The sequence below is a fragment of the Nicotiana tabacum genome, chromosome 17, assembly GCF_000715075.1.
Source record: "Nicotiana tabacum cultivar K326 chromosome 17, ASM71507v2, whole genome shotgun sequence".
In the NCBI taxonomy this organism is placed as follows: domain Eukaryota; kingdom Viridiplantae; phylum Streptophyta; class Magnoliopsida; order Solanales; family Solanaceae; genus Nicotiana; species Nicotiana tabacum.
Genome location: NC_134096.1, coordinates 142,881,428 through 142,952,096, shown reverse-complemented (window position 1 = coordinate 142,952,096; position 70,669 = coordinate 142,881,428). Strand labels below are relative to the sequence as shown.

Below are 70,669 nucleotides of genomic sequence, written 5' to 3'. Positions count from 1 at the left end.
CGTGATGGGGTTGGAGCTGCACCTGCTCAATGACTGTATGTCGGTCTCACTTCATCCAGGCATTGATATTTCTTGTATTCAGGCATACGCTCAGGGTGTAGAGGAGCGTAAGCAGAAGTAGAGGGCCGATTGTGAGCATGATAGGAGCCAGAGTAAGAGAGCGAGATCTTCAGGTCCTTCTGGTGAGTTTCGAGGTGGTCAGAGATATCAGTATTTGAGGTATCCAGCTCAGCCATCAGCTAGTGCACCCCTCAATTTTCCGGTAGGAGATTTGATCGTTCCACATATTCAGGGCCCAGTTAAAGTTCCAGGACCTCTCGATCTCAGTATAGGGGTGAGTCAAGTCAGATGAGACCACTCTTGCCACGATGTGCTCAGTATGGTAAGCAACATGTCGGGCAATGCCTCGTGGGGTTAGGTGTTTGTTATACTTGTGGTTATCCAAGCCATGTTATGTGAGATTGTCCAACGAGAGGTGGTGCAGGTATAGTTCAGCCAACAGGATATATAGCTGGTTCATCATCATCAGTATGCCCCCTGGGCAAGGATCACAGGCACCAACCGGCCGTGGTAGAAGTATAAGTGGAGCATCTAGCTCGAGCGGTCCTCAGAACCGCATTTATGCATTAGCGGGTTGACAGGATCAGGAGTCGTCACCTGATGTTGTTACAGGTATATTATCAGTCTCCTCATATGATGTATATACATTGATTGATCCAGGTTCCACCATATCGTATGTCACTCTGTTGGTTGCTAGCAAGTTTAGGATAGAACCTGAGTTGATTAAACCTTTTGAGGTGTCTACACCAGTTGGGGATCCAGTGATAGCTAGACGGGTATATAGAGATTGTATAGTAGTAGTTCTTAGTCATTTTACAGTAGTAGACTTGATTGAGCTAGATATCGTAGAATTCGATGTTATAATGGGCATGGATTGGTTGGCTTCTTGTTATGCTAACGTTGATTGTAGATCAAAGATGGTTCGGTTCCAGTTTCCAGGGGAGCCAGTTCTAGAGTGGAAAAGTAACACTGCATCGCCGAGAGGTAGGTTTATTTCCTATCTCAAGGCAAGGAAGATGAACAGAAAGGGATATATTTATCACTTAGTTCGGGTACAGGATGTGAAAGCAGAGTCACCGACCCTTCAATCTATTCTGGTGGTTAATGAATTTCCCGATGAGCTTCCAGGCCTTCCGCCAGAGCGGGATATTGAGTTTGCTATTGACACATTACCAGATACTCAGCTGATATCTATTCCTCCTTATAGAACGGAACCTGTAGAGCTGAGAAAGTTGAAAGAACAACTGAGAGATTTGCTTGAAAAAGGCTTTATCAGACCCAGTATATCACTGTGGGGAGCACCTGTGTTATTTGTGAGAAAGAAAGATGGTTCCTTGTGGATGTGTATTAATTACAGACAGTTGAATAAGGCGACGATCAAGAATAAGTACCCACTCCCGAGGATTGATGATTTATTTGATTAGTTGCAGAGTGCCAGGTGTTTCTCAAAGATATACTTGAGGTTGGGGTACCATCAGGTAAGGGTTAGAGAGAAGGATATTCCGAAGACAACATTCAGGACTAGATACAAGCACTTTGAGTTTCGTGTCATATCGTTCGGTTTGACCAATGCCCCGGCGATATTCATGGACTTGATGAACCGTGTGTTCAGGCCCTTTCTAGATCTGTTCATGATTGTATTTATAGATGATATTTTGGTTTATTCTCGTTCAGAGGTTGAGCATGCAGATCATTTGCGTACTGTGCTCAGAGATCTACAAGAAAGGAAGTTGTATGCAAAATTCTCTAAATGTGAATTCTGTAGCCTTCCTTGGTCATATTATTTCGGGTGAGGGTATCCGAGTCGATACACAGAATATTGGGGCAGTAAAGACTTGGCCTAGATCTACGACACCGACAGAGGTTCGTAGCTTCCTGGGTTTGGCAGGTTATTATAGGAGATTTGTTGAGGGGTTTTCTTCCCTTTCAGCACCATTGACAAAGTTGACTCAGAAGGCAACCAAGTTTCAGTGGACTGATGCTTGTGAGCGGAGTTTCCAGGCATTGAAGGACAAATTGACTTCAGCACCGGTTCTGACACTTCCAGAAGGAATAGATGGTTATGCTATCTATTGTGATGCTTCGGGCGTTGTATTGGGTTTTGTATTGATGCAGCATGGTAAGTTTATCGCTTATGCTTCTAGACAACTAAGAAACCACGAAAATAATTACCCGACCCATGATTTAGAGTTAGCCGTGGTGATTCATGCACTAAAGATGTGGAGGCACTATTTGTATGGCATTAGTATTGATATCTATACGGACCATAAGAGCCTTTAGTATATATTCAAGCAAAAGGAATTGAATTTACATTAGAGGCGATGGTTGGAGCTATTAAAAGATTATGATGTTGATATTTTATACCATCCAGGAAAGGCGAATGTAGTAGCCGACGCCCTCAACCGTAGATCTATGAGTAGCTTATCATATTTACAACCAGAGAAGAGTGAGATAGCTTGTGAGATTCATCAACTAGCTAATCTTGGAGTTCGATTATTAGATTCAGGTGGTACCAGAGTTATTATTCAAGACACGACAACATCCTCTCTAGTAACTGAAGTGAAAGAATGCCAATATGAAGATCCCGTGCTAGCTCACTACAGAGATACAACCCCTCAAAAGGAGAAGACACCATTGGAGATTACAGGAGATGGAGTCCTCAGATATCGAGGTCGATTATGTGTTCTTAATGTAGCAGGGTTGTGCCAGCAGGTTATGGGAGAAGCTCACTATTCTCGTTATTCAATTCATCTAGGAGCGATGAAGATGTATCATAATATCAGGGGAATATACTGGTGGGACGGAATGAAGAAGGATATAGCAGAGTTTGTTGCTTAGTGCCCTAATTGTCAGCAGGTTAAGATTGAGCATCAGAAACCCAGTGGATTATTGCAGGCTATAGAGATTCCGACTTGGAAATGGGAAGTGATTAACACGGATTTCATCATAGGCTTACCTCGTACCCAGCGTAAGTTCGATTCTATTTGGATTATTATTGATAGACTTATAAAATCAGCCCATTTTCTTCCTGTCAGGACTATGTATTCAGCAGAGGATTATGCAAGGATTTACATTAAAGAGATAATACGACTTCATGGTGTCCCTATATCTATTATCTTAGATAGAGGTGCTCCGTTTACAGCTAATTTTTGGAGGTCCTTCGAAAAAGGATTGGGGACTCAGGTGGGTCTTAGTACAACATTTCATCCCCAGACAAATGGTCAGGCTGAGTGTACTATTCAGACATGGGAAGATATGCTACGGGCTTGTGTGATGGACTTCAGGGGTAGCTGGGATGATTATCTTCCACTTTTTGAGTTCGCATATAATAATAGTTATCATTCCAGCATTCAGATGGCTCCATACGAAGCTCTTTATGGACGAAAGTGTAGGTCACCTATCGGATGGTTCGAAGTTGGGAACACTAAGTTAGTAGGACCAGAGTTGGTACAACAGGCAGTTGAGAAGATTAAGCTTATATGTGAAAGGCTATTAGCAGCTCAGAGTCGTCAGAAGTCATATGCAGATAATCGACGACGAGACTTGGAATTTCAGGTAGATGACTGGGTATTCCTAAAGGTATCACCGATGAAAGGCGTTATGAGATTCGGTAAGAAAGGAAAGCTTATCCCTCGGTACATTGGACCTTATAAGATCATATGCAAAGTAGACCAGGTAGCATATGAGTTAGACTTACCTTCCAACTTGGAGTCAGTACATCCAGTCTTTCACGTGTCTATGCTCCGCAAGTGTATTGGATATATTTCTAGAGTTGTTCTAGTTGACGATGTTCAGGTCACAGAGCATCTATCATATGAGGAAACTCCCATTTGTATACTAGATAGACAAGTTCGGAGATTGAGAACTAAGGACGTAGCTTCAGTTAAAGTACTTTGGAGGAATAATAATGTGGAGGAGATGACTTGGGAAGCTAAAGAAGACATAAAGTCTAGGTATCCTCACTTGTTTCAGCTTCCGGTGGAGGATCGGACTGAGATATCACAGCTTTAGGTATGTATATGTTACTTGATTCTTATGTTAGTTAATGTCATTGGTCGTGTGAGACCATTGGTGTTATTGTTGATTGTGGCCCTGTGTGGCTTTGTATTGTTGGGTTTTCTGTATGACAGGTTGATAGTGGCACCATTACAGAGGAGACTCTGCCAAATATTTCTATAAATATCTGGGAGTTTAACATTCGAGGACGAATGTTTCTAAGGGGGGAGATTGTTACAACCTATGCGTCCCAAAGTGACGTTTAATGAATATGAGACTTGTTAATTATGATTTAAATGAGTTTAAAGTCATAATTCAACTATATATGATGTTTGGATAAAACATATAAAGTTTGGAAAAAATCGGATTAAAGTTGCGGAAAAACCAACTAAGAATTTGCTCTGTAATAGAGCTTTTTGAGAAATATATTTCGTATGCTATATGAGGCCCTTTTGGGACATATTATATACAAAATTAAAGGTATTGGAATTTAATTTCCAACGCTCTTAATCGTTCATTCATACGATATCTGGATAAAATGATATAAGCGTCGGAAGATGGGCGAATTAGAGGGCGCCAAGCTAGCACCTTTTGACTTTTCAAAAGTTGTTATATTGCTTTAACTCATCTCTCTCTCTCTCTCTCTCTCTCTCTCTCTCTCTTCATTTTTACACATAATCTTACTAGAGAACTCCATAAAAACGGTCCTTGAGTTCTCTAATAGTGCTTCAAAATAATACTAACTTCACGGGTATGAAATCGAGAAGCGATAACATCAGAACGATCCCTACGGCGTAAGTATCGCTATATCGCCTCTCTTTTTATTTGTAGTTTGAGTTTTGGAATGTATTTAATAATTAATAAAAATTCCTATTTTCTGTATTTAAGCTTTAAAATATCAAGAAAAGTTGATAAATTTGTTTCCTAATAGTTAGACCTCACGTGACGGTGATCGGAAGGCATGAGTTTGAGTTATTTGACTTGTAGTGGACTGTTTTGTGGGATGTTTCGTGTTGCTTTTGGGCTGTCTATTGTGCTACTGATTTATGGTGTTTGGAAGAAAAGGCGTGGAGAAATGCTACATGTGGTAGGGTAGTAGGTTGGTCGCTCATCGTTGTAGTTACAGGCTAATTGATAACTTGTTGATTTGGTGTATTATGGTATATTTGAGGTTTTGTTGTATTGAAGGTCCCGAATTGTAATTAGGTTGGTTTTGAGTTGCTGATTATATTATGTTTTTATCTCGCCTATAACAGGCTTGAGGGAGCAGTAAAATCAGGGGAAATGCTGCCCGTTTTAGTTTAGAATCGAGTTATCGTTTGAGATACGTAATATACTATCGCCATCTAAATTGTAGACGCATTTCTTTGTTATAGGGTTGACGCGCTAGTTGTCATAAGTTTGTTGTTGAGTTGCATTGACGACTTGAGGTATGTTAAGGCTATCCCTTCTTTCTTTTTGGCATGATCCAAATGATACAAACGAAACGAGCAAAATACGCAACTTTATTAAATGACTCTATTCATAGAAATACTAGGGGTGTTTATATTCTTGATTCCCTATGTGAATTATTATTATATCATCTATTCATGGGTCTCAGAAAAATACGTATTTGATAAAGTTTGTCCGAAAGGCATATTGATTTTATGATATTCGGGAAATCATATTAATGTATTTCTTATGCATTTCATGCATTTATATATGTACATTGACCCACGACCAGAAGGCGTTATATACGCGTATATTATATGTATATGGGATATGGAAAAAGGTTACGGCGTTATATACACACCACCACCTGATCAACTGGTATATGTTGATGATTTTTCCCACAATGGCCGAGATGATAATATGGGATGCCCTCAGAGGCTTGATGATGTTATGTACACCTATACCTATTCATGATACGACATTTACATGCACGTGCATGACATTATAAATGTTTCAGGATTCACAAAGTTATTTAAACTCACAGGTGGAATTCTTTACCCCATGTTTCATCTATGTCTTTTATGTACGGATTTTCATGCTTTACATACTCAATACATTATTCGTACTGACGTCCCTTTTTGCCTGGGGACGCTGCGTTTTATGCCCGCAGGTGCAGGTAGACAGGCTGACGGTCCCCCTTCTTAGGATACTTGATCAGCGAGAGTTGGTGTGCTCCATTTGATTAGGAGCTGCTTTGAATTTTGGTACGATGTGTTTGTATACATATATGGGTACGACGGGGCCCAGTCCCATCCTTTATACAGTTGTACACTCTAATAGAGGTCTGTAGACAGTCATGTATAGTTATATAGTATGTGGCCTTGTCGGCTCGCCCTACCTATATATACATATATATATATATATATATATATATATATATATATATATATATATATATATATATATATATATATATATATATATATATATATATATGGGCATGTTTTCTCACGTAGGTTATTCATATGGATTAATAGTTTATTTTCAGATTTTATGCATGACTTACACTTATTTCATGTTTATATCTTAGACGAGTGCTTAGGGGGTGCTCAATAGGTAGAACTAGGCACGGCCTATCGGTTTGGGTCGTGACACTATGGTTATGACCATGACCTAGGTATTTTTCTAATGGGATAAAGACTTTAATGCTTGTTTTGCCGATTGGGGTATATTATAGCTTTAACTCTAAATTACCCACTCACTACCTCTCGGTCAGAGAGTGATTTTGCCAAATTTGACTTTCTCAAGAACAAATGGGTATCACCTGAAACAGTTGATAAGAATTCAAGTCGGGTTATTACTATCTCTAGGTTGAACCCTTTAATTGGGTTAATCAATCTCTCAATTGACCCAATTCCTTGTTAGCCTAGTTATTCTCGACTAGTTCCCTCTTTCTCAAGTAGAGACTAAGTTCAATAGGCATGAATCAATGTTTACAACCATTAATTCTAAAATTGAAGTATGAACTAAGCTAAATAATCAACACCCAATCATAAACAAGCATAAAATTAATCACCCATAAGGTTTACACACTAGGGTTGGGTTACAACCCTAGTAAAAATCTAGCTACTCATTATGGGATTTGAAGAAAATAAAGATAAAATTCTAATTAAACTCATAATGGAAGATTAAAATGATAGAATCTAATGTTAAAATACTCAAATAAGCTAAAACTTCCTAAAATAGCAAAGACAAATGGCTACAACAACTTTCTATCTTCAAAACTTAGCCTAATTTTGTGAAACTCATTTATTTATACAAAGATAAAAATCTCAAACAAAAATACCCCTTGGGAGGTTCTGTGGCCGCACAATTCCATGTGCGGTCCGCAAGTTTCTTCATCTGGCAGGAACTGGAGTACTGCGGCTGCACATTTTTGAACTGCAGCCATGAGGCATTCTTCTGCGGCCGCACATTTTTAGATTGCGGCCGCAAGGTAACACTTCTACGGTCCGCACAATTTGGACTGCGGCCGAAAGTCACTCTTCTGCGGCCGCATAACTCTTGTGCGGTCCGCAATTCACAGAAGCTCCTGGACTTGGTCTTTTTGCATACTTTCTGAACTTCGACTCTTAGCCCAGCTTTGCGGCCGTATAATTCATGTGCGGTCCGCACTTTGCGCAAATGTCTGATAGATTTTTCCTCTTTGTTTGCGGCCGCAGATGAAATTCTGCGGTCCTTAATTTTTTTTGCGAATCGCACATTTGTGCTTATGCGCCCTTGATTGCCTTGTGCTTTGGATTACTCTTTTTTTAGTCGGATTTCATCTTAGGAGACCAACTTCCAGCATTCCTGTAATTTTGCACAATTTCATTAGTTTCGGGAATACAATTCAATGCTTTTAGACTAAAACAAAAGCTAAAAAGCGCTATTAAGCCATCAAAAATCCTACATATTAACAACTAAATATTTTATTTACCAAGTATAATATGTATAGCTCAAAATCAAAGATCAAAACTGCAGACTTGGACATACATCCCCAAGCCAACAAATATCACTACATCTTCGATCCGCTAGGATAAATTATTTCCAAACACTAAGGGTAAAAACTAAGACTATCCAACCTCCTATTCAATCTAGGTACCCTCGCGCCTCTACAATGAACATCTTAGATAACTTGCCTTATCAGCATCTCAGCAGTTTGACACTTGTGCTGGAACAATCTTATATTCCTCTCATGCCATTGACAATATAAACAGCAAGCCAACGTCAGTCTATATAGGATTGCATTAGTAGATTTTCCCTACCCATACCTCACAACTCAATCAAGCTCCTCGTGCCATCCCATGAATTTTCTAGCAATCCCTTGCCACATCAAAAGCTTGTCCCAGATGGTAGCAGAGTAATGGCAATGAAAAAATAAGTGATCAAAAATTCATCTTCATTATTGCATAGAGGACATTTCAAGTCATCAACATGCCTCCACTTTGCGACCCTATCTTTAGTGAGTAGTCTTCCGTGGACAACAATGTAAAGAATGAAAACCCACCTTGGTGACCCGAGATTGTTGCAAATTAGTCTCTTTCAATCGACTTTTTGGAAGTCCCTCCTAATCTTGCAATACACTTCTTTTTTGGAGAAAATAGCCATTTGTGTTACCTCATCTTCAGTATATTCAGCTTGTTCAAATACTATTTTTGCATGCAAAGTCTTTTCACCACCCGTAAAGTTTTATCAACCTTTGCATCCCATATTCTACCTTGCTTAATATAGTAGGCATGAACCCATCGAATCCAAAGCTTGTCCTTTTTTTCACACAAATTCCATAAATGTTTGCATATGGCAGCTCTATTCCAAGCATATATATCAAGTAGTCCTAGACCCCCAGCAGATTTTGGATAGTATAGTCTGTCCCAAGCAATTAATGCATTCTTTGATATGTCATCCCCACCAGTCCATAGGAACCTTCTACACAGTGATTCAATCAATTGCACGATTTCCTTTGGTAGGACAAAAACTTGCGACCAGAAGATTTGTATAAAAAATAATACAGATTTTATCAGCTACACTCGTCCTACATAAGATAAGAATTTTGCAGTCAATGATGTGATTTTGCTCAGCATCCTGTCCAACAATGGTTTGAATTGTATCACATTAGTCTTTTTGGTACAAAGTGGGATCCCCAAATACCTGAAAGGCAGCTGCCTTTTTAAGAACCCCAAGGTCTGCAAGATGACAGTTTGATCTTCTCTGCATACTCCTTCAAAATAAATGGAGCTTTTCTCAGCATTCTAGACAAACCAGAGGTTATGGAGAACTCTTGAAAAGAGTCAAACATTATTCTAACAAATGTAGGGTCTCCTCTACAGAAAAATAAAAAAATTATTTGCAAACCCAAGATGGGTTATATTCAACTTCTCACATTTCAGATGGAAATTAAAATCAGGTTACCTTCTCAGAGTCTTCAATTACCTGTTTAAATATTCCATAGCTAAAATAAATAGAAATGGAATAGAGGGTCCCCTTGCCTGAGTCATTTCTTTACTTGAAATGGGGCAGTAGGTACACCATTGATAATAATTGAGTAGGATACAATACTAACTCATACCATTATTCATCTCACAAATAATACCAGAAAGTTTAAGCTAGTAAGAATTTGCTCTAGAAAAGGCTACCCCACCGAGCCGTATGCTTTCCTCATATCAATCTTCAACATACATCTAGGCGAGATTCCTTTCCTTCCGTACCCTTAACCAATTCGTGACTCATGATAATGTTGTCAGTAATCACTCTTCCTGGCACAAATGCAGACCGGCTTAGAATCAACTAACATATCCATGACTTGCTATAGTCTCTGTGTTAGAATCTTCGAGATCAATTTGTAGAGTATAGTGTAACATGAAATAGGTCTTAACTCTGACACTCTTGAAGGGTTCTTTACTTTAGGTATGAGAGTAATGGTGCAATTTACAGGTTCATGCATACATCCTGATGAAAAGAACTCCAAAACAGCTTTAGTAATTTCCTCCCCAACAACTGGCCAAACTCTTTTAAAGAACAAAGTAGTGTAGCCATCACACCCCGGTGCCTTTAGGTCATTTATACCCTTCAGAGCTTGAAACACCTCATCATTGGTGACTGGTACTATAAGATAGAGTTGGTACTGTCTATCCAAGATTCTGCCTTCCTTCATAACACTTGGATTGATAGCTGGCAAGTGAGGCGCTACTGAACCCAATAAACTTTTGTAGAATGTAGTAATTTCCTCAGTAATAGCTTCTTGAGTCTTCAGTAAAGCACCATCTACATTGATCAAATTCCTGATCTTATTTTGGGTCACCCTATTCTTCATATTTGCAAAGAAGAAAGCATTATTTGCATCCCCCAGTTTTAACCACTGAACCCGTGACTTCTACCTAAAGATGCTCTCCTCTATGGTATCTCACTTCTCCAGCTGTGTTTTGATATCTCTTTCCTGGTCAAAGAAAGCTAGGTTGTGGTCATGGCTCCTCATTTGTGCTTGGACCTCTGTTAGTTGCTGCCTCAAGGTCTTGATCCGCATATATACCCCTCTGAATTCCTTTGTATTGATCTGCTTCAGCCCCTCTTTCATACCTTTCAGCCTCATCCACACACTATTCATCCAACCTCCTCTCATAGGTATTTGTCATGCATCATTAACAACTTTCGGGAAATCATTGTGCTCATCTATGCAATTTAGAAATCTAAAAGTTCTTGGCCCCTGAAAGATCTCCTCATCCAGTTTTACACATAGAGGAGAATGATCAGAAAGATTTGGATCCATGACAATAACGTCTTTTTGAGGGAACTTGATCATCCACTCAGCATTAACTAAGGCCCTATCAATTTACTGAATACATGTCTATTTGTCCATGTAAATCACCTACCAATGTATCTCATTTCATTCATACTAGTATCCACCAGATAATCATTAAAATCTCTAATCTCCACCTCTTGAACTGGTGCTCCACATTGTCTATCCTCTACGTGTAGGATGTTGTTGAAATCACCCATGACTAACTAGGGCTCCAGTTGTAGATGGTTCAGTGATCTCAATTCATCCCACATCTTCCTCATGTTCTCAATGGTATGCAATCCATAAATGGCAGTGAAATTAAACATCAAATCCAGCCTCAGAATGGTCATCACCCCATGTATGTATTGATCAGACATACTCATCATTTTATAGTTAATGTAGTTTGGATCCCATAGGATCCATATTCTACCTCTATTGCTAAAGTTGTAGTTATGGTACCAGCCCCAGCCTTTAGCAATTTTTTCAATTATTTCAGCGGCATTTTGTTATTTCACCCTATGCTCAACAACAACTATGATTGCTATATTGTTATTCTTCATAAACGACCTGAACTCCTTTTGCTTATAGGTTTTGTTCAAGCCCCTCACATTCCAAGTTACCAGATTCATATTGGGATAAAAGGAGTGATTGAAACCCCGGGATCCTTACTACAACTACTCTGACCTCTGTTCCCCTCATCACAACTGTTACGCACCAGGTGCTGAGAATTATGCTAACCAAGAGGACTAATTCCATTTGACACATTCACCACCTGCTCAGCTACATTCTGGACTCTTTTCATAGCAGATGTTCTCCTTGCAAGTTGCCATTGGTCTGTTGTTGGTTTCCCTGCTGGATTGGAATATTACATACCTGCCAAATAAATATATATTGTATTAAGTCGCCCCCAAAATTTAAACATGTAAACTATAATTTGGGGTACGTTCTTGAGAGAGCTAGTTTGCTATGGACTTATTCAAATTCAAAGTGGTTCATCTTTTTCAAAAGCTTACATCGCATATTAAAGTAAAATCCTCTAAGATCAATTATTTCCTATATAATTCAACTTGATCAATCCCCTTAGTTTATGCGTTTAGATAAAAAATTCAATCAAGTTTAGAGAGATGTCTATGTATTCAGCTAATAAAAAGTTGAGGCACAAGATGGGTGATTTTTGCCTAATAAACTTATAGAAGTCGTGTACTAAGTAGTCGTCAAAATGATATGATTTAACGGACCTTTTAGGTATAACAGCTTGTTTAAGATTCTAGATGACAATAGACGTATCTTTCATTATGAAGAATACAAATGTCTTTCTCATTTAATTGTAGGTGTTAATATGTTTTTGAACATTATAATTGAAACGCTTTAAAATCCTAAGTTCTACTTTGCATTTTGAAATGCACATGTGAATTTGGAGAAAGGATTAGTAATTTGAGGAAATGGGCGGTGGCGTAAGGAACGACGGAGCTGAAAATTTTACTAACGGGTATTAAAATATAAAAAAGTAAACACACGAAGAAAATAAGAGGACACAACATATAGTATATATACATAAAAATAAATTTTTGTCTTAATAAACAATATAATTTTTTGACGAAAAAATGTTAGTTGACACCCTTAGCATAAGGTGATTCCGCCACTTGCGTGAGTTGTGCAAAAAGTAGTAATGGTGATATGATGCATATCATTACTATTTTTTGCAATTGACAACACTGTAGGTGATATGAAAACCTAAAAACATGGTACCTGTCGTCCAAAGTTGTTCTTCTTCCAAAATCCAACAACGTTTACGCATAAGACGTTTGATTTTGATCTATTGCCTTTGCTTTCAGCTAGTGGCACGTAAAGCCAAAAGCTACGGGCTAATGCCAACAGTTTTCAGGATATAAAATACATAAATAGGAAGTGCATGATTAAAATTAGTCCCTCTCTTTTGTGCACGAAAGTCATTATTCGTGTTGTATTATATTTAAAATTTAAAATTTTACATTATACTTTGTACTTTGTACTCTATTTGCCTTGCCCAACGACAACGAGGACTACTTCTTAAATCACAATACAAGGATATTATGAAAAATTAAAAAAAAAGAGACGTAAGTGTTAACAGGCTCCTTAAGGTATTTATTTGATATACACACACGTACATACGAACTTTCTTGCAATACATAATGGGTTGAAATCAGAATTTTATTTTTCAAAATGATTTTTATTTTCTATTTTAATGGTGACGACAAACAGCCAATACGTCCATAAATCTCTTTCTTAGAATTTAATTTTGTCCTATATGACTGTCACTGCAGATGAAAATTAGACAGGAAAAAAATAAAAACTCCGTTGCCGGGAATTGAACCCGGGTCTCTCGGGTGAGAGCCGAGTATCCTAACCGACTAGACTACAACGGAGGCATTGTTAACCATTTCATTGGCACATTAATTATTTCTTTTCCAGACTTTGTTTGAATCCCATTATTAGAAAACCGCTTCTCTTTTCGCATTTTGGGAGTTGGTAATTGGACCTAGAGGTGGCCAGGCGGAGGAGGGTGGGTGTTAATTGAGTTGAGATAGTCAAAATTTGAGTTTTTAACCAAAATTCTCAGTATTATGTCTAATTTTGTCCTTTATATTTTACCTTAGTCCTTTATCTTTGCTAAAATGGAGCACATGTAGGCTAGTTAACAGCAAAGCGCCTAACGGCCCCATCCCATGACAGTAAAAACATGAGCCTAATAGAGGTGGTCTTCCTAAAACACCATTTTCCTCTTAATCCCTAATCAGAGGCGGAGCTAGGGATTTAAGTGCGTGGGTTCTAAATTTTAAAATAAAACATTGCTACAGGGAAAATCTAACCCCCATCTTTTCCAGCGAACCCACAACCCTTACCGTTGAACCAAGACCCCTTTTGTTACTGGGTTTGGCAGTATATATTTATATAAATTTAGTAAATATTTCAATACAAATACAGAGTTCCGAAAAAAGTCACTAGGTTCGCCCGAACCCGCACCCACTACTGTAGCTCCGCCCCTGTCCCTAATTACTTGCGAAGCTACATGCTTTCTATCTTGCAGTCATGAAAGAGAAACTCAACCCCGACGGCTCCGAACTTGTATAGGAATTAGACATGTAAACTGAAACTGTATATGGAACTGCTAATGCTCCATGTTCAAGTAAATAAACTGGCTAATCATATCAAAATTTTGTCCAATTGAAATATTATAATTTGCTTGGCTTTTGAATTACTCATGTTTATGCTATTGTGGGGTGAGCAGAATTTTTTTGATTCCGAACCTATAAACAGTTTCAAGAACAACAAAGGAGAAAAGTGTTGTTAATAATTCCTTTAAGATAAGAACTGATGGTATAGTTTAATTCTGCCCATTTTGGGACTGATTATGTCACTAGTCATTGTTGAGGTTTTATTTTTAAGATGTAATATTCTTAAAATGAGGGTGAATGGGAAATGGAGGGAAAATGAAATTTTGAGTAAAATTTTAAGTTTTCCCCTTTTAACAATGAGACATTGTCCCATATTGGAAGTGGAAGACATTTTTGGTGGGTATATATATAATTGCTCTTCTTGTAGCTCTTAAAGAGTTAAGAAGAAAGCAAGCCTCGCGCCGTCGTCGTCGCTCGCTCGCTCGGCTCGGCTTCGGCTACGGCTACGGCTACGGCTACGGCTACGGCTACGGCTACGGCTTCGGATTCGGATTCGGATTCGGTCAAATGATTGATTGATTAATTTTTTGGACCAAATTTATTTGTTAATAGTAAATATTAACGTAAGATTATCCGTATTTGTAACGGATATTTTCCAATCCGTGTATTGTAATGTTCTTCCCACCATGAAGTGCTTGCTCCACAAATATGTAATGCTTGCTCCACCATGAAGGGTGGACGTTTGGTCTTGCACTCCTTCTTGGCTGCTATATATATGAGCAGCAAATGTTGAAGAAAGATACTCAACTCAACATACAATTCGCTCAACAAATTGGCTATACATTGCATTCCTTCCTCTCAGAACTTCCATACGTTTTTCTGAGTATATACTCCTTCGTTCTGCATTGTTTTTAACTTCAAACAAAGCAACTGTAAGTGTGATTTACTACCGAACTTTGTGTTCGCCGAAACACTGGGGTTTGAAGTACCGCTACACCAGTGTGTTATTCGTTCTATCCTGGGAGGAAATAATCCATTACCTTGGGTACTAGGAGGGGATTAAATTCCTTAAGGAAACACTGTGAATTCAGTGGGCTCGAATTTATTATTATTGTTTCATTACGTTAACTTATATTTTGCAGAATTAATATTTACAAATACAGCAATATTGACCGGGAATAACAATCTTAAGGAATTTAATATTTATTTCTGTACTTGTGTTATTCTTATTATTCTGCAAACTAAAACCTTTGTGGTTTGTGTACTCCCGTTTTGGAGAGTTAAGCCTTCGTGGCGTTTTGTTGGATATTAAAATCTACGTGATTTTTACTCCAGTTTGAAAACGTGTATTAAACGTTTGTTTGTGTCATTCTTTTACAGAAAAGATGATGACTGAAAACGAAAACCAAGCTGTTCCGATGGCGACTGCCAACGCAACGACAAGTCGAACACCGGCGTTGGCACCGACAGAAAAACCGAAAAATTTTTCGGGATTGATTTCAAACGCTGGCAGCAGAAGATGTTCTTCTACTTAACTACGTTATGTCTACAGAAGTTCATCAAGGAAGATGTTCCTGATCTGCCGGATAAAACTCCAGATAATGAACGCTTTCTCGTGATTGAAGCGTGGAAGCATTCTGATTTTTTATGCAAGAATTATATTCTTAGCGGACTGGATGATAATCTGTATAATGTATACAGTAGCATGGAGACATCCAAAGAATTGTGGAATGCACTTGAAAAGAAATATAAGACTGAAGATGCCGGGATGAAGAAATTCGTTGCCGCAAAATTTCTGGACTACAAAATGATAGATAGCAAGTCTGTTATTACTCAAGTCCAGGAATTGCAAGTGATTATTCATGATCTACTTGCTGAAGGTCTTGTAATCAACGAAGCATTCCAAGTAGCAGCAATGATTGAGAAGTTGCCTCCGTTGTGGAAGGACTTCAAAAATTATTTGAAACACAAACGAAAGGAAATGTCCCTTGAAGATCTCATTGTTTGGTTGAGAATCGAAGAGGACAATAAAGCTGCTGAAAGGAGAGGCCGTGGAAATTCAACAATAATGGGAGCAAATATTGTTGAAGCTAACAAAAAGAGGAAGAAGGCTTCTGTCCAAAATACAACCCAAGCAAGAAGCGGTTCAGTGGAAACTGCTACAACTGTCTACGGAGTGTCGTGCTCCGAAGAAAGACAAGAAAAGGGGTCAAGCAAACATGGTAGTAAACCATGATGATGTTGATAACTTGTGTGCCATGCTCTCTGAATGTAACTTGGTGGGAAATCCTAAACTGTGGTGGTTTGATTCAGGAGCCACTCGCCATGTTTGTGCAGTTAGAGAGGCTTTTGCTACCTATGCGCTTGCTGAACCCGGAGAGACAGTTTATATGGGAAATGCTTCAACAGCAAAAGTTGAAGGATATGGGAAGGTATTTCTAAAAATGACTTCTGGCAAGGTCATGACTTTGAACAATGTCCTTCATGTTCCCGAAATGAGAAAGAATTTAGTCTCTACTGGACTTCTTGTTAAGCACGGTTTTAAGTGCATTTTTGTATCCAACAAGGTTGTAATTAGTAAGAATGGAATATTTGTGGGAAAAGGTTACCTCACCGAGGGCCTTTTCAATCTAAATGTAATGGTTGTTGAAAATAATAATAATATTTCAGCTTCTTCTTACTTACTTGAGTCAAATGATTTATGGCATGTACGTTTGGGTCATGTCAATTATAAAACCTTGCGGAAAATGATTAACTTGGAAGTACTGCCCAAGTTTGAATGCGAAAAATCAAAATGTCAAATATGTGTGGAATGTAAGTATGTTAAACATCCTTATAAGTCAGTTGAAAGGAATTCAAATCCTTTAGACTTAATTCACACAGATATTTGTGACATGAAGTCAATACCATCTCGCGGTGGAAAGAAGTATTTCATAACTTTTATTGACGATGGTACTCGATATTGCTATGTTTACTTACTGAATAGTAAAGATGAAGCAATAGACGCATTCAGGCAATACAAAAATGAAGTTGAAACGCAACTTAACAAGAAAGTAAAAATGATAAGAAGTGATAGGGGTGGTAAATATGAATCTCCTTTTGAAGAAATATGTTTAGAATATGGAATTATTCATCAAACAACAGCCCCTTACACGCCCCAATCTAATGGGATTGCGGAAAGAAAGAATCGCACATTAAAGGAGATGATGAATGCGTTGTTGATAAGTTCTGGTTTGCCACAGAACTTGTGGGGGGAAGCCATTCTTACGGCTAATCGAATATTAAATCGAGTGCCCCATAGCAAAACACAATCCATTCCTTATGAACAATGGAAAGGAAGGAAGCCCAACTTGAATTATTTTAAAGTGTGGGGGTGTTTGGCAAAAGTGCAAGTTCCTAAACCCAAAAGGGTAAAGATAGGACCGAAAACCGTTGATTGTGTTTTCATAGGATATGCGACAAATAGTAAAGCATATCGATTTCTGGTTCATAAATCAGAAAATCCCGACATTCATAATAATACGGTTATAGAATCAGATAATGCTGAGTTTTTTGAAAATATATATCCGTATAAAAAGGAATGTGAGTCGTTTGGTGAAGGATCTAAACGACCTCGGGAAGAAACAAAAGAAAGTACATGTAATGAGGAGAATCCAAGACGTAGTAAACGTCAAAGAACGTCTACTTCATTTGGACCAGATTTTGTGACTTTCTTATTGGAGAATGAGCCTCAAACATTTAAAGAAGCTATGACTTCTTCGGAATCATTGTTTTGGAAAGAGGCAGTCAATAGTGAAATAGAATCCATATTGAACAACCATACATGGGAATTGGTTGATCTTCCTCCTGGAAATAAACCTTTGGGTTCTAAATGGATTTTTAAGAGAAAAATCAAAGATGATGGCACTATTGATAAATTCAAGGCAAGGCTCGTAGTCAAAGGGTATAGACAACGAGAAGGTCTAGACTACTTTGATACATACTCTCCAGTTACAAGAAGTACGTCCATACGGATGTTAGTAGCATTAGCTGCAGTGTATGGTCTTGAAATTCATCAAATGGATGTTAAGACGGCCTTCTTAAATGGAGAGTTGGAGGAAGAAATTTACATGGAACAACCTGAAGGGTTTGTGGTTCCAGGTAAAGAAAAGAAGGTATGTAGACTTGTTAAGTCTCTTTACGGACTAAAACAAGCACCCAAACAATGGCATGCGAAATTTGACCAAACAATGTTGTCAAATGGTTTTAAGATAAATGAATGTGATAAATGCGTGTACATTAAAAAATATTCCAAATCACATAGTCATTGTTTGCCTATATGTGGATGATATGTTGATAATGAGTAATGACATTGCCAACATAAATGCTACTAAGCGTATGCTCAATAGCAAGTTTGATATGAAAGACTTGGGAGTTGCTGATTTAATTCTGGGAATTAAGATCAATAAGACTCCTCAAGGTCTAGCATTGTCACAATCTCATTATATTAAGACAGTACTTGAAAAATTCAAGCACTTGGGCTTTAAAGTTGCAAAGACTCCAATTGACGTGAATCTTGCATTAGCAAAGAACAAAGGCCAAAGCATATCACAATTGGATTATGCTCGTGTATTGGGATGCTTAATGTATATCATGAATTGTACACGACCAGACATAGCTTGTGCTATAAGTAAACTGAGTCGATATACGAGCAATCCAGGCCAATCTCATTGGATGGCAATGAAACGAGTTTTGGGATATTTAGAACATACCCAGAACTTTGAATTGCACTACAGTAATTTCCCTGCGGTGATTGAGGGATGCTGTGATGCAAATTGGATCACCGGTTCAACTGATTCTAAGTCCACGAGTGGATATGTATTCACTATTGGTGGAGGAGCGGTATCTTGGAAGTCGTCCAAACAAACATGTATTGCCCGCTCTACAATGGAGGCTGAATTCATAGCCTTAGATAAAGCCGGTGAAGAAGCTGAATGGCTCCGGAATTTCTTGGAAGACATTCCATTTTGGCCCAAACCGTTGGCACCAATATGCATACATTGTGATAGTCAAGCGGCAATTGGAAGGGCTGGGAGCGTCATGTATAACGGTAAATCTCGTCATATACGACGAAGACATAAAACCGTTAGGCAATTACTCTCTAGAGGAATTATCACAATTGACTATGTAAAGTCAAGTGATAATGTGTCGGATCCACTTACAAAAGGCCTAACTAGAGAGGTAGTTGAGAAATCATCAAGGGGAATGGGGCTATGGCCGAGAACAAGTCATTGTGGCGGTAACTCTACCTAGAAGACTGGAGATCCCAAGATCTAGGTTCAAAGAGATCAAACAAAGTCATTAATGACGGTTCAACATTGTCAAATAAAATTTTAGTCCATTCTCGTGATGAGACAATGTTCAGTACCAAGGATAAAGCATTAAGGCTTTTTAATGATTTCTAAATTTGATACGGGGTATATCAAATAGTGTATCTACAGGATGACACGTTTAGGAATCACCTATTTAAGTGTGAAGTGTGAGCCGCTTCAAGGAGAACTTTGTAAGGCCAGTTCTCTACGCACTTATGAAACCAGGCGGTGTTCATGGCTGAAACGAACACAACAATGAGAACCAAAGACGGTTAAGGGTTGATTGTGTGACTTATGGTTGTCTAGGTATACACCAAAGATCGACGGTTCAAAGATATCAAATCTACCGATTGACCGAGTATATCCGACATAAGTTTACTACGGAAAGTTTAAAGGGAAACCTACTTATCCAGATGCAATTAATCCTTGCTTGTAAATCACACAGTTTTTCATGCATACTTCCGTGATATAGCCATTCCCCATTCATGTGGGGGATTGTTGAGGTTTTATTTTTAAGATGTAATATTCTTAAAATGAGGGTGAATGGGAAATGGAGGGAAAATGAAATTTTGAGTAAAATTTTAAGTTTCCCCCTCTTAACAATGAGACATTGTCCCATATTGGAAGTGGAAGACATTTTTGGTGGGTATATATATAATTGCTCTTCTTGTAGCTCTTAAAGAGTTAAGAAGAAAGCAAGCCTCGCGCCGTCGTCGTCGCTCGCTCGCTCGGCTCGGCTTCGGCTACGGCTACGGCTACGGCTACGGCTTCGGCTTCGGCTTCGGATTCGGATTCGGATTCGGATTTGGATTTGGATTTGGATTTGGTCAAATGATCGATTGATTGATTAATTTTTTGGACCAAATTTATTTGTTAATAGTAAATATTAATGTAAGATTATCCGTATTTGTAACGGATATTTTCCAATCCGTGTATTGATAATTTGGCAGCCGGATAATGGTCTTCCCACCATGAAGTGCTTGCTCCACAAACATGTAATGCTTGCTCCACCATGAAGGGTGGACGTTTGGTCTTGCACTCCTTCTTGGCTGCTATATATATGAGCAGCAAATGTTGAAGAAAGATACTCAACTCAACATACAATTCGCTCAACAAATTGGCTATACATTGCATTCCTTCCTCTCAGAACTTCCATACGTTTTTCTGAGTATATACTCCTTCGTTCTGCATTGTTTTTAACGTCAAACAAAGCAACTGTAAGTGTGATTTGCTACCGAACTTTGTGTTCGCCGAAACACTGGGGTTTGAAGTACCGCTACACCAGTGTGTTATTCGTTCTATCCTGGGAGGAAATAATCCATTACCTTGGGTACTAGGAGGGGATTAAATTCCTTAAGGAAACACTGTGAATTCAGTGGGCTCGAATTTATTATTATTGTTTCATTACGTTAACTTATATTTTGCAGAATTAATATTTACAAATACAGCAATATTGACCGGGAATAACAATCTTAAGGAATTTAATATTTATTTCTGTACTTGTGTTATTCTTATTATTCTGCAAACTAAAACCTTTGTGGTTTGTGTACTCCCATTTTGGAGAGTTAAGCCTTCGTGGCGTTTTGTTGGATATTAAAATCTACGTGATTTTTACTCCAGTTTGAAAACGTGTATTAAACGTTTGTTTGTGTCATTCTTTTACAGAAAAGATGATGACTGAAAACGAAAACCAAGCTGTTCCGATGGCGACTGCCAACGCAACGACAAGCCGAACACCGGCGTTGGCACCGGCAGAAAAACCCGGAAAATTTTCCGGGATTGATTTCAAACGCTGGCAGCAGAAGATGTTCTTCTACTTAACTACGTTATGTCTACAGAAGTTCATCAAGGAAGATGTTCCTGATCTGCCGGATAAAACTCCAGATAATGAACGCTTTCTCGTGATTGAAGCGTGGAAGCATTCTAATTTTTTATGCAAGAATTATATTCTTAGCGGACTGGATGATAATCTGTATAATGTATACAGTAGCATGGAGACATCCAAAGAATTGTGGAATGCGCTTGAAAAGAAATATAAGACTAAAGATGCCGGGATGAAGAAATTCGTTGCCGCAAAATTTCTGGACTACAAAATGATAGATAGCAAGTCTGTTATTACTCAAGTCCAGGAATTGCAAGTGATTATTCATGATCTACTTGCTGAAGGTCTTGTAATCAACGAAGCATTCCAAGTAGCAGCAATGATTGAGAAGTTGCCTCCGTTGTGGAAGGACTTCAAAAATTATTTGAAACACAAACGAAAGGAAATGTCCCTTGAAGATCTCATTGTTCGGTTGAGAATCGAAGAGGACAATAAAGCTGCTGAAAGGAGAGGCCGTGGAAATTCAACAATAATGGGAGCAAATATTATTGAAGCTAACAAAAAGAGGAAGAAGGCTTCTGGTCCGAAATACAACCCAAGCAAGAAGCGGTTCAGTGGAAACTGCTACAACTGTCTACGGAGTGTCGTGCTCCGAAGAAAGACAAGAAAAGGGGTCAAGCAAACATGGTAGTAAACCATGATGATGTTGATAACTTGTGTGCCATGCTCTCTGAATGTAACTTGGTGGGAAATCCTAAACTGTGGTGGTTTGATTCAGGAGCCACTCGCCATGTTTGTGCAGTTAGAGAGGCTTTTGCTACCTATGCTCTTGCTGAACCCGGAGAGACAGTTTATATGGGAAATGCTTCAACAGCAAAAGTTGAAGGATATGGGAAGGTATTTCTAAAAATGACTTCTGGCAAGGTCATGACTTTGAACAATGTCCTTCATGTTCCCGAAATGAGAAAGAATTTAGTCTCTACTGGACTTCTTGTTAAGCACGGTTTTAAGTGTGTTTTTGTATCCAACAAGGTTGTAATTAGTAAGAATGGAATATTTGTGGGAAAAGGTTACCTCACCGAGGGCCTTTTCAATCTAAATGTAATGGTTGTTGAAAATAATAATAATATTTCAGCTTCTTCTTACTTACTTGAGTCAAATGATTTATGGCATGTACGTTTGGGTCATGTCAATTATAAAACCTTGCGGAAAATGATTAACTTGGAAGTACTGCCCAAGTTTGAATGCGAAAAATCAAAATGTCAAATATGTGTGGAATGTAAGTATGTTAAACATCCTTATAAGTCAGTTGAAAGGAATTCAAATCCTTTAGACTTAATTCACACAGATATTTGTGACATGAAGTCAATACCATCTCGCGGTGGAAAGAAGTATTTCATAACTTTTATTGACGATGGTACTCGATATTGCTATGTTTACTTACTGAATAGTAAAGATGAAGCAATAGACGCATTCAGGCAATACAAAAATGAAGTTGAAACGCAACTTAACAAGAAAGTAAAAATGATAAGAAGTGATAGGGGTGGTGAATATGAATCTCCTTTTGAAGAAATATGTTTAGAATATGGAATTATTCATCAAACAACAGCCCCTTACACGCCCCAATCTAATGGGATTGCGGAAAGAAAGAATCGCACATTAAAGGAGATGATGAATGCGTTGTTGATAAGTTCTGGTTTGCCACAGAACTTGTGGGGGAAGCCATTCTTACGGCTAATCGAATATTAAATCGAGTGCCCCATAGCAAAACACAATCCATTCCTTATGAACAATGGAAAGGAAGGAAGCCCAACTTGAATTATTTTAAAGTGTGGGGGTGTTTGGCAAAAGTGCAAGTTCCTAAACCCAAAAGGGTAAAGATAGGACCGAAAACCGTTGATTGTGTTTTCATAGGATATGCGACAAATAGTAAAGCATATCGATTTCTGGTTCATAAATCAGAAAATCCCGACATTCATAATAATACGGTTATAGAATCAGATAATGCTGAGTTTTTTGAAAATATATATCCGTATAAAAAGGAATGTGAGTCGTTTGGTGAAGGATCTAAACGACCTCGGGAAGAAACAAAAGAAAGTACATGTAATGAGGAGAATCCAAGACGTAGTAAACGTCAAAGAACGTCTACTTCATTTGGACCAGATTTTGTGACTTTCTTATTGGAGAATGAGCCTCAAACATTTAAAGAAGCTATGACTTCTTCGGAATCATTGTTTTGGAAAGAGGCAGTCAATAGTGAAATAGAATCCATATTGAACAACCATACATGGGAATTGGTTGATCTTCCTCCTGGAAATAAACCTTTGGGTTCTAAATGGATTTTTAAGAGAAAAATCAAAGATGATGGCACTATTGATAAATTCAAGGCAAGGCTCGTAGTCAAAGGGTATAGACAACGAGAAGGTCTAGACTACTTTGATACATACTCTCCAGTTACAAGAAGTACGTCCATACGGATGTTAGTAGCATTAGCTGCAGTGTATGGTCTTGAAATTCATCAAATGGATGTTAAGACGGCCTTCTTAAATGGAGAGTTGGAGGAAGAAATTTACATGGAACAACCTGAAGGGTTTGTGGTTCCAGGTAAAGAAAAGAAGGTATGTAGACTTGTTAAGTCTCTTTACGGACTAAAACAAGCACCCAAACAATGGCATGCGAAATTTGACCAAACAATGTTGTCAAATGGTTTTAAGATAAATGAATGTGATAAATGCGTGTACATTAAAAAATGTTCCAAATCACATAGTCATTGTTTGCCTATATGTGGATGATATGTTGATAATGAGTAATGACATTGCCAACATAAATGCTACTAAGCGTATGCTCAATAGCAAGTTTGATATGAAAGACTTGGGAGTTGCTGATTTAATTCTGGGAATTAGATCAATAAGACTCCTCAAGGTCTGGCATTGTCACAATCTCATTATATTAAGACAGTACTTGAAAAATTCAAGCACTTGGGCTTTAAAGTTGCAAAGACTCCAATTGACGTGAATCTTGCATTAGCAAAGAACAAAGGCCAAAGCATATCACAATTGGATTATGCTCGTGTATTGGGATGCATAATGTATATCATGAATTGTACACGACCAGACATAGCTTGTGCTATAAGTAAACTGAGTCGATATACGAGCAATCCAGGCCAATCTCATTGGATGGCAATGAAACGAGTTTTGGGATATTTAGAACATACCCAGAACTTTGAATTGCACTACAGTAATTTCCCTGCGGTGATTGAGGGATACTGTGATGCAAATTGGATCACCGGTTCAACTGATTTTAAGTCCACGAGTGGATATGTATTCACTATTGGTGGAGGAGCGGTATCTTGGAAGTCGTCCAAACAAACATGTATTGCCCGATCTACAATGGAGGCTGAATTCATAGCCTTAGATAAAGCCGGGGAAGAAGCTGAATGGCTCCGGAATTTCTTGGAAGACATTCCATTTTGGCCCAAATCGTTGGCACCAATATGCATACATTGTGATAGTCAAGCGGCAATTGGAAGGGCTGGGAGCGTCATGTATAACGGTAAATCTCGTCATATACGACGAAGACATAAAACCGTTAGGCAATTACTCTCTAGAGGAATTATCACAATTGACTATGTAAAGTCAAGTGATAATGTGTCGGATCCACTTACAAAAGGCCTAACTAGAGAGGTAGTTGAGAAATCATCAAGGGGAATGGGGCTATGGCCGAGAACAAGTCATTGTGGCGGTAACTCTACCTAGAAGACTGGAGATCCCAAGATCTAGGTTCAAAGAGATCAAACAAAGTCATTAATGACGGTTCAACATTGTCAAATAAAATTTTAGTCCATTCTCGTGATGAGACAATGTTCAGTACCAAGGATAAAGCATTAAGGCTTTTTAATGATTTCTAAATTTGATACGGGGTATATCAAATAGTGTATCTACAGGATGACACGTTTAGGAATCACCTATTTAAGTGTGAAGTGTGAGCCGCTTCAAGGAGAACTTTGTAAGGCCAGTTCTCTACGCACTTATGAAACCAGGCGGTGTTCATGGCTGAAACGAACACAACAATGAGAACCAAAGACGGTTAAGGGTTGATTGTGTGACTTATGGTTGTCTAGGTATACACCAAAGATCGACGGTTCAAAGATATCAAATCTACCGATTGACCGAGTATATCCGACATAAGTTTACTACGGAAAGTTTAAAGGGAAACCTACTTATCCAGATGCAATTAATCCTTGCTTGTAAATCACACAGTTTTTCATGCATACTTCCGTGATATAGCCATTCCCCATTCATGTGGGGGATTGTTGAGGTTTTATTTTTAAGATGTAATATTCTTAAAATGAGGGTGAATGGGAAATGGAGGGAAAATGAAATTTTGAGTAAAATTTTAAGTTTCCCCCTCTTAACAATGAGACATTGTCCCATATTGGAAGTGGAAGACATTTTTGGTGGGTATATATATAATTGCTCTTCTTGTAGCTCTTAAAGAGTTAAGAAGAAAGCAAGCCTCGCGCCGTCGTCGTCGCTCGCTCGCTCGGCTCGGCTTCGGCTACGGCTACGGCTACGGCTTCGGCTTCGGCTTCGGCTTCGGCTTCGGCTTCGGCTTCGGCTTCAGATTCGGATTTGGATTTGGATTTGGTCAAATGATCGATTGATTGATTAATTTTTTGGACCAAATTTATTTGTTAATAGTAAATATTAACGTAAGATTATCCGTATTTGTAACGGATATTTTCCAATCCGTGTATTGTAATGTTCTTCCCACCATGAAGTGCTTGCTCCACAAATATGTAATGCTTGCTCCACCATGAAGGGTGGACGTTTGGTCTTGCACTCCTTCTTGGCTACTATATATATGAGCAGCAAATGTTGAAGAAAGATACTCAACTCAACATACAATTCGCTCAACAAATTGGCTATACATTGCATTCCTTCCTCTCAGAACTTCCATACGTTTTTCTGAGTATATACTCCTTCGTTCTGCATTGTTTTTAACTTCAAACAAAGCAACTGTAAGTGTGATTTACTACCGAACTTTGTGTTCGCCGAAACACTGGGGTTTGAAGTACCGCTACACCAGTGTGTTATTCGTTCTATCCTGGGAGGAAATAATCCATTACCTTGGGTACTAGGAGGGGATTAAATTCCTTAAGGAAACACTGTGAATTCAGTGGGCTCGAATTTATTATTATTGTTTCATTACGTTAACTTATATTTTACAGAATTAATATTTACAAATACAGCAATATTGACCGGGAATAACAATCTTAAGGAATTTAATATTTATTTCTGTACTTGTGTTATTCTTATTATTCTGCAAACTAAAACCTTTGTGGTTTGTGTACTCCCGTTTTGGAGAGTTAAGCCTTCGTGGCGTTTTGTTGGATATTAAAATCTACGTGATTTTTACTCCAGTTTGAAAACGTGTATTAAACGTTTGTTTGTGTCATTCTTTTACAGAAAAGATGATGACTGAAAACGAAAACCAAGCTGTTCCGATGGCGACTGCCAACGCAACGACAAGCCGAACACCGGCGTTGGCACCGACAGAAAAACCGAAAAAAATTTCGGGATTGATTTCAAACGCTGGCAGCAGAAGATGTTCTTCTACTTAACTACGTTATGTCTACAGAAGTTCATCAAGGAAGATGTTCCTGATCTGCCGGATAAAACTCCAGATAATGAACGCTTTCTCGTGATTGAAGCGTGGAAGCATTCTGATTTTTTATGCAAGAATTATATTCTTAGCGGACTGGATGATAATCTGTATAATGTATACAGTAGCATGGAGACATCCAAAGAATTGTGGAATGCGCTTGAAAAGAATTATAAGACTGAAGATGCCGGGATGAAGAAATTCGTTGCCGCAAAATTTCTGGACTACAAAATGATAGATAGCAAGTCTGTTATTACTCAAGTCCAGGAATTGCAAGTGATTATTCATGATCTACTTGCTGAAGGTCTTGTAATCAACAATGCATTCCAAGTAGCAGCAATGATTGAGAAGTTGCCTCCGTTGTGGAAGGACTTCAAAAATTATTTGAAACACAAACGAAAGGAAATGTCCCTTAAAGATCTCATTGTTCGGTTGAGAATCGAAGAGGACAATAAAGCTGCTGAAAGGAGAGGCCGTGGAAATTCAACAATAATGGGAGCAAATATTGTTGAAGCTAACAAAAAGAGGAAGAAGGCTTCTGGTCCGAAATACAACCCAAGCAAGAAGCGGTTCAGTGGAAACTGCTACAACTGTCTACGGAGTGTCGTGCTCTGAAGAAAGACAAGAAAAGGGGTCAAGCAAACATGGTAGTAAACCATGATGATGTTGATAACTTGTGTGCCATGCTCTCTGAATGTAACTTGGTGGGAAATCCTAAACTGTGGTGGTTTGATTCAGGAGCCACTCGCCATGTTTGTGCAGTTAGAGAGGCTTTTGCTACCTATGCTCTTGCTGAACCCGGAGAGACAGTTTATATGGGAAATGCTTCAATAGCAAAAGTTGAAGGATATGGGAAGGTATTTCTAAAAATGACTTCTGGCAAGGTCATGACTTTGAACAATGTCCTTCATGTTCCCGAAATGAGAAAGAATTTAGTCTCTACTGGACTTCTTGTTAAGCACGATTTTAAGTGCGTTTTTGTATCCAACAAGGTTGTAATTAGTAAGAATGGAATATTTGTGGGAAAAGGTTACCTCACCGAGGGCCTTTTCAATCTAAATGTAATGGTTGTTGAAAATAATAATAATATTTCAGCTTCTTCTTACTTACTTGAGTCAAATGATTTATGGCATGTACGTTTGGGTCATGTCAATTATAAAACCTTGCGGAAAATGATTAACTTTGAAGTACTGCCCAAGTTTGAATGCGAAAAATCAAAATGTCAAATATGTGTGGAATGTAAGTATGTTAAACATCCTTATAAGTCAGTTGAAAGGAATTCAAATCCTTTAGACTTAATTCACACAGATATTTGTGACATGAAGTCAATACCATCTCGCGGTGGAAAGAAGTATTTCATAACTTTTATTGACGATGGTACTCGATATTGCTATGTTTACTTACTGAATAGTAAAGATGAAGCAATAGACGCATTCAGGCAATACAAAAATGAAGTTGAAACGCAACTTAATAAGAAAGTAAAAATGATAAGAAGTGATAGGGGTGGTGAATATGAATCTCCTTTTGAAGAAATATGTTTAGAATATGGAATTATTCATCAAACAACAGCCCCTTACACGCCCCAATCTAATGGGATTGCGGAAAGAAAGAATCGCACATTAAAGGAGATGATGAATGTGTTGTTGATAAGTTCTGGTTTGCCACAGAACTTGTGGGGGAAGCCATTCTTACGGCTAATCGAATATTAAATCGAGTGCCCCATAGCAAAACACAATCCATTCCTTATGAACAATGGAAAGGAAGGAAGCCCAACTTGAATTATTTTAAAGTGTGGGGGTGTTTGGCAAAAGTGCAAGTTCCTAAACCCAAAAGGGTAAAGATAGGACCGAAAACCGTTGATTGTGTTTTCATAGGATATGCGACAAATAGTAAAGCATATCGATTTCTGGTTCATAAATCAGAAAATCCCGACATTCATAATAATACGGTTATAGAATCAGATAATGCTGAGTTTTTTGAAAATATATATCCGTATAAAAAGGAATGTGAGTCGTTTGGTGAAGGATCTAAACGACCTCGGGAAGAAACAAAAGAAAGTACATGTAATGAGGAGAATCCAAGACGTAGTAAACGTCAAAGAACGTCTACTTCATTTGGACCAGATTTTGTGACTTTCTTATTGGAGAATGAGCCTCAAACATTTAAAGAAGCTATGACTTCTTCGGAATCATTGTTTTGGAAAGAGGCAGTCAATAGTGAAATAGAATCCATATTGAACAACCATACATGGGAATTGGTTGATCTTCCTCCTGGAAATAAACCTTTGGGTTCTAAATGGATTTTTAAGAGAAAAATCAAAGATGATGGCACTATTGATAAATTCAAGGCAAGGCTCGTAGTCAAAGGGTATAGACAACGAGAAGGTCTAGACTACTTTGATACATACTCTCCAGTTACAAGAAGTACGTCCATACGGATGTTAGTAGCATTAGCTGCAGTGTATGGTCTTGTAATTCGTCAAATGGATGTTAAGACGGCCTTCTTAAATGGAGAGTTGGAGGAAGAAATTTACATGGAACAACCTGAAGGGTTTGTGGTTCCAGGTAAAGAAAAGAAGGTATGTAGACTTGTTAAGTCTCTTTACGGACTAAAACAAGCACCCAAACAATGGCATGCGAAATTTGACCAAACAATGTTGTCAAATGGTTTTAAGATAAATAAATGAGATAAATGCGTGTACATTAAAAAATGTTCCAAATCACATAGTCATTGTTTGCCTATATGTGGATGATATGTTGATAATGAGTAATGACATTGCCAACATAAATGCTACTAAGCGTATGCTCAATAGCAAGTTTGATATGAAAGACTTGGGAGTTGCTGATTTAATTCTGGGAATTAAGATCAATAAGACTCCTCAAGGTCTGGCATTGTCACAATCTCATTATATTAAGACAGTACTTGAAAAATTCAAGCACTTGGGCTTTAAAGTTGCAAAGACTCCAATTGACGTGAATCTTGCATTAGCAAAGAACAAAGGCCAAAGCATATCACAATTGGATTATGCTCGTGTATTGGGATGCTTAATGTATATCATGAATTGTACACGACCAGACATAGCTTGTGCTATAAGTAAACTGAGTCGATATACGAGCAATCCAGGCCAATCTCATTGGATGGAAATGAAACGAGTTTTGGGATATTTAGAACATACCCAGAACTTTGAATTGCACTACAGTAATTTCCCTGCGGTGATTGAGGGATACTGTGGTGCAAATTGGATCACCGGTTCAACTGATTCTAAGTCCACGAGTGGATATGTATTCACTATTGGTGGAGGAGCGGTATCTTGGAAGTCGTCCAAACAAACATGTATTGCCCGCTCTACAATGGAGGCTGAATTCATAGCCTTAGATAAAGCCGGTGAAGAAGCTGAATGGCTCCGGAATTTCTTGGAAGACATTCCATTTTGGCCCAAACCGTTGGCACCAATATGCATACATTGTGATAGTCAAGCGGCAATTGGAAGGGCTGGGAGCGTCATGTATAACGGTAAATCTCGTCATATATGACTAAGACATAAAACCGTTAGGCAATTACTCTCTAGAGGAATTATCACAATTGACTATGTAAAGTCAAGTGATAATGTGTCGGATCCACTTACAAAAGGCCTAACTAGAGAGGTAGTTGAGAAATCATCAAGGGGAATGGGGCTATGGCCGAGAACAAGTCATTGTGGCGGTAACTCTACCTAGAAGACTGGAGATCCCAAGATCTAGGTTCAAAGAGATCAAACAAAGTCATTAATGACGGTTCAACATTGTCAAATAAAATTTTAGTCCATTCTCGTGATGAGACAATGTTCAGTACCAAGGATAAAGCATTAAGGCTTTTTAATGATTTCTAAATTTGATACGGGGTATATCAAATAGTGTATCTACAGGATGACACATTTAGGAATCACCTATTTAAGTGTGAAGTGTGAGCCGCTTCAAGGAGAACTTTGTAAGGCCAGTTCTCTACGCACTTATGAAATCAGGCGGTGTTCATGGCTGAAACGAACACAACAATGAGAACCAAAGACGGTTAAGGGTTGATTGTGTGACTTATGGTTGTCTAGGTATACACCAAAGATCGACGGTTCAAAGATATCAAATCTACCGATTGACCGAGTATATCCGACATAAGTTTACTACGGAAAGTTCAAAGGGAAACCTACTTATCCAGATGCAATTAATCCTTGCTTGTAAATCACACAGTTTTTCATGCATACTTCCGTGATATAGCCATTCCCCATTCATGTGGGGGATTGTTGAGGTTTTATTTTTAAGATGTAATATTCTTAAAATGAGGGTGAATGGGAAATGGAGGGAAAATGAAATTTTAAGTAAAATTTTAAGTTTCCCCCTCTTAACAATGAGACATTGTCCCATATTGGACGTGGAAGACATTTTTGGTGGGTATATATATAATTGCTCTTCTTGTAGCTCTTAAAGAGTTAAGAAGAAAGCAAGCCTCGCGCCGTCGTCGTCGCTCGCTCGCTCGGCTCGGCTTCGGCTACGGCTAGGGCTACGGCTACGGCTACCGCTACGGCTTCGGCTTCGGCTTCGGCTTCGGCTTCGGATTCGGATTTGGATTTGGATTTGGTCAAATGATCGATTGATTGATTAATTTTTAGGACCAAATTTATTTGTTAATAGTAAATATTAACGTAAGATTATCCGTATTTGTAACGGATATTTTCCAATCCGTGTATTGATAATTTGGCAGCCGGATAATGGTCTTCCCACCATGAAGTGCTTGCTCCACAAACATGTAATGCTTGCTCCACCATGAAGGGTGGACGTTTGGTCTTGCACTCCTTCTTGGCTGCTATATATATGAGCAGCAAATGTTGAAGAAAGATACTCAACTCAACATACAATTCGCTCAACAAATTGGCTATACATTGCATTCCTTCCTCTCAGAACTTCCATACGTTTTTCTGAGTATATACTCCTTCGTTCTGCATTGTTTTTAACTTCAAATAAAGCAACTGTAAGTGTGATTTGCTACCGAACTTTGTGTTCGCCAAAACACTGGGGTTTGAAGTACCGCTACACCAGTGTGTTATTCGTTCTATCCTGGGAGGAAATAATCCATTACCTTGGGTACTAGGAGGGGATTAAATTCCTTAAGGAAACACTGTGAATTCAGTGGGCTCGAATTTATTATTATTGTTTCATTACGTTAACTTATATTTTGCAGAATTAATATTTACAAATACAGCAATATTGACCGGGAATAATAATCTTAAGGAATTTAATATTTATTTCTGTACTTGTGTTATTCTTATTATTCTGCAAACTAAAACCTTTGTGGTTTGTGTACTCCCGTTTTGGAGAGTTAAGCCTTCGTGGCGTTTTATTGGATATTAAAATCTACGTGATTTTTACTCCAGTTTGAAAACGTGTATTAAACGTTTGTTTGTGTCATTCTTTTACAGAAAAGATGATGACTGAAAACGAAAACCAAGCTGTTCCGATGGCGACTGCCAACGCAACGACAAGCCGAACACCGGCGTTGGCATCGGCAGAAAAACCCGAAAAATTTTTCGGGATTGATTTCAAACGCTGGCAGCAGAAGATGTTCTTCTACTTAACTACGTTATGTCTACAGAAGTTCATCAAGGAAGATGTTCCTGATCTGCCGGATAAAACTCCAGATAATGAACGCTTTCTCGTGATTGAAGCGTGGAAGCATTCTGATTTTTTATGCAAGAATTATATTCTTAGCGGACTGGATGATAATCTGTATAATGTATACAGTAGCATGGAGACATCCAAAGAATTGTGGAATGCGCTTGAAAAGAAATATAAGACTGAAGATGCCGGGATGAAGAAATTCGTTACCGCAAAATTTCTGGACTACAAAATGATAGATAGCAAGTCTGTTATTACTCAAGTCCAGGAATTGCAAGTGATTATTCATGATCTACTTGCTGAAGGTCTTGTAATCAATGAAGCATTCCAAGTAGCAGCAATGATTGAGAAGTTGCCTCCGTTGTGGAAGGACTTCAAAAATTATTTGAAACACAAACGAAAGGAAATGTCCCTTGAAGATCTCATTGTTCGGTTGAGAATCGAAGAGGACAATAAAGCTGCTGAAAGGAGAGGCCGTGGAAATTCAACAATAATGGGAGCAAATATTGTTGAAGCTAACAAAAAGAGGAAGAAGGCTTCTGGTCCGAAATACAACCCAAGCAAGAAGCGGTTCAGTGGAAACTGCTACAACTGTCTACGGAGTGTCGTGCTCCGAAGAAAGACAAGAAAAGGGGTCAAGCAAACATGGTAGTAAACCATGATGATGTTGATAACTTGTGTGCCATGCTCTCTGAATGTAACTTGGTGGGAAATCCTAAACTGTGGTGGTTTGATTCAGGAGCCACTCGCCATGTTTGTGCAGTTAGAGAGGCTTTTGCTACCTATGCTCTTGCTGAACCCGGAGAGACAGTTTATATGGGAAATGCTTCAACAGCAAAAGTTGAAGGATATGGGAAGGTATTTCTAAAAATGACTTCTGGCAAGGTCATGACTTTGAACAATGTCCTTCATGTTCCCGAAATGAGAAAGAATTTAGTCTCTACTGGACTTCTTGTTAAGCACGGTTTTAAGTGTGTTTTTGTATCCAACAAGGTTGTAATTAGTAAGAATGGAATATTTGTGGGAAAAGGTTACCTCACCGAGGGCCTTTTCAATCTAAATGTAATGGTTGTTGAAAATAATAATAATATTTCAGCTTCTTCTTACTTACTTGAGTCAAATGATTTATGGCATGTACGTTTGGGTCATGTCAATTATAAAACCTTGCGGAAAATGATTAACTTGGAAGTACTGCCCAAGTTTGAATGCGAAAAATCAAAATGTCAAATATGTGTGGAATGTAAGTATGTTAAACATCCTTATAAGTCAGTTGAAAGGAATTCAAATCCTTTAGACTTAATTCACACAGATATTTGTGACATGAAGTCAATACCATCTCGCGGTGGAAAGAAGTATTTCATAACTTTTATTGACGATGGTACTCGATATTGCTATGTTTACTTACTGAATAGTAAAGATGAAGCAATAGACGCATTCAGGCAATACAAAAATGAAGTTGAAACGCAACTTAACAAGAAAGTAAAAATGATAAGAAGTGATAGGGGTGGTGAATATGAATCTCCTTTTGAAGAAATATGTTTAGAATATGGAATTATTCATCAAACAACAGCCCCTTACACGCCCCAATCTAATGGGATTGCGGAAAGAAAGAATCGCACATTAAAGGAGATGATGAATGCGTTGTTGATAAGTTCTGGTTTGCCACAGAACTTGTGGGGGGAAGCCATTCTTACGGCTAATCGAATATTAAATGGAGTGCCCCATAGCAAAACACAATTCATTCCTTATGAACAATGGAATGGAAGGAAGCCTAACTTGAATTATTTTAAAGTGTGGGGGTGTTTGGCAAAAGTGCAAGTTCCTAAACCCAAAAGGGTAAAGATAGGACCGAAAACCGTTGATTGTGTTTTCATAGGATATGCGACAAATAGTAAAGCATATCGATTTCTGGTTCATAAATCAGAAAATCCCGACATTCATAATAATACGGTTATAGAATCAGATAATGCTGAGTTTTTTGAAAATATATATCCGTATAAAAAGGAATGTGAGTCGTTTGGTGAAGGATCTAAACGACCTCGGGAAGAAACAAAAGAAAGTACATGTAATGAGGAGAATCCAAGACGTAGTAAACGTCAAAGAACGTCTACTTCATTTGGACCAGATTTTGTGACTTTCTTATTGGAGAATGAGCCTCAAACATTTAAAGAAGCTATGACTTCTTCGGAATCATTGTTTTGGAAAGAGGCAGTCAATAGTGAAATAGAATCCATATTGAACAACCATACATGGGAATTGGTTGATCTTCCTCCTGGAAATAAACCTTTGGGTTCTAAATGGATTTTTAAGAGAAAAATCAAAGATGATGGCACTATTGATAAATTCAAGGCAAGGCTCGTAGTCAAAGGGTACAGACAACGAGAAGGTCTAGACTACTTTGATACATACTCTCCAGTTACAAGAATTACGTCCATACGGATGTTAGTAGCATTAGCTGCAGTGTATGGTCTTGAAATTCATCAAATGGATGTTAAGACGGCCTTCTTAAATGGAGAGTTGGAGGAAGAAATTTACATGGAACAACCTGAAGGGTTTGTGGTTCCAGGTAAAGAAAAGAAGGTATGTAGACTTGTTAAGTCTCTTTACGGACTAAAACAAGCACCCAAACAATGGCATGCGAAATTTGACCAAACAATGTTGTCAAATGGTTTTAAGATAAATGAATGTGATAAATGCGTGTACATTAAAAAATGTTCCAAATCACATAGTCATTGTTTGCCTATATGTGGATGATATGTTGATAATGAGTAATGACATTGCCAACATAAATGCTACTAAGCGTATGCTCAATAGCAAGTTTGATATGAAAGACTTGGGAGTTGCTGATTTAATTCTGGGAATTAAGATCAATAAGACTCCTCAAGGTCTGGCATTGTCACAATCTCATTATATTAAGACAGTACTTGAAAAATTCAAGCACTTGGGCTTTAAAGTTGCAAAGACTCCAATTGACGTGAATCTTGCATTAGCAAAGAACAAAGGCCAAAGCATATCACAATTGGATTATGCTCGTGTATTGGGATGCTTAATGTATATCATGAATTGTACATGACCAGACATAGCTTGTGCTATAAGTAAACTGAGTCGATATACGAGCAATCCAGGCCAATCTCATTGGATGGCAATGAAACGAGTTTTGGGATATTTAGAACATACCCAGAACTTTGAATTGCACTACAGTAATTTCCCTACGGTGATTGAGGGATACTGTGATGCAAATTGGATCACCGGTTCAACTGATTCTAAGTCCACGAGTGGATATGTATTCACTATTGGTGGAGGAGCGGTATCTTGGAAGTCGTCCAAACAAACATGTATTGCCCGCTCTACAATGGAGGCTGAATTCATAGCCTTAGATAAAGCCGGTGAAGAAGCTGAATGGCTCCGGAATTTCTTGGAAGACATTCCATTTTGGCCCAAACCGTTGGCACCAATATGCATACATTGTGATAGTCAAGCGGCAATTGGAAGGGCTGGGAGCGTCATGTATAACGGTAAATCTCGTCATATACGACGAAGACATAAAACCGTTAGGCAATTACTCTCTAGAGGAATTATCACAATTGACTATGTAAAGTCAAGTGATAATGTGTCGGATCCACTTACAAAAGGCCTAACTAGAGAGGTAGTTGAGAAATCATCAAGGGGAATGGGGCTATGGCCGAGAACAAGTCATTGTGGCGGTAACTCTACCTAGAAGACTGGAGATCCCAAGATCTAGGTTCAAAGAGATCAAACAAAGTCATTAATGACGGTTCAACATTGTCAAATAAAATTTTAGTCCATTCTCGTGATGAGACAATGTTCAGTACCAAGGATAAAGCATTAAGGCTTTTTAATGATTTCTAAATTTGATACGGGGTATATCAAATAGTGTATCTACAGGATGACACGTTTAGGAATCACCTATTTAAGTGTGAAGTGTGAGCCGCTTCAAGGAGAACTTTGTAAGGCCAGTTCTCTACGCACTTATGAAACCAGGCGGTGTTCATGGCTGAAACGAGCACAACAATGAGAACCAAAGACGGTTAAGGGTTGATTGTGTGACTTATGGTTGTCTAGGTATACACCAAAGATCGACGGTTCAAAGATATCAAATCTACCGATTGACCGAGTATATCCGACATAAGTTTACTACGGAAAGTTCAAAGGGAAACCTACTTATCCAGATGCAATTAATCCTTGCTTGTAAATCACACAGTTTTTCATGCATACTTCCGTGATATAGCCATTCCCCATTCATGTGGGGGATTGTTGAGGTTTTATTTTTAAGATGTAATATTCTTAAAATGAGGGTGAATGGGAAATGGAGGGAAAATGAAATTTTGAGTAAAATTTTAAGTTTCCCCCTCTTAACAATGAGACATTATCCCATATTGGAAGTGGAAGACATTTTTGGTGGGTATATATATAATTGCTCTTCTTGTAGCTCTTAAAGAGTTAAGAAGAAAGCAAGCCTCGCGCCGTCGTCGTCGCTCGCTCGCCCGGCTCGGCTACGGCTTCGGCTTCGGCTTCGGCTTCGGCTTCGGATTCGGATTCGGATTCGGATTCGGATTCGGATTCGGATTCGGATTTGGATTTGGATTTGGATTTGGTCAAATGATCGATTGATTGATTAATTTTTTGGACCAAATTTATTTGTTAATAGTAAATATTAACGTAAGATTATCCGTATTTGTAACGGATATTTTCCAATCCGTGTATTGATAATTTGGCAGCCGGAAAATGGTCTTCCCACCATGAAGTGCTTGCTCCACAAACATGTAATGCTTGCTCCACCATGAAGGGTGGACGTTTGGTCTTGCACTCCTTCTTGGCTGCTATATATATGAGCAGCAAATGTTGAAGAAAGATACTCAACTCAACATACAATTCGCTCAACAAATTGGCTATACATTGCATTCCTTCCTCTCAGAACTTCCATACGTTTTTCTGAGTATATACTCCTTCGTTCTGCATTGTTTTTAACTTCAAACAAAGCAACTGTAAGTGTGATTTGCTACCGAACTTTGTGTTCGCCGAAACACTGGGGTTTGAAGTACCGCTACACCAGTGTGTTATTCGTTCTATCCTGGGAGGAAATAATCCATTACCTTGGGTACTAGGAGGGGATTAAATTCCTTAAGGAAACACTGTGAATTCAGTGGGCTCGAATTTATTATTATTGTTTCATTACGTTAACTTATATTTTGCAGAATTAATATTTACAAATACAGCAATATTGACCGGGAATAACAGTCATGCTAATCCTTCATTACACGTTGTGTTCAGACAAGAATTTCATCTGAATTTTCCACGCGGTTTTGCTTTTGCAGCCATACAAGTACGCTGAATTGGTTATTTGGAGAAGACGACCTCTATTAGGCTCATGTTTCTACTGTCACATGCACTGGTCAGTTTTGTGCCTTTTATTTGGGTTTACTATATCATATGTGCTACATTTTAAAAAAAATAAAGGACAATAAGTGCTCAAGATAAATATTAAAGACAAAATTAGACCTACTCCTATATAATTTTGGTTAAAAACTCATTCAAAATTTAGTCTCCGGAAGTATGCATACCACTCGATTAGCATAATCATTTCTTCGCATTCCATCAAAATTTATGATTTTTCTTTTGTCCTCATCCCCTCTTGTAAGATTATTACCTTCTGAAACTTCACAAAAAAAAAAATAGAAAAAGATTGAAGCTTTCTGAAGTGGGATTGGATTATTGTAGTCACGGCGAGTTACATTTATGTAACTGTTTTTCTAAATAGAAATCCTATACTCTTCCTCTTTATACATTCTGAAATCTGCTTCTGCCCATATATAAGTTTCAGGCAAATGTTTCACGCTTGTTTAGCTTCATGTACTTGGCTACCCTTTATAGTAAGAATGCAACATTGGAACTTATTATTCTTTATAAGTCTAGGGGATGCAATCAGGGACGGCTCTAAGGCTTTGGACAGTGAGGCCATTGCCTAAGGCCCCAAATTTATTTTAAATTCTTATTATTATTGTTACTATTATATATTATATAATTTATATAAATAATTAGAATAAAAAAAGTGTTACAGTATATTTTTTGTTACTTGATTGAGGTTATTTTATACAATAAATTTATAAATTATGATAATTTTCTTCCCTCATTAATTAGTATATTTGACAAGAGTGGGTTGCTATAGTGGTGAACACCCTTCATCTCCAACCAAGAGGTTGTGAGTTCGAGTCACCCCAAGAGTAAGGTGAGGAGTTCTTGTAGGGTGGGAGCCGAGAGTCTATCGGAAACAGTCTCTCTACTCCAGGGTAGGGGTAAGGTCCGCATACAAACTATCCTCCACAGATCCCACTAATGGGATTATACTGGGATTAAGGACCTCCGGATATGATTTCGCCTTAGGCCCCGAGTTCTGTTGAGCCGCCCCTGGATGCAATGCTAGGTGAATATGTTGTTCAGTCTTCACATAATCTTTACCTTTTTGAATATGTTGTTCTCTGGATTTGCATTGTCTGAAATGATCATTAAGGTTCCCTTTATTGAGGTTCAAAGGTAATACTTACTAGCTTTTTTCTTTCCCCAGCAACAGAAGAAAAAATGGAGCCGCAGGTTACAGAAGATTCATATGGCTACCCAGCTAATTTAGGATTGAGAATAGTTGATTGATCGATAGAGGCAACGGAAGAGCATAGATTGTTGATGAGGAAGTCTTCTGTGTCATACATCTGGCTACCATCAATTTCTTTTACTTTGGGTGGGTTTATGAATCTTTGTCACATTTATGGGCAGATCAAGTTGCTACACTTGATCACTGGCAAGTCCCTAAAAGCTGCTTAACTTCAGACTCGAGTGGAGTAAGAGGGCTAGGGGAGACTTCAGGGACTTGGCAAGACAGGTAGATTAAAGAGTTAAGGTGGGAAAATCGAAAGTTTTGTCCATCGGGATTGTCATGGACTAGCTGCCTCAACAAAAATTTTGGCCACAAGTGTTTAGGCATGAGCAGCTGGAGCATATTATTCTACAAAGGTACCTGAGCATGAAGGTCTTCAAATACTCGAATTATATTAAGTGGTTCTTTGAGACGTTTTCACTTTGTGGACTCGGATACTATTGATGTAGTCGATCTAGGAAAATGCTTAGTTATTGTAGATTCCTTGCTAGATGACAATTTACTGAGTTTCCAAACTAACATTAATCTTCGAGTTGAATACTGACCCCTTCAAAGAGTGTTATGTGTGAGGTTCAAATAGTTTACATTCTTTTCAGTGAGTTGGTCCTATTGGGAACTCAACTTCCTGATTCAGACATTACACATTTTCTTTCTATTCATTTATGAGCTGCTTTCCCCAATTATAACCTCTTCCGTATGAGTTGTGATGTCCTACTCGTTGATTTCTTAATGATCAATAATTGAAGTTTCCATTATTTTTCTTTCTGGTTACTCGTGTTGATGTATTTTCTTCTGTATGTGTCTTGTTTCTTCAACTGCAGTTATCTTTCCCAGAATCAATGAGATCCGTGCAAACAACTTGGAATATGCCGGGAAGCTCTAGAGGATGAGATACATGCCGCTAGAAACTTCCTAGAACAAATGCATCCTGCTCATAAGCCAAGTGTGGATGCAATTGAATCAAAATAATCGTGCAGAAGTTCTACAAGAGAGAGAACCCAAGAGTTGACATTAAGAAGAAAATCAAGGAAGTAAAAACAATCATGTGCTCTGCAGGCTGTCCCAAACAGCTGCAAATGTGATAATAAAGACTTCCATTGCCTTCCCAACTGAAGTCCTTGCATCTCTGACGCTTCTCTTTCCAACTGAAAAAGGTCCAACTCTTCAAGTTGTTATTTCCCTGATTGCTACGATATATTTCATTTATGACTAGCTAAAGAGCAAACTCCGTTCTTTACTCTTTGTGAATGACAAAGTCCCTTAGCTTATTTTATTTTGTTTTTTGACATTATGATCATATGACTATCAGCAACTACTGACTTAGTACAGCGCCTGCTGAATATTTATTAGTTATAAACACCAATGCTAATCATGGAAATATATTTTTTCAGTTAGTAAATTCCAAGACTTTCTCCATATGTTACCTATCCCATTTGATAATCCAGATGTTCTCAACTTTCGTACGGAATAGTTTTTTGGATTTTATTGTGTTACAGAGTTGGTATGTTTATTTTCTCCTGGCTTTTGGGAACATTGTTGATGGTGTCTGTGATTCCACCCATACTAAAAGGGCCAAGGAGTTTGGAGGTGATAACTTCATCAATAACCTACGTGTTTCGTAGGTTTCCTCAACTTACCTGAATAGAACCGTTTGTTTCGTCATCTCAACATAGTTAGGACAGTAGCTGAGTTCCTAAGGGAAATGTTCATGATGTTTACCACACCTAGTATTGCTATGAGTTTCTCAGGTAAGGATTACGGGTTGTAGAAGGAAAGCTTCTTCTTTCTTAGTCATTTTAAGACAGGTGCAAAGTGTAAGGTCTCCTTGTCCACTCCCATTATATAGGCCTCACATGCATGATATACACACCATTGATGCTTATATTTAATGTTGTTAGCAGTACAAGAATTGCAACTCCCTCCTCATTAGCATTTGATTGCTTGAATTCCTAATGGGATGTGATAGGGATACAGGAACGTACACCATCTCAGCAATAACAAACAGTTAATAGGGAAGAAACAAAGAAAAGGACAGATGTGTTCCAATCAGTTGAGTCATGACATTGTTTTCTTGAATTTATGGGCCATCACTGAATTTGGCATCTACTCTTGGGCTCCTATTGACGTGCTATGAGATTCATAATGTGCTCACTTTTCCTTGATTAGAGGTGGAATATATTGGCAGATCTTTTGGGCATGATGAACCCGAATGTAATGGTCATCTTGTCAACAAACAAGCTTCAGATGTTACAAGCAAAAGAGAAAAAAAATATGTGAATTTAATGCCAATTTATGTGGAGATTTTTGTAAGGACCCAGGTTGATAAGGAAGTATACGCTTCCCTTGATCGTTCAAATGCAGTCAATTTATAGGAACTATCAATCTCATTTATCAACTCTCTGAAAGGTTGTTGCCTGCCTCCTTCGCAGGAAATAAAGCTAGAGGAACTTGCTACTAACCAACTATTTTACAAAAGAGATTCTTTGGAATAGTTTGTATGGAAAAAAATAGCTTATTTTTGCTAAAATGAAAAATTATTTCGAGTAATGAAGCTGTAACAGGGTGGTGGATCTTTTAATTAAAAGTCGAGATTCTTTTAAATCTTGACGCCATTGCATTGTGGCCACTCAACAGAACCCAAATTAGGCTTCATTAGGAATTTTTGTATTCTTGTGTTTTAGAACAACCAGAGCCTCAAATCTAATGGGTCCAGTGATTGGTTAACTGGCAAAAATTGGAAGTCCTCTAGTGCAACCATATTTCTGGTTTTACAAAGTTCCAAAAAGGAGCTAATTTTGTCACACTGCAATTTTAAATGATAAAAACAATGATAAGGAAAATAAGAAAAAGGAGTAAACCAATGAAAACCAACCATCAGTTTGCAAATTCCTACATAAGTAGAGCCAGGTCAGCAAGTTATCAAGCCAACTGGCACGTGCTGATTGGTGAAAGTATACTGGCCTCAAATGATATTATCTTCCTGGAACTATAAATGAAGTGAGCATGGGGCTCTCTGCTTGTATTGAACACACAAGAAAAACTCGTAACTGAGGAGAGAAAAGATAAGGAAAGAAAGAAAAAATGGCATCAGCATCTCTCCTTAAGACATCTCCAGTCCTTGACAAGATTGAGTTTGTAAAAGGGCAGTCCCTCCGCCAGCCATCAGTCTCCGTCGTCCGCTGTCAGCCAGCTGCTCCCTCTGTTCTTACTGTCCGTGCTAGCTCCTATGCCGATGAGCTCGTTAAAACCGCGGTACATGCTCTTTTATAACATTTTCCTATCTAGCTACTACTTCATTTGCTTTGACTTCAGGAGCAGCTCTGACTGAATTATTTTATGTATCGCGAATGACACACTTTCATTCTCTCCCTATTTCATGTAGTAGTTGTTTTACTTAGTCACAACATGCACGTTAGCTGTCTTATGTTCTTTTAACTGCTTAGCTATCTCTTACTCCTCTGGAGTAAGAAATTTTAAAGCATGGTAATATGCAACTACGAAAGATGAGCTTGTTTACTTGGGCCTTATTTGCAGAGGCAGTTGTATGATTTAAACTTGATAAGTGCAACCTTACGGTTACTTAGCATTGAACTCTTTGTACTTCTAAAATTATAGGTCCAAAATTTGATATTGCAGAAATTTTAGTGGTTTGTATAGTTATATTCAGTGTTGAAATATTAAGTGTAGCTGAATCCATAAACAATACAGTCCATCTGCCTCTGTCTATTTGCCATTTCCATAGAGGAGTGTTTTGCTAGTTTCTTCTTTCTTTTTCTTGATAAAAAGATGAAAGAATGTATTATTACCAGTTCTTGATCATTTTTCTTACAGTGGTATTTTTGTGTTAAAAATCAAATAAAGTGATATATATATATATATATATATATATATATATATATAATAAGGGCAGAATGAGATCAGTAAGCATTTTCTAAAAGTAGTGAGCCTTTCTTTAGAACTTTGTTGAGATGAATGAAGCATGCGTGGCTGATTTAAACGAATGAATTGAGTGTAGAAAACTATTGCATCCCCTGGTCGTGGAATTTTGGCGATGGATGAGTCCAATGCTACCTGCGGGAAGCGTTTAGCTTCAATCGGATTGGAGAACACTGAGGCTAACCGCCAGGCATACAGGACTCTACTTGTTTCAGTTCCTGGACTTGGGGACTACATCTCAGGTGCCATCCTCTTTGAGGAGACACTTTATCAATCAACCGTCGAAGGAAAGAAAATGGTTGATGTGCTTGTTGAGCAGAACATTGTTCCCGGTATTAAGGTTGACAAGGTAAAGCTCTAACCTCAGTGATTTAAAAGGTCTAAGTTTCTTTGGTCATGAATTGCTAAGAGTTTGAAAATTCACAGGGTCTTGTTCCCTTGGCTGGCTCAAACGATGAATCATGGTGTCAAGGTCTAGATGGCCTTGCCTCCCGCTCGGCTGCTTACTACCAACAAGGTGCCCGTTTCGCCAAATGGTAGAGTATCTTTCTTTTGCATGTTACATAAACAATATTGCTTAACTTGAAGAACAACCTATCTTCTTAATTGTGAATCTTACAGGCGTACTGTTGTGAGCATTCCCAATGGTCCTTCTGCACTTGCAGTTAAGGAGGCAGCCTGGGGTCTTGCTCGCTATGCTGCCATTTCTCAGGTAAAGTTGGCATGTATATATAGAGGAAGCTGAAACACACAAATCTTAAAGAGTTTCTGTTAAAGTTTTGTGCATTGAAACTGTATAGATTCTTTACAAAATCAGGTTAAATTAATCTACAATAGTAGGTACTCTTTATAGTAAGTCTGATATGCTAACATGAAAATAAGGTAGCTATAATAGGTGAAATTGCGCTAATAGTGTAAATTCCTTTTAAAATATCAGTATATTATAAGCTTGACGAACAATGGTTAAAGTTTCTTGCTCATTCTTGTAGGACAATGGGTTGGTACCCATCGTCGAGCCAGAGATCTTACTTGATGGTGAACACAACATTGACACGACCTTTGAAGTCGCCAAGAAGGTGTGGGCTGAAGTGTTCTTCTACCTCGCCGAGAACAATGTCATGTTTGAAGGTATCCTCTTGAAGCCCAGCATGGTCACCCCTGGAGCAGAGTGCAAGGAGAGGGCCACCCCACAACAAGTTGCCGACTACACCCTCAAACTCCTCCGCCAAAGAATCCCTCCTGCCGTCCCAGGAATCATGGCAAGTATTATCTACATTTCTATTATATCAAACATTTTTCCATAATTCCAAGAACTTGACTGTTAATCTTTTACATGGTTTGTTCTACACAGTTTTTGTCTGGTGGACAATCTGAAGTTGAGGCTACTCTTAACTTGAACGCCATGAACCAAGGTCCCAACCCATGGCACGTGTCATTCTCATATGCAAGAGCCCTTCAGAACACATGCCTCAAGACATGGGGTGGACGACCAGAAAATGTGCAGGCAGCTCAGGAAGCTCTGCTTATTAGAGCAAAGGCCAATTCTCTTGCCCAGCTCGGGAAATACACTGGTGAGGGTGAGTCCGAGGAGGCCAAGAAGGGAATGTTCGTGAAGGGATACGTTTACTAAGTGTCTACCAAAGTCTATAGATGTTTGAATATGAAGCATGTAATGTAGCTAAGTCGAACTGCATAAATGCTTGTTCATATACCGTTGTGCTTTTAGCAATTTATAGCACTCATCAAGCTTGCTCAATTTTATGTTATGGCTTCAACTTCTTCACAATGTTAAGGTGCAACATGCGGCAAATGCCATCAAAATCAAATATAGTGGAAAGGAAGAAAAAAAAAATCTACTTCTAAGATACATCCAAAAGCATGATCGTAGGCATAGTTGACCAGGTACACCAATAGAAAAACTGAATGCTATAGAAATGAAACATAAGGACATTGGCAAGATAACTGCTACAAAAAAGATGGGATGATTCATGGATGAGCATTACATATCTGTTGTGACAACGAGATACATAATTTAGTGATAGTTGAAGGACAAAAAGTACATCTTCCGTTTGTACAAGCTTATAACTGTTTCATAATCTTTCATATTGAACTCCTACCTGAATACTGGCACGCGGACGTCCACAAATCTATCTGCTCGACAGTTTTGTGCCTTACAGAACTGCAGCTGAGGCCATAGCTAGATATGCCATCACACCAACTATCACCTTCCACTACCATTCCCTCAAAGAGTTAGCTTCATATGATTCACCTAGTTGTAAGTTGTAACACAATCCAAAAATCAATAGTTCTTCTTATTACTAGGCTCCCCATTCGTCGAATATTACACTGTTGAACTCATGTTTCACTCTGTTTCTTCATTTCTTTTTCCTTCCTTCTTGCTCACTGTTGCTTATGGAATCCTGCATTTCAGCAGGAAACTTTCTCCATAGCTGCTTCTGTAATTCTTTTAATTATTTGGTTTCTTTTCGAATGTAGGAGTCACCTCTTCTTCCTTACTGGCGAAGCAGCAAGCGTTGGTTGTTTCTGTTGCCATTCCTTTTGCTAGAACAGAAACCATCCTACGGGGATGAGACGTATTCAAGTTCTTTTCTTTTTGATAAATAAATTCTGCCAAGTCCATTACTTCCCCTTAGCTAAGATTTTGTTGAAGGCCAAATGTGTTTGCTAGTACACAGGAATTAGAACATAAATAAAACAATAATTAGAGTATAGACTCAATACAATGAAAGAGAAGAGAGACTATGCATCAGCAAGTGCTGGTTCCCAGTTGTTCCAAACTAGGAGAGATGATGAATTAGAAACTGCAGCATTTCCTGCAGGCTAGGTCCTTACGGGAAGAAAATTTTAATGAACCTTAATACTGCAAGAAACAATGAAAATAATCTCTACACTCAAAAGTGACCTTAGATTTTAAGATAACAGCAACTTCTGCCAAAATCACCTTAAACTTCAATTACATCAACAACTTTCAGCAGGCAGTTTCTATGATGCTGTCTTAACAGCTAAACTAAATCCTAAAGCAAAAATTGATTACGAGTCTAGCAAAGAACTACTAGCGATGTTTTTCAGCAGGACCTTAAAGCAATCAGAACATGCAGTTTATCATAAACTAGCTGCCTGAATGTTGTTGGACTACTAATCTGGGCTAATGAGCTTCGTCAATAACATTGGTGAACCTTCTATCACATGCGCAAAGGTGGAACATGCACGCCATATGAGTTATAAGTGTGACGCCTCCCTTACATTTCCTCATAAAAAGCGACGTGGCTGGAACAGCCCCTCAAGATGTATTAATCCTGTTGAGGTAAAAAAGAAACAGTTCATAAAGTAATGCTCAAAACCTTACAATAGGGAAATACTATGGGATCAACCTTTTCATGAACAATCTGTCAAGTTATTTTCTTCTTCTTTTTTGGGCTAAGAATAGAATCATCCTAGTTGGTTAACAAAGACTGGACAGTGACGACTGCAACTTAAAGCAGGGACCTTCTATACAAAACGATTTTTGAATGGAATTCCAGCAGACTTATAAGAGAGACATTAGCAAGAAAACATGAAAATTGAAAAGGCACATCTCTTCAGCAGATATTTCAGCAACCTCCAGTAGTTCAGAAAGGATTTACATTTCCAAAGTAATCTGGTTCACCATATTTACTCTCCATAAATTAAAGAATGAAAGGTGACATCTCTATAAGCACTTATGCTGATCAAATTCTGATTGGAAATCAAAGTGGTAATAATTTGTTTTGGTTTTTCTTTTTCTTTTTCTATTTTGAGGTACTTCATAATTCTTGACAAATTATCTATCTTCTACAGACCAGTCAATTCTCCCTCTTAAAACATCATCTTTTATATGTTTTCAAACAGTTGAGTTCACATGAAATTTTTTTAGCATTAAAATGAAAAGAGAGAATGTGAAAACTCACTTTATTAAGTAGATATTATTGATGAAATATGGCAAAGTTATTCTGGGATTGATTCTGAGAGATGTAAAGTGCCTAACCTGATTAGATGCCTAACCATGATAACGATTTGGCTTCACATTTAAGTCGATCATTTTGTCCTTCTTGGCATGATCATGTGCACTCCCATCTGAAACTGGGACAGGAGAGAATCTGCGATTTTGTTGATTGTCTTCAACCATTGGCTTTGGTGAGTGACTATATTCCCTCTTGTTTTCACCAGGATCTAATGTCTTCCTGGCTAACTCCTCCGTAGGCCCAGGTTTGTCTCCTGGAAACTACATGAGAAAGTATAGAAAGATGAACCAAAGCATATCACACTGCACATATCAAGAGTAGGATGTAACTGAAATACGACAGAGTTACCAACCTCAACTTTCTGCCTCAACAGGAGATATCTACTGTGTGTTCGTTTACCTCCAACGTGTACGATCATGTCGCATTGCAGACAAAGAGAACTTCCATCAACCTCACAGTAAAAGAATGCTTCATGTGTAATGCAGAGGAAATTAGCAATAGTTAGTTCGTTTTGCAAGACCTATTGAGTAGGATAAAACTACAAAATAACATCAAAGGAATCAGAAGAAAAACTAACTGAAGAATAAAAGGGATTAAACTCCACTAACCAGGTGCATTTTCACATATGTCGCAACGAGGAACATCGTTGGGCTTAGCTAGTCCAACCCTCACATGCCTACTAGCAAGCTTATTACACATATGAACCTATTGATCAAATTTGAATATGATTAGAGGGGTCCGCAAGAATGAAAACATCAAAAGTCCCTTAGTGGCATTGTCAAATATTAATTGGTTAAAGGTTGACTCCAGTAGATTTGCTCTTTCATGCCTCTGGGTCAGAAGTGAGTAGTGTTTAAGATATAATTAAGAACATAGAAGTGTGCATCCTCTCTAACATCTTAAACTTTTAGATACGGTGACCACATAATTCAACATGGTATAGAAGTAGGCAAGAGATGGGGGTTCATGTCTCACCACAATTCATTATCAATAGATTTTTCCCACATGCTTGACCCATAAAAAAGAATTAGGCTCACATGTGAACAGACATGTTAAAGATATAAATAGAAGTGTCCCTCTAGTATTGCATAAACTTTTAGATAAGAAGATCGCATAATTCAACAGCTAGGAAGATCACAATTACAAAACAAATTCCAACATATAGATATATAAAATAACCCTTAAGGATTAAGAAAAATTTATTACTCCTACTAACTTAAAGTGGATGAACAGAAGAAACCAAAACCAGAGAGAAGAAGCAATGATTCCCTGGTTGTAAATACTGAAGAAATGCCAATTTGCATAACAGGTCAGCATGATTTTTGACCTTAAAGAAGTTGATGAAGGAGCAACTGATTGCAGCCTCCTTAAGTAACATAAAAACACACATAATCGCACTTATCAAAAGAAAAAACACACACAGACACACACATAGATAATTTCAGGCAATGATGTACGTTTTGATAGCTAATTTCAGTCCTAAAATATAATTAGCATCATCCTATCTTGTAGATTTTATAACTATGCTCGACTCAAGATATCTGCAACTCACTATACAAAATATAGTCGTGCTTGCGTTCCCTTTTGCAGATATAATTAAGTTGACTTGAACAATTATTCCACCCCATCAACAAATAGAAAGCTAAACTGAACACATTCCAGTGAGTTCAACAAACCAATTACCTCTAAAACCCCAAAAGAAGAAATAGAAGTTTCATGCAAGTACAAAGGGACAAATAGTATTAGATTGACAGTAAAATTAGACCTTTTCGTCACAGGCACGGCAAAGGGCAGCCTCATCTGCAGCGCAGAAAAGAATGGCAGCAGCACTTTCACAAACGTCACAAAGTGTCCGCATTATTCATTTCTACGACTCCCCCAATAATAAGTAGACAAATATAAAGCTAACAACATTACTTATTAGTTTCAAATCAAGAACGCTTCAATTTTCGATATCAATTAAGTTCTACTTCGACAAATAACATCCAAAGTCTGGATCTTTACGTTAAGTTGAATAGTAATCTGAGACAACTGCAGGAAGCAACTCACAAACTACAGTATATTTTAATTATAACAAACAATATTTCTTAAAAGGAAACTGCTGTACGTTTGAAAAGATAGTAATCTACTACAGCTAATTGATAATGATAATGGAAGATGGTAAGTGAGACTAGGATTATTTTTCTGATTGGCTGGGTTTTTGAATATCAGACCAGAAATAGCACCATGATCTATATTAAAGAAAAATATATGGTGGCGTCAACTAAGGGAATGCTCCACAGCCACAAGATTAAAGAGGGTGGCCATGAAAATTCCAATTCTCAACCACCAATTACATATCTTAGACCTGGCCCATCGAATTTAATAGTGTGTACTTGTCTATTCAATGATGCTTCTTCATTTTCATCATTTTTGGATTTTCTTTAATGCAAGACAACTTGTGAGGTCTATGATTACGCCACGTGCCCCCTTTGCCTTTTCACTTTCAACTACCGTATGTAAATTGTGTTATTGCATCCCAATGAGTTGCCTAAATCGATTTGGTCCCCTAATGCTTCATAATTTTGTCAAGTTTCTCATGTGCTACTACTCCGCATTCATTAGTTGCCTTGTCGGTGTATTTACTTAGTTGTTGATAATGTCAATTTTAGTTGAATTTAATTTTATACAAATTGATGATATATAACTATTATGCTATCATTATAACTTACAACATCATAGCAATTTGTCCACTTATTTTTGAACTAGTTTCACTAATTATGAATAATTACTTATATAGTAATTATTTTTAAGTAATTTGATATATTTATTAAAATTGTTTATATCATAAGTATATATAAGTTAAATGCATCTAATTCCATCTATCAAAATTTGGATCGTTGTGGAGCAAGTTGAGTCATAGGCAAGTCTAATCAAACCTCATTGGTCTATATATCTTTTGATGGAATAATAATATGCATTGTTAACCCATAAGTAGAAGTCTAAAGCAGTATAGTATAAAAGAGGCAAAAACTCACAATGTTACGAATTAAGGTGTTGTTTGTTGTTGGGTTTCAAATCTCCCTGCCCTCACCCAAAAGATCTCGATTGACACTGTGGGTTTAGAAAGTTTTAACAAACAAATTTTTTGGAGGCGTGGCTTTAATTATCTAATTCCTCCACTTACTAAGATTGGTATAGACATGTAAAATCAAGACTTGAGAATAAAGTTGCAGAAGCATAAAGAAAATTGTTGATATTATTCCATTGGGATACTCCGGGAAATTAACGGGACAAATATCTAGTAGTGTCTATTCTATTTAATAATAAAGTAAATTTTGAGATGAAATGGATACATTGGTCAGAGGATTCCACATCCATTTGAACTTTATTGGGGCGCTCGATCGGAATGAACGTGTGGATATATAGATATAGTAACAATGTCGATCAAGCATATGCATGATATGATTATTGTAGTAGGAAGGAAAAAAAAATATCTGCAAATATTTAATAGTATATTTATTAATTTAGTGTAAAATAATGAAAATCACACTTCAGAGCGAAAAATAAGATTATAGCTAAAATAGACCTCCCCCGGCCCTTACCAAAAGAAGTGACAGGACTGTAAGATTATATTGGGATTAGCACTAACAATCCAAGACACATAAATGCAATTGGAGTTTTAATTAGAAGTACAAAAAATAGAAAAACAATAAACTAATGCTCCTATCACAAAAGCAACAAATCCGTTCACTCATTATAGATTAAAAAGTTTTTTTTGTTGTTGAGGTATATCAATAACAATAATAATAATTATGTTTCATCCTAAACAAGTTATGGTCGAGCTATATAAATCCCCATTCCTTTCATTTAACTCAATTCATATTATTATCATTATTAAAATAAAATAATAATAATAATAATAATAATAATAATAATAATAATAATAATAGTAGTAATAGTAGTAGTAGTAGTAGTAGTAGTAGGTAGTAGTGGTAGTAGTGGTAGTAGTAGTAGTGGTAGTAGTAGTAGTCGTAGTAGGTAGTAGTCGTAGTAGTAGTCGTAGTAGTAGTGGTAGTAGTAGTAGTAGTGGTAGTGGTAGTGCTAGTGCTAGTCGTAGTGGCAGTGGTAGTCGCAGTAGTGGTGGTAGTGGTAGTCGTAGTGATAGTAGTGGTAGTATGCTTAGGTAATAGTAGTAGTAGTAGTAGTAGTAGTAGTAGTAGTAGTAATAGTAGTAGTAGTAGTAGTAGAAGTTTTTTACCCGATCTAAAACCTATTCCCAACTAATAGGTATCATCTATATAGATTTCCATTGTGTCCTATTAGCTAAGTCTGCTTTGATTCCAAGGATTTGTAGGTCTTTTGAGACAACTTCCTTTCATGTGATTTTAGGTCTATCCTATCCTTTTTTTAATACCTTGCTCTATCATAGTTTTACACTTATGGACAGGTGCATTTGTTGGTCGATGCAAGACACGACCAATCATCTCAAGCGATCTTATCTCATTTTATCCTCAATGTGTGCCACTTATACCTTCTGGCAAATATGATCATTTTAATCTTATCTAATTTTATGTGACTATGCATTCATCTTAGCTTTTGTATTTCGTAACACTCATCTTATGAATATGTTGAACTTTAGCGGCCCAATATTCACTACCACGTAACTTTTTGTTGAACTGTATATAGTTTTATAATTCTAAACCACGAAGAGCTGTAAGTTATAGAACAAGCATTAAGGGAAGTACATTTACGCTAGCTTCACTCCTATATGAAAATTCCCTACAACTTGTAATACTTTGGCTCGTTTGGACAATTGGATATTTTATAGAGTATCGATACGGTACTGATACTAAGGATTTGATATATATTTGCATTCCTGATTCACGCTTAACTCACAAATAAGTTTCCTTATCTTTTATCTCCCTTCTAAAGATTTAGAATGATTTTGCCATATATAAGTGGTGGTATGCATATTAAATACAGTAATTATTTATGAAGTATATATATTAAAATATTATTCGTATAATATAATAGTATATGAATATATGTAGTACATAACGTTTTACCATGTATTCATTGAATACAAGTACATAAATAAAATATTCCATTTATAATAATGATATATTTAATGTATGTAAGTCTATATTTCAATTTATTCATCACACACACTGTGTAATATGTGTATTACAACAAATATGTATTTTAAGAAAATTTTATGTGCATAAACTATATATAATTTGAGAGAGTTGGAAGAGAGGGTTTTGTCACGATCCAATTTAGGATTATAACCGGCGCCTGGGAGCAAGTGCCCCCAAGTATTATCGGTATTTTACAGAAAATCGGACAGAGTTTTCCCTGTTTTAGGACTATCCAAAAATAAACCTGTCTTAGAAATCAACAACACAACCAACCTATATCGACCAAACAAGTTATAATCCTCATTCACGAAATATTTCCAACACAATAATACTAACTTCATCTCCAATTATACGATAGAAAAGTCTAATATGAGTCACCAATTCTATATCAATAAAAGAATGCTTATGACACTCGTAAAAATGACTATGGAGCGACTCTAAGGGTTTCAAGAAAGAGACTATAACAAATAAATAACAATCTTTGCCCACACGAGTAAATGCGAGGCTCACCAGGAACTGTCAACTCGTGTACTCTAATTAACGGAATCCTCGCCTGCGTCTACTGCTGTCTCTGTAAAAATAATAGCGGGGAGTGAGTCGCTAGCTCAGTAAGTAGTAATACTTAACGATAACCGTTTTTAATAGGGGACAAGTCAGAAAACATGCTTGTATAATAATCACAAAATAAAATACCTTTTTTTTTTAAAAAAAACGGTAATAATAATCAATCTCATCATGTGTTTCCTGTAACAAAATCAATTTAACAATTCAGTAATAAACTCGGTAAATGCTGTGTCATAGCAAATCTTTCTATTTGGGAGGTTTCCAGAAAAAGATCATGTAATGTATATCACTGTGTGGACCCCTTCGTAAAAGGAGTCAAATATAATTGTAGGTCCCTACTCGAGAGAAAACTGTAACTGTATGCTAATTATACCTTCCCACTAGCCAGAGCTATAACTGTACTCGATAATCGGTAAATACAAGGTGCACCAGGTCTAACGAACCCGCCATTAGCTACGGGATTCTTCAAAGTCTCCTCCCATTAATACTTTATCTTGTAAATAGTAAATACTCATACAAAAGCAATTTCAAAATAATGAAGGGCATATTATTTCTTATCAAAACTTGTAATTTTATTTCGGTAACGGGTAATCATGTCTCGAGTAACAGTAAAACATGTCTAGTAACAGTGAGAACATTTTAAATAACTGTTACATCTCAAGTAACGGTAAAACATATCTAGTAACGATGAGAATATTTTGGTTAACCGGTAAACATCTCAAGTAAATTGTTCGGTACCATCTCAAGTAAATGACTTGTCCCACATGCAAATTTCAAAGCATCGGTAACACATTTATTTTCAAAATCATATATAAACCATGCAGGTTATGAAAACACAAATTGTGATAAGATTACTATTCACAGTACTCGTGTCGCAACACCAAACACCTCAAGCAATCTGTATGACTTCTAATCGATCCAAGTGCTCAATTCGTATGAAATTTATAAATCAATATAAGTTTATGTTACCATATGCTAACCACGAAATTCAGTAAGTTTAGGTGATAGCAAGTCACAATTTCTATTACCCATGTCTCAGTGTTACTCAAAATACCATCTGCCAGAATACCTATATTGCCATCAAAACTAACTCTTAATAGCTTTTTTTTTTAAAATTCCAGATTCATGGTTATTCATGAACTAGTTTATTTTACCATGAAAATCTATGTTAATGTTACCCACCATAGTTAAATACCAAACTCAATTCTAGTATTCCAATTAAAGAGTTAAACAATATGAAACCAAAATTCTTCTAGAAGACTTACGTTGTTAGTTCTTGTAGTTTCTTGTTATAACTCTTTGATGTCAAACGGAGTACTTTTACTCAAGAAAAAGAACCGATGCGTATTGCTCCTCTTCAAGCATCGTATCCCAGCAGCAGTTTGGGTTTTTGACTCCAAGTTGCTGTTAAATTTCTCGTTCTCACTTTCCTTACGGATTAGAGTTGTAGATATTTCCCCAATTTTCTAAGTTGTTTTCTATTTGTTGGCTGGCAAGTCTCCTCTCCAACCCCTTATCAAACCCACGCCATACCTGTGATGGACTTTGGCCTTTTAAATTGCTTCATCCCTTCTTTTTTTTATAGCTAAATGATCAATTTGTCCTTGGTTAAAATTATGGATTATTACAGGTTTGAAGCCCTTATTTTTTGTACTAATAATTTTTGATAAAATAGGTAACTGATCCTAATTTGTGCGTTGGTAGTTATTTTAAAAATTACATTTAAATTTGGAAAATGTCATAAAGGTAAATAAATCTATTACTTTAGAAATAAATCAAAAATAATATTGTTTATTCAAATAAACTAGTATTAGTACCCGCACAATACACGGATATTATTAAAAATATGAATCATATTAAAGTAAGATTTAATTTATTTGAGCGTGTTGTTCATTACGTTTCAACAAAATGATAATTATCGTCATATTTTAATGTGTGTACCTAATAATAAAAACTATGTATAATTAAATTAAATGAACCATATAATTATTGAATAACTTTTAGATGAAATTAAAATATCATAATTATATAGTTTATGCTACAAACAATCTGAAAATATAACATGATTCAAAACCAACAATTAAAAATACGTTAAGTGAATCTAAAAACTTCTATATTTACTATTCTTCTAGCTTCATTTCTTATTTATTCATCATCATTTATAAATTTTCAATCCCTTCCTACTTGTAGCCTGTGATATAGATTATAAAGTGGTACATTTGTAAATATATTTATTTGAAAATAGTCCACTATGAGATAATGCTTCTTTCAGACTTTTAATAATGATAAAATAATAATGAAGTGTGAAGAAAGGTTACGTAGCTTGTGGCCCTTTTTACCCAAAGGATACCTCAAGAAAATGCAAGCACTAGTTCTGACACCATGATAATATGCAAAATCGCAAGTAATTTAGGGCAAAAAATGAGAAATCGAAACCCTAATTTCAGAGAGAAAAGAGAGACGATTTCATATTAATGAAGAATAAGGAAAACAAATTGTCTTTCTAGTTGTACACGTGCACTACTTTTTATCTATTTATAAAATACACAGATATTATAAAATACACTATGTAAGAAAAATAATGTGGGCTCCGGATCAAGATTGATCTACATTATATTGTGTCCTATCTTTAACAACATCTGCATTAATTCTAAGAATTTATAGGTCTTTCGAGACAACTTGCTTACATGTGATTTTAGGTCTATCTCATGCTTTTTAATACATTGCTCTGTCATAATTTTATACCTATGGACCGGTGTATCTGTAGGTCGATGCAGAACATGACTAAATCATCTCAAGCGATTTTATCTCATTTTATCCTCAATGTGTGCTACTTACACCTTCTGGCAAATATGGTCATTTTTAATCTTATCTAATTTTATGTGACTAGGCATCCATCTTAGCTTTCATATTTTTGAAACACTTATCTTATAAATATGTTGAACTTTAGTGGCCCAACATTCACTGCATATAACTTTTTGTTGAATTGTATATAGTGTTTATAATTATAAACCACAAGGAGCTGTAAGTCATAGTAAAAATTGCATGGGGCGCCCTAAAGCCCTATTTGGTTGTCCCTTTTTAATTTATACCCGTTTTATTTTTCTGTTTGCATTCGTACCCACTTTTTTGTTAAAAGCATTTTAAAAAGATGATTTTACCCTTCTTTAATAAAAGACTATTGACAAACTACAGGACAAAAATTTAAGCATATTTAGGCTGAAATTTTAGCAAATAAACTAAAAAACTTCAGCTTGTTCAGACTGAAGTTTCGGACAAAACTCAAGACAAAACTGTAGACTGTTACAAAACTTCAGCATGTTTTGGTATGAAGTTTTAGCAAATGAACTAAATAACTTCAGCATGCATTAGCAAAAACTCTTTAGAAAATTACATATTGCAGGACAAAAACTTAAGCATGTTTCGTCTGAAGTTTTAGCAAATGAACTAAAAAACTTCAGCATGTTTAGTCTGAAGTTTTAGAAAATGAACTAAATAACTTCAGCATGTTTTATCTGAAATTTTAGCAAATGAACTAAATAACTTCAACATCCATTAGCAAAAACTCATTAGAAAATTACATACTACGAGACAAAAACTTAAGCATATTTAGTCTAAAGTTTTAGCAAATGAACTAAAAAACTTAAGCATGTTTAGTATGAAATTTTAGCAAATGAACTAAATAACTTAAGCAACTTCAGCAAATGAACTAAATAACTTAAGCAACTTCAGCAAATGAACTAAATAACTTAAGCATGTTTAGTCTGAAGTTTTAGCAAATGAACTAAATAACTTCAGACATGTTTAGACTGAAGTTTCTGATAAAATTCATGATAAAACTGTAGACTGCAGGATAAATAACTTCAGTATGTATTAGCATCAAGTTTTAGCTTCAATGTGAAACAACTTCATGCTATATTAGCATGAAGTTTTAGCTTCAACATGAAACAACTTCATACAAGTGTGATTCTGAAGATGAATCTAGACAAGTTTCTGATTTTTTTATAAAGTTGTTGAAAGGAGAGGAGAAGATTGTTTTATATCTTTTGTCAGCGGTGTAATTATCATATTATTACGGATTTTTTGGGAGATAGCTACCAAATCAATAATTTTAAAAAAATAGGATATATGTTAAAAGGTGGCACAAATATAGGGTACGACTGCAAATTCTCCTTTTTGTTTTTTTTTTTTGTGTAAAGAAAAATATTATTAATCTCCAAACCAACCATCTTTGTTTGCTAAACAATTCCTTTATCCATTTCCTTCTATCTCTCCCCTCTTTCCTTAATATTTTGCATATTCAATCTAACTTTGCATTCTTGTTGGATCTGTTTACAAATCACCATTGGACGTGGTACTTTGTTATTCCATATTGCATCATTTCTGACCTGCCATATTTTGTACACCAACGCTGCCACAACTGCTATAATGAGTTTTCTGCACATTTTACCTTTAATATTTCTTGTTAGTCTTCTCCACAAGCCATCAATATCTGGTTCATTTATCCCCAATCCTAGCCATTCCAGCAGAATTCTCAGGCACTCCTTCGAAAAATGACATTCGAAGAACATGTGTTGAATTGTTTCTTTACTTCCACCATGAAATCCATTATTCCTAGTCCTCCTTTGTGCTTTGGTCTACATATTATATCCCATGTAATCAATGGAGCTTTATTAGTCTGTTCTCTCCCATCCCACAAGAAGTTTCTACATATTGCAGTCAGCTTCTTTAGAACAGACTTAGGTAGGATAAATATTGATGACCAGTATGTATGAACATGTAGTAGAACTAAATTGAATAGCTGAACTCTACCAGCATATGACAAGTTCCTCGAGCTCTATGCCTTTATTCTAGCAGTCATCTTATCTATTAGGATTTCACAATCCATGATTGATAACTTCTTTGCTGAAATTGGAACCCCCCAAGTATCTAAATGGCAATGACTCTTTCTGATATCCAGTTGCCTCACATAAATCTTCCCGTTCTTGTTTTGGCATGTTAGCACTAAAAATATTGGACTTTCCTGCATTAGTGTTCAAACCTGATGCATTTGCAAAAGACTGCAGACCTCTAACATCAACATTACTGATTGATAATTGCCTTTACAGAATAGCAATATATCACCTGCAAAGCATAAGTGATTCAGTTTTAGTCCCCTACATTTCGTGTGATAACCAAACTTCCTCATATCAGCAACTTTATTCAAGATTCTGGTTAGGTACTCCATGCATACTACAAATAGCAAAGGTGAAATGGGGTCACCCTGTCTTAGACCTCTTTTTCCTGTTATACTCCCATGCAGTCCTCCATTTATAGCAATACTATACTGAGTAGTAGTTATATATGCCATGATCCATTTAATGAATCCCTGAGGGAAATTCATTGCATGGAGCATTTCTTCCACAAACGACTATTCTACTCTATCATATGCTTTTTTTAGATCAATCTTGATTAAGCAACTCTGAGTAGTGTTCTTCCTGTTGTACAATCTTACCAAATCTTGGCATATCAGAACATTCTGAACTATGGTTCTTCCTGCAATGAATGCACTTTGATTCGCAGAAATCAGTGTAAGCAGTATCAATTTGAGCCTGTTACATAACATCTTAGATATCACCTTGTATATTGTATTGCACCCTACAATAGGCCTGTAATCTCCCACACTTGTAGCATGAGAGCCTTTTGGAATGATGGTTATCATTGTATGGTTCAGCACATTTAACATCTCCCCAATTCTAAAGAATTTAATTATAGCATCCACTACATCTTTGCCTACCACCTCCCAGCTATCTTTAAAAAACTTACTTCCATAGCCATCTGGACCTGGTGATTTATCTCCATTTATTGCCCACAAGGCTGTTTTAACCTCTCTTTCTATAAACTTTTTCTCTAACATGTTCCTTGGTATTTCTGTAACTACTGGTCCTTGTTGAATCAGTATGCTACTAACATGCTCCCTTTCCTTGTTGGTAGTGCCTAACAAGTAGTGTAGAAATCAATAAAGGACTTTGCAATTGCATCCACCTCAGTTCGATTGACTCCCTGTGCATCTGTTATAGAGAAGATTTTGTTCATATTCCTTCTAGCCTTCATCATGTTATGAAACAATTTGGTGTTTAGGTCCCCTTTTTCCAGCCACTGCACCTTCCTTTTCTGTTTTAAATACTGATGTCTTGCTTCATTCAACCTCTTAGTCTTCCTGGTTAGCCTTGCTTCTTCCTCTTGTAGCTCCTGATTAAGAGGTATTTGTTGCATTCTTTGTTGACATTGCATTAATATTTCTTGTGCTTGATCTGCTTTCTTTTCTATATGACTGAACTTCTCTTTGTTTAGCTGCCTTAATTTCCCCTTCAGGTTGTTTAGTTTTTCCACCAACTCATATATTTTGGTCCCAGTTTTGTTTGTCTTCCAGCCTTGCTTTACTGTCTCTTTGTAATCTGGTGCCATGCTCCACATGTTAAAGTATCTGAACATATGTTGCTTCTTTTGATCTACTGCCCATCTAATTATTGCAGGACAGTGATCCAATGTCCCTTCATTCCTATAATATACCTCTGAATATGGTAAAGCCAATATCCACTCATTATTGACCAACACCCTGTTAATCCTACTATATACTCTGTCATTACCTCCCTGTTTGTTGTTCCACGTAAAGAAGGCCCCTGAAGACTTCATATCTTGTAATGTACATTCTTTCACACATTGCTTGAATTCTCTTATTTCTGTCATTGTAATTGGACTCCCAATCCTTTCTTCTTTATGTAGGACACAGTTGAAATCCCCCATGACTGCCCAAAGTTCATCCATATGCTCATGAATTTCCTTGATATCCTCCCATAATTTCCTTCTTAGTGCAGCATCATTGAATCCATAAACCATTGTTACTGAAAATTTCCTTCTTGTTCCTCTATGATGTACTCCACAATGTATTAATTGTTCTGTGACTTTGTTTATGCTTATATCAAATATTAAAGGCTTTCATAAGAGCCATCTTCCTCCTTTATGTTGACTTAGATTCGTACTATAGGACCATCCATTACATAGGTTAAGAGCAGCTTTCTGAGCCTTAGCTCTCTTAACCTTAGTTTCCAAAAGGCCAAATAATCCAACCTAAGAATTATGCATAAACAGATGAATTTCCTTCTGTTTATCTGGATTATTTATCCCCATGATATTCCAAAAGCCAATTTTATCCATGTGTTGGTGGGCTCCCCCCACCCTTGTCAACTACAACCCCCTTTTGTCCTACATTACCATTCTCTATTGTTTTCATCTTCTGCCCTGCCTGACTTGTACTTGCCCCTTCTTCATTTTGCTGCTTTCCTAGTGTAGCAAACGCATTACCTATCTTCAATGATGCTTCTTGCACCACCACTGCTTTCCTCACATACTTCCCAACTTCATACCTCTGATTTTGAGCTGGATTCCTTCCCATTTTTAGCTGCTTATTGTCCCCCTATTTTTTCTTTTGTTGCTGCTCTGCTCCCCTTTGTTTTGCTTGATCTTTGTGTATCTCTTTCCCTTCTTTCTGTTGAACTACCTCCTCATGTACTTTCAGTTCTTGTTGCTTCTCATTCTTCTCTCTTTCCTTCTGTAGAAATTTCCTACACTCATAAATGTCATGTCCATAATTTTTGCATTTCTCACACAGAACAGGTTTTCATTCATAATGGACTGTCTGCTCTATTATTTTTCCAAACTCATTTTCAAATCTAATACTTGACGGGTATTGTTGGTTCAATTTCACTTCAACTAGCACTCTTGCATATGTTAGTCTTTCCTTTTTCGTAGTAGCAGCATCTGCCTTTAGATGCTTTTCAATCAACCCAGCTATTTTTGTAAGAGCCACTTGTCCCCAATATTTGATATCTAACCCTATCAATCTCACCCAAATAGGAATGTTCTCCATTTGCTCCTTTGTGATCTCCATATCTGCCTTCCATGGCTTCACAATTACTAGTTTTCTATCAAACATTTGAACACCTTCTTCCACTGCTTTGCTTCTACTTTCAACACTATGAAATCTCACCAGGAATACCCCTCTGTTTAGTTGTGCTACTTTGTCTATCCCCAATACTCCCCAAATTCTCCTGAAATATCCATCAATTACTACTTGTGGTGGATTAGACCCTAAAATATAGCACACAACTGCTGTTGTCCAGTAATCCACCTCATCCTTAATGTCCGCCATTGTAATTTTCACATTCAGTTCATTATTTTCCTTAATTAGGTCTAGACCTTCCTCTATCGGAATTGAACCCACAACATTGCTCCATGATTTAGTACTTGATTCTAGGGTTCTAGTCGAACCTATATTTTTATTCACCATTGCTTCCTCTTCGATAATCTCTGCCCATGACGCCATGTTCACCACTGGAATTTCATCGTTCCTCTTGTTCCCTCCCTGTGGTGTGGTTGGATTTGAAATCTGATTGATATCCAAAGGTATGATTCCTTGGATCGCATTGACACTTTTCACTTTCTTCGCATCTCCCGATTGTGGCACTCCCATACGCACTGAATTTGTTTTCTGACTTCTGTGGATCTTCTGACCTCCACCTCCGGTGCTCGATTTTTTCGCCATTTTCAGCTGTCGCTGAGAGAGAATCGTATTCCAGAGAGAGGAGTTAAATCTAGCTTGAAGCTCGATCTGGAGCTCCAATGGAGTCCTTCTAGAGAATTCTATGAGAGAACGGACAGAGAATTCTAGAGAAAGAATTATTTAATCCCCTTTTTGTTGAATTGTATATAGTGTTATAATTCTAAACCACAGGGAGCTGTAGGTCATAGACCAAGCTTTAAGAAAAGTACATTTACACTTCACATAATATACCATCTTTCTCCTAAAAAAAAGGAAGATACACCTATATTTATAGGCCCAATCTGGATCTGGAGTCCACATTATTTTCCTTACATAGTCTATTTTGTAATATTAGTGTATTTTGTAAGTAGAAAAAAAGTAGTGCACGTGTACAACTAGAAAGACATATTATTCCTTCCCTTATTCTTCAATAATATGAAATCGTCTCTTTCTCTGAAATTAGGGTTTCGATTTCTCATTTTTTGCTCCAAATTACTTGCGATTTTGCATATTTATATACGCTACTTTATTATTTAGGTATAATTTAGAAGGTTGTACTTTCTATAGTAAGAAAAATACCGTCATGAAAAATTTGTTATGTTGGCACCTGACAGGAAGTTTCCTTGCGCGAGTGTTGAAGAGTATGATTTTTGTATCCAAAAAGAAAAATATAGGAAAACACGTAATATAAATATGCACCTAGCTGAATATAGACCTTGATATAATCATTCTTTTTGTTGATGTCTTAATGCGGACTCGCGAGGCTATTATTTTTTCCATGCAAATCATGAGTAGCATATTACAGAGAAAATTGAAAGACAAAAATTATCAAAACACAAGATATCTAAATACTGCAAAAGGAAAGGAAAAACAAAGCTGAAAAAGAAAAAAAATCTAATTAAGTTAAGCCAAATTGTTATCCTTTCTTTAGATTGATATCGTCATTATTATATATAATTTGCATATATACAAATAAAATTTGAAAATAGAAGTACATCCATTCCAGTTTTAACTTGTATAACCAGACAAACGTAAACACGACTTGTGGAAAAGCCACTTAATTAAACAATTGATAACCCGTGACTGTTCTCCACTATTTGTTTCAACGACAAATTAAACAATTGAAAGATTCAAAGTAGTAACAAACACACGACATTAGAACTGAACTGAACTGAAAATATACAATACTTAATTAGAAAGAAAAGTTGAGCATGTCTTTGCTTAAGCTTTCCATCATCTCTGCAGTTTCCGTGAAACCACAGCCACAATTGGTGGGTGTGAATTTGTTATGGCTGGTGCCAATATTGTGAGGCTTGAGTGGGAAAGTTGAAGAGATAGGCAAAAGTGGAATGTTATCACAGTTACAGATTTCAATCATGTAGCCATCTGGGTCATGGAAAAACACCTGATCTACCTTTATGCCATTATCCTCTACCACTGCAGTCACATATCTCATTCCCATTTCCTCCAACCTTCTCTTCACCACTTCAACATCAGTGCACTGCTTGGTTCCATATATAATGCGTTAAGAATTAATACTAATAAAACAAGAACTTCAAATTAAGTTCCATTCAGTAGCATAGTCTAAATTTTATACAAGTGGATTTGAAATGTTACGTCTAGACATGCAACCTAAAGCAATATATTTTCGTTCGAATCCCCTTTTATCACTTTACTAGAATTTTTCTCATGTCAAGGAAATTCAACTAACTTATATATAACCAATAAACTAGGTTTAACCCTATTTGCATGGTATAATTTACCTGGAAAGAAATGTGGTTATCCTTAGGATTAATGGGTCGAGGTTCATTGATGGCATCGTAATCCTCCATAGCTACGTTCTCAAGCAAGTGAATCCCAACTCCATAGTTGTACAACCTTTTAAACGTTAAACAAAATAGCTGAGGTGCCTAAATATACTATTTATGCTTATTAAAGAACTTTATTGTTGTAGTAATGAGGTAATTATTATTGTTGTTGTTGTCTGTTGTAATATGAACGTGCTTTATTCTCCCATGATAAAAGAATAATGGTATGAAATGGGCGGTGCATAGCAAGATTAACTTTTACATTGTCCTAGAAGGATAATGTACATAAAAAACACGAGACATACGTGCATGAAATATAGTACGTAGTAATAAAGGAGTGAATCTTAGGTGAAATTAAATAGAAATTAAATAGGGTATATAGAGGCTAACCAGGCACCATGGAAATTGAAAGAAGAAGGTCGTTTAACAAGACAAAAGCCCAAGACATCTTCATAGAAGCGCAGAGAATTCCAAACATCTCTCACCAACAAAGACACATGGTTGAGTGAAAGCAGAGGTAGTGCTTGGCAGCTGCTCACTTCTTCAATCTCCACTATCATCTTCTCTTCCAATATTATGTTGTGTTTTCTTTTCTATTATAGATATAGATGTTCTCTTTCTTCTTTCTTTCTTATTCTCTTACTTGATGTGTTGTGGATAAGTCTAGATAGGGAGATTAGCTTATTTATAACAGCAGGGAGATCCTTTGATATACTAATTATAATAACTTACAAGTTATTGTGTGTGAACTTTCCGAGAAAGTTCTTATCATGGAGTACAGGACAACGATGTACCATATATTAGGAAGCAACCTATTTTCATTTTGCCTCACCAAAGCACCAACCCCAACTGTACCAAAATATTCTAGCCTGATTGCATGCGTCACATACATTTCACGTGTATTAAAAGGAGCAGAAATACTTGTGCGATTATCTGGTCATGACTAAATACGGGGTCCTTGCACAATTAGATGGCGCAGCACAAATTAAGGCTTCACTTTGTCTGATGACAACATATATGTGTGTGTGTGTGTGTGTAGATTTAGGATTAGCGTTCTTTTCTCGTCTTCACTGCAGAGGCTTTAATGTGTTAATTTACACAGCCGCAGTAATCATCAACAAAGATTGAATGATGGAAATTAAATCAAACAGAGAAGATTCTGTTAAACATGAATGAGCGAGCAAGGATCAAAATATCATAATTAACTGAACCTTACTCATGTGCCCTTGTTACTGTACGTTATGTTGCGAGTACTTCAATTGCACATGGAAAAAGTACAACAAAAAAAAAGAGGAAGAAGAAGAAAGAATATAACATTGGCTTTTCTACAACAATATTGATTCCATAGTTATATATATTGTTCACGCTTCAAACATCTAACCTTGTTACCCTATAAAAGCCAAGCTTTCTCCGGAACTAATTTTCATGTTATGTTATAATATATGTTCTCTATAATATCCAAAAATACTCGGAATAAACGAGTCTGTTATAGAAAGATTTGATTGTAGTTGTGTATTACCTTCAAAAAAAATATTATGCTAAGAGTGCTAAAAGGGTGATCTTTTACCGATAATTAGCAATAGAAATAGACATTAAAGTGCAAACTAGGTTATTTTCAAGATTGATTTAGCAGCTATTATAGTTGCGGCTGGACAATTGCCATTAAAGTTTCTGATTTTTAGCGGCAATATACATGGATTTTCCGACAATAAAAATGGATGCTAAAGGTGAAAAGTAAGCAATTTTGGAATGGATTTAGTAGCTATTATGATTGCCGCAAAATAATTGTTGTTATTGCATGCGACTTTTAGCAGCATAAAAACAATATTTACCGGCACTTTTGTAAATGGCTTAGCGGCCCCATGTACAACGACCAAAACTTAAGGCATTTTTTGTTGCCGCTAAAGACATTTTTTATTGGCTAGAAGGTAAACAAAAAGATTTACTCAAAGTTTTTGAACGTCTACAACCTTAAACTTGACCACAATTTAATTTAAGTGTAATATGACGCGTTCGAATTCCGATATAGTAATTCTTTTTATTAATGCAACTTAGTTGTGTTGCTTACCACTCTATTCACTATTCGAAAATAATGTATCAGGGGAGGCTAACGATTTCAAGATAATAATGTTATCCGACCGAAAATAGCCCATTAAATTTCTTCAGCTAAAGAAAGGTCCATTTTCAATAATTTACTCGACACAATTATGAAATACAATAGTCACATTATTAGCCTCAGCGCTCCAGATGCCTTAACGAAGGCGCTCTTATAACAGGCGGCCTAGTAGAAAATTTAAATGCAGATAAATTTGAACTCCTTTTCGGTTTGGGAGTCTTTATTTTTTTATCACATTTTTGTTTACTTGAACCGTACACAATTTGACCTTATATAATTTGTTATATACATAAAGCTACAATTTCACGTTTTTATTAATAAAACTTTATTGTTCGAGCAACAGCTACAAAATTAAGGATTTTTAGGTTCTCTTTCTTTGAGTAAAATATTTTTGTATTAGTGTTAAATTTTCTATTCATGTATTTGTGTTAATAGTTAAATTTTGCATTCAGTTATTTGTATTAGTAGTTAAATTTTGCTTTAATATTCAATCATTACATCTTTATTTTGGTGTTCTTCATTGTGAATCTTAGTTGAACATGGCATTCACCATATTGCATTAGACTTTATGCTTCAACCTTTTGTCAAGCTATTTTTTCTATTTTTTTCTCGCATATAATAAAATATAATATACTTGATGCGTATATAAGTGCAACACATGTACACTAAAACTAGTAAAAATAGATGTATCCGCTATTCGAAATTAAGCATAAAAGTGGGTAAGCTAATAAAAATCCACTTGATAATATTGTACTAATTAGTACTTGAAAATGTAGTAACGACAATAAAGAACAAATAAAGAAATCAAAATTTTCATCATAAAAAAAAAAAAGATAGAAGGATAAGACTGTTTGAGTTTGACATTAGAATTTATTTCATTTTAGTTCTGATTATAATATTAAAAAAAAAGCCATATTGTGAATAAGATCACATAACTGAACTCTAAATAAATAAAACTATAAGTTAAAAATATTTATAATAAAAATTAATAGAAGTATATAGTGATGATATTTAACTTTGAATTAGTTTAGGAAACAAAAGAAAATAAATAAATAAATCTTAAGAATATTATTGGTAAATTTAAGATTCTTTATTATTCTTAAAGATAGCCTAGCTATACCAATCATAAAGGGAGGATAATAGGCTTGAATATTATGCAAAATAGCGCATTCAAAAAAGTCACATGGTTGTATGTGGACAAAGTAAATGAGAATTATATTGAACAAATTTTTTGAATTGAATGTGGTTAAGTTTTTTTGTTTTAATTAAAGGATGTGGTTGATTTAAGTCATGGAATATGGGATGATTCTTGAAAATGCAATTCAAATAGAATAAGACTTATTTGAGAGATGCACAAGTTTCTTGAATTATGCTAGGAAAATGTCATAATGTGTATAAGATTACGTCATTAAAGTCATAATATATAAAGTCAAAAATAAAAAATAAAAAATAATGAAATCAACATTCGTTGATCACTGCTAAGATGATGGCCCCATTATAGAATGCACACGACCCTAGTTCGTCGCTAGTATGATTTTTTTGTTCTTTTGGGAATTTGGATTTAAGAATCAAGATGAAGGACGTTATAATGTATGTTGTCCTCTTTTAAACTGTGTTATGAACTTAATTACATTGTTTAAGTTTTTGATATTTGTGAATTGTGTTCTTCAAAGCAATGTTAGATGATGAGTACTCTTAAGATTTTGCATGCACATTCGTTTATTTTATAATAAAAAATACATTCTATGTAATTTTCTCAATGTAAATTAGATCAAATTAATGGTTTGCCTCAATAAATGTTCAGCAAAGTTCCTTAATAAATCTTATATTGTAGGTGATCGTAGCTAAAATAGGAAGCATTTTTTTTAATATTAGAACAAAGGAATTGTGTACTAATAGTAAGAATAGTTCATTTGGCAATTCCAAATCTTATTTTGTAACTTATCTGTTATATTCACAAACTATATGGATATGATATTTTTGTAAGGTACAAAATCTAATAATTGACAATTTGATTTCTTCTTTTTTTTAATTTTCATAAACTTTTTTTCTTGAATATATCGCGTAAAAAAAGAAAACTAATAAAACGCATGTCGCCTATCTAAGAATGGAGAAATATAGTGTTTGTCCCTGCAAAATGAACAACCTTCAAAAGACACGAGAAATTTTACTTTTAGCCTCATATGCCATGTAATATTTGTGTGAGGCTCTTATTTATTGACATTTGTGATTTGTGGCCCATTTATTCAACTTCTTCTCCTCCGATGTCGTTTCTTAAGAAAATACTCCTCCCTCTTTCTCTTTCTCTTTCTCTTTCTCACTTCTTTTCTTTTTTCTTAACACTTCATCTTCCTCTTCCCAACAGACATATTCAATGGGTCTGCAACTCGGGGGCGGGGGCATGTGGTCTGATGCGGTGTCACCCGATTCCATTTAGTCGGAAAAATTTACTAAATATATATTTGTGAATAATATAAATCCAAATATTAATACATATACAAGGAATGACACCACTTAACATAAAAAATGACTTTGGCTCGCTGATTCAGCGCTTCAAATTTATTAAAGAGGACATGATATCGAGTCCTATAGGACACTTTTATTTTATAAGTTTGGTTTTTCTTCTTGAAAAATATTGTAGCGAACAAGGATTTAACCTTACTTGTTATCGAAAATGGTAAAATTAAACAACTTGAGCTAGCACATAATTATTGACAACAAGTAATTTAAAATCATTCTAGAACTGGGTTATTTGAACAACCTTTAAACCTTAAATTTGAAATAACTGGAGCAGTCATAATAGTGTACTTGAATTGTGTTTCTTTATATACGATGTTATTATAGTGATTTATTTATTTGTTAACTTCTTTAAATATCGACACCGCTTATAAAAATTTTTGCTTTCTCTAGTGTAATTGTGAGCTCCACATTCCATGAATTACTTGTGTATCTTTATTTTAAGTGGGACCTTGCGAGTCTCTCTCCCCCACTCCTTGAGGTTTTGAGAAAACTTAACCCAAATAAAATCAAATTGCTATAGAATATTTTTTAAAAAAGAAGATGTTTGTTGAGAGAAAATATCTGGTCTTTTACTCTAGCTCTCCATAAAATTGAAATCAAAATTAAAATTAAACATAGCACCGTACTAAACTTTTTAGAGCTATTGTTGTACGCCTTTTTATTATTTCCATAGAGACAAAAAAGAGAGAAAGAGAAGATAAAAAGAGGACATAGGAATTCGAACAAGAAAAGAGAGGAAGAAAGGGAGAAGATAAAGATGACAGGAGATATGTCTGCATTTTGTTGGTTTCATGGACAGTGCTAAAACTTAATTTTATGTTGATATTAATGGTGCTTTTTCTATTCTGATTCTTTCTTCTACTTCTTTGTCGGCCTAAGTAAGTTTGTTTTGATGATTGACAAAAGAACTCAAGCATGAACCAAGTTCATACACAGTGTACACAGACACGGGCAGATTCAAACACAAGGCATGCACGTGAAGGAGATAAGCTTAAGTAATCATACCTGATATCTCCTGAACGAAAAGATTGCATAAGTGATAAGGAGAAGGACTCCTTACTCGAAGAGAACTCTATCCTAGATAAGGGAGGAATTAGAAGTTGAAGATAACTAGAACTCTTCCACCATGAAAGAGTATAGCATTAGAACTCTAGTTATTTCCTATTCTACTAACCCTATATATTGAATGATGTTCTCATTTTACAGGGACACACAAATGCTGAAGTTAAATGTGAGTTGAGAGCAAAATAGCAAGGCATTTTGCAAGCAATTCTTGTGTGATTCAAATGTGCGAACTTGAAGCTATATGAACCAGATAGAAGAACCAGTTCCAAGTGTCTGTCTTTTATTCTAGTTTCATTGTAGTATGGCTTTTGAGTTATACCTTTCAGCTTTATCTAGAAGAAATAGTACTAGGTACTCTGAGTGTTGTATTCAAGTTAGAGTTAACTTGAAGTTATCATAACATCTAGAGGCTGGTTGCCACAAAGGGTTAGAGGTAATCCTTAGGTTTACAAAGAGTTTTGTAAATGTTGTTTTTGGCTCAGTGATTTAGTGAAATGTTGGAAAAAATCCTATTGGGTAGTAGGTCGTGGTTTTTTCATCTTTTGAGCCAGGTATTTTCCACGTAAAAATACTTGTGTTTTTTACTTTCTGCATTTATTATTCAGCAACAGTAGTATAAGAAAATTATAGAAGAACCGAGTCCTTCTATAATCTATGCACGTGAAATATTAGACACCACACAAATTACCCCCTTCTTGTGTGATATTGAAGTACAAAACATTAATTGGTATCAGAGCAGGTTATCCTTGAAGAGGTTAAGACCTTAGGAGAATATTAAGATGAGTGCACTTCCTGAAAACTGGAAAGGACAATCCACTGCTAGGCCACCACTCTTTAATGGCCAGTACTACTCTTGGTAGAAGAATAAAATGAGAGATCACATTCAAGGAGAGGACTATGAGTTATGTGACATTGTCACTGATGGTCCACCGGCTACATTAAAGAAAAATGCTGAAGGAGTAGATGTGCCAAAGACAAGAGCATATTGCACTGCGGAGGATTTGAAGAAGTAGGAGAAGAATACTAAAGCCAAGAAATGGCTTGTTTGTGGACTTGGTCCAGATAAGTACAGCAGAATCCAAGATTGTGCCACTGCTAAGCAAATTTGGGACACACTACAGGTGGCTCATGAAGTAACTACTCAAGTGAAGAGATCTAGAGAAACTCTACTATACTCTCAGTATGAGAACATTACTCTAAAGGATGGAAAAACCATTCAAGAGATGTACACAAGGTTCACTACACTGACAAATGAACTAAAATCTCTTGGAAGGATTATTCCTGAAGAAGAGAGGGTTGAGAAGATACTTACTAGGGTCTTTCCAATCATTTAGGAAAGCAAGATCACTGCCATCCAGGAGTCAAAGAACATTGCCACTCTCCCACTAGATGAATTGATTAGAAATCCCACTGTATATGAACTTAGGAGACAAACTATGAAGATGGATGTATATAAGGAGGAAAGGAGCTTGGCATTCATAATCACTGAAGGTTCTGATCTGGAAGATGATGAAATGGCTATCATCACCAAAGACTTCAAGAAGTACCTGAGGAGAGGAAAGGGTTTTTCAAGAAGTAGAAGCTACAGCAAGGCAAAAGCTCCTGAGAAGCAAACCAATGATGGCTGCTACAAGTGTGGAAAGCCTAATCATCACATCAAAAACTGTCCTTTGTGGAAAATTAAATGGAAGAAGGAACGAGCTGAACGAAGGAATAGGAAGAAGGAATAGGTTCAACCCAAGAAAAGCAACAACAAAGGATCATAACACCTATGAACCTAGAGCTCTGATACCAATTTGTCACGACCCCAAATTCCTTTTGTAGGATGTCGTGATGACACCTAGTCTCTA

General features: G+C 36.7%; 4 protein-coding genes, 1 non-coding gene and 1 pseudogene across 6 annotated transcripts; 2 read left to right on the top strand and 4 right to left on the bottom strand.

Moving 5' to 3' along the window:
* Positions 1–13,136: 13,136 nt before the first annotated feature.
* On the bottom strand, positions 13,137–13,209 carry TRNAE-CUC (transfer RNA glutamic acid (anticodon CUC)). Its single transcript has one exon. It is a non-coding gene; the product is annotated as a tRNA-Glu (tRNA).
* A 26,695-nt stretch (positions 13,210–39,904) lies between these two features.
* LOC142172150 (protein CHAPERONE-LIKE PROTEIN OF POR1, chloroplastic-like) lies at positions 39,905–41,565 on the top strand (annotated as a pseudogene).
* Positions 41,566–42,060: 495 nt separating this feature from the next.
* On the top strand, positions 42,061–44,800 carry LOC107807065 (fructose-bisphosphate aldolase 1, chloroplastic). Of its 2 annotated transcripts, none has more exons than XM_016631353.2 (6): positions 42,061–42,360; positions 43,124–43,393; positions 43,471–43,580; positions 43,666–43,756; positions 44,034–44,303; positions 44,396–44,800. In XM_016631353.2, exons 1-6 carry the CDS (start codon positions 42,190–42,192, stop codon positions 44,672–44,674), a joined length of 1,191 nt encoding a protein of 396 aa, XP_016486839.1. In that variant the 5' UTR covers positions 42,061–42,189; the 3' UTR covers positions 44,675–44,800. The 2 variants fall into 2 exon arrangements, with proteins under 2 accessions (XP_016486839.1, XP_075089828.1); XM_075233727.1 differs by having other exon boundaries at positions 42,113–42,360; positions 44,034–44,307.
* Positions 44,801–45,898: 1,098 nt separating this feature from the next.
* LOC107807066 (B-box zinc finger protein 19) lies at positions 45,899–49,283 on the bottom strand. Its single transcript, XM_016631354.2, has 5 exons — positions 48,811–49,283; positions 47,654–47,750; positions 47,398–47,513; positions 47,069–47,305; positions 45,899–46,361 (listed from the first exon to the last, which is right to left on the bottom strand). Exons 1-4 carry the CDS (start codon positions 48,901–48,903, stop codon positions 47,081–47,083), a joined length of 531 nt encoding a protein of 176 aa, XP_016486840.2. The 5' UTR covers positions 48,904–49,283; the 3' UTR covers positions 45,899–46,361; positions 47,069–47,080.
* Positions 49,284–58,705: 9,422 nt separating this feature from the next.
* Positions 58,706–59,608, bottom strand: LOC107807064 (uncharacterized). The gene has a single exon (XM_016631352.1). It carries the CDS (start codon positions 59,606–59,608, stop codon positions 58,706–58,708), a length of 903 nt encoding a protein of 300 aa, XP_016486838.1.
* A 2,624-nt stretch (positions 59,609–62,232) lies between these two features.
* LOC107807062 (glyoxylase I 4) lies at positions 62,233–63,793 on the bottom strand. Its single transcript, XM_016631350.2, has 3 exons — positions 63,509–63,793; positions 63,074–63,188; positions 62,233–62,811 (listed from the first exon to the last, which is right to left on the bottom strand). The coding sequence occupies exons 1-3, from the start codon at positions 63,676–63,678 to the stop codon at positions 62,503–62,505; spliced, it is 594 nt and encodes a 197-aa protein (XP_016486836.1). The 5' UTR covers positions 63,679–63,793; the 3' UTR covers positions 62,233–62,502.
* Between the last annotated feature and the right edge of the window lie 6,876 nt (positions 63,794–70,669).

Bases quoted from the DNA above. Each gene is read 5' to 3' on its own strand.
- LOC107807064 (XM_016631352.1), bottom strand. From the start codon at position 59,608: ATGGTTTATGGATTCAATGATGCTGCACTAAGAAGGAAATTATGGGAG.
- LOC107807065 (XM_016631353.2), top strand. From the start codon at position 42,190: ATGGCATCAGCATCTCTCCTTAAGACATCTCCAGTCCTTGACAAGATT. The intron at 43,581-43,665 runs GTAGAGTATCTT...TGAATCTTACAG, and splicing joins GGTGCCCGTTTCGCCAAATG to GCGTACTGTTGTGAGCATTC. The intron at 44,304-44,395 runs GCAAGTATTATC...TGTTCTACACAG, and splicing joins CTGCCGTCCCAGGAATCATG to TTTTTGTCTGGTGGACAATC.
- LOC107807062 (XM_016631350.2), bottom strand. From the start codon at position 63,678: ATGATAGTGGAGATTGAAGAAGTGAGCAGCTGCCAAGCACTACCTCTG. The intron at 63,189-63,508 runs GTTAGCCTCTAT...AACGTTTAAAAG, and splicing joins TTCAATTTCCATGGTGCCTG to GTTGTACAACTATGGAGTTG. The intron at 62,812-63,073 runs GTAAATTATACC...GGAACCAAGCAG, and splicing joins ATAACCACATTTCTTTCCAG to TGCACTGATGTTGAAGTGGT.
- LOC107807066 (XM_016631354.2), bottom strand. From the start codon at position 48,903: ATGCGGACACTTTGTGACGTTTGTGAAAGTGCTGCTGCCATTCTTTTC. The intron at 47,514-47,653 runs GTTAGTGGAGTT...TTACACATGAAG, and splicing joins CATATGTGAAAATGCACCTG to CATTCTTTTACTGTGAGGTT. The intron at 47,306-47,397 runs GTTGGTAACTCT...TTTCTCATGTAG, and splicing joins TGTTGAGGCAGAAAGTTGAG to TTTCCAGGAGACAAACCTGG.